Source organism: Schistocerca piceifrons, chromosome 11 (genome assembly GCF_021461385.2).
Source record: "Schistocerca piceifrons isolate TAMUIC-IGC-003096 chromosome 11, iqSchPice1.1, whole genome shotgun sequence".
Classification (NCBI taxonomy): domain Eukaryota; kingdom Metazoa; phylum Arthropoda; class Insecta; order Orthoptera; family Acrididae; genus Schistocerca; species Schistocerca piceifrons.
Window position 1 is genome coordinate 144,657,537 of NC_060148.1, and position 72,089 is coordinate 144,729,625.

At 40.6% G+C, this 72,089-nt stretch overlaps 1 protein-coding gene across 2 annotated transcripts; it reads right to left on the reverse strand.

The window, feature by feature from the left end:
- Positions 1 to 1,135: 1,135 nt before the first annotated feature.
- On the reverse strand, positions 1,136 to 56,896 carry LOC124720460 (cdc42 homolog). Of its 2 annotated transcripts, none has more exons than XM_047245814.1 (7): positions 56,824 to 56,896; positions 50,134 to 50,270; positions 44,683 to 44,755; positions 32,817 to 32,926; positions 23,976 to 24,173; positions 16,433 to 16,544; positions 1,136 to 4,035 (listed from the first exon to the last, which is right to left on the reverse strand). In XM_047245814.1, the coding sequence occupies exons 2-6, from the start codon at positions 50,236 to 50,238 to the stop codon at positions 16,455 to 16,457; spliced, it is 576 nt and encodes a 191-aa protein (XP_047101770.1). In that variant the 5' UTR covers positions 50,239 to 50,270; positions 56,824 to 56,896; the 3' UTR covers positions 1,136 to 4,035; positions 16,433 to 16,454. The 2 variants fall into 2 exon arrangements, with proteins under 2 accessions (XP_047101770.1, XP_047101769.1); XM_047245813.1 differs by lacking the exon at positions 56,824 to 56,896 and adding an exon at positions 56,302 to 56,323.
- Between the last annotated feature and the right edge of the window lie 15,193 nt (positions 56,897 to 72,089).

The following is a 72,089-nucleotide window of genomic DNA, read 5'->3' on the forward strand; positions in this document are numbered from 1 at the left end:
GCCTCAGAAAAACTATCCATCTTATCATGATCTGTCCCTTCACAATGCGAATATACTGACACAATCCTAATTTTCTTGCTAGACACTGTCAAATCTATCCACATCAGTCATTCGTTTACATACCTTTTTGCAACTACGCTGGGTTCCATTTCTTTCCTGATGTAAAACCCTACACCCCATTGTGCTATTCCTGCTTTGACTCCTGACAGGTAGACCTTGTATTCTCCCACTTCCTCCTCTTTCTCACCCCTTAACCGAACGTCACTAACAGCTAAAACGTCCAGCCCCATCTTGCTTGCAGCCTCTGCCAGCTTTACCTTCTTCCCAGAGTAGCCCCATTGATATTAATAGCTCCCCATCTCATCTCATTACCATTTGTTTGCCAAGTCGTATCTTAGGAGTCCCTGGTTTGTCAGTTAGAGGTGGGACTCCGTCACCTCCAAAGGTCCGAGGCATTTTGCTCCGATTGTTGCCAGCATCATATTTAAAGTACCAGGGAAGCAGGTTGCTAGCCTTACTTGCCCCGAGTCCCATTGGGTTTTACCCCTAACGGCTGAGGGACTAACTGGTGGATTTGGTAGTCTTTGCCGTATGAGCACAAAGGTGACCACGACTCAGAATATGGCCGAGATGCCCAGCCTTATTCCAAAGTAACTGGTATCCCGATTGTCGGGACCACTTACTTGGCCACTCATACGTTGCCCGTGATTTATGAACTAGGACATGACTACAGGAATCCACACCATGAATCCCATCTCGGGATTTCCAGATATCAAACATGTATACACAAGTGAAATATTTCCAATCAGAGACACGACGCTCTCGAAAATTTACGAAAATCGGCGCCCGATATGCAGTATTAGTCGCAGAGCACATTTTCATTTCCAAATTTGCGAGAAGAAGCACAGTAAAAAAATAATTAATCCACACAATTTCGTGTTGCTTTATGAGAAATGATACTGGCTTGTACAAGTGTAGAGACTCTGGCCACTGCTGTGCCTACAGATGGGTCAGTTTTGTGCAAGCTAAAAAACACACCGACACTTACCCTTTGAAAGTAGTGCAGTGAAGTATCAGTTGCTTATTTCTACAAAAAACAGGGACAGGTCAGGAAAGGTTAAATAACAAACTGAGAGAAAATTTAATTACAATCTTTATTCTAATAATTCTCGGGATTTCCAGATATCAAACATGTATACACAAGTGAAATATTTCCAATCAGAGACACGACGCTCTCGAAAATTTACGAAAATCGGCGTCCGATATGCAGTATTAGTCGCAGAGCACATTTTCATTTCCAAATTTGCGAGAAATTTTATTCCTATTATTATTATTGTGATTAAGATAATAACATTATTACCAATATTATTAATGTTGTTATTAATATTTTATAAATGCTTGACTGCCTATCAACTAATACAAAATATATGTATACAATACTTGTACTTAAAGTCCAGAAGAGCATGAGGGTGCAAATTAACATACGTACTTCACTTGGAAAACAGACAGTACTTAAACGGTGAGGAAAGGGTGGAGGCCCTCGCGGCGAAAACTTTCTGTGACACTCGTGGGCACCGCCCTCTGACAGGAAAGCAAATATCGGGCACCTATGTGCCAGAATACCGGCAGAATACGCCGTTTCGTGTCGGCGGGACATTTTGCAGAAGGAGATGTGGAGGAAAAGGTAGCACAATAGTGCTGATATAGAAGATTAGCAGACAACCCCGAGCCGCCCAGTGTTCCCAGAAGAAAGCAAATGCACGAGGATCCTGACCACACTGTGTTCTCTCACAATTCTCGCCTTTTATTCTGCCCTCCAAACTTTTACAGTACTCCAACAGAGTGCGATGGAAAGCTGCATTATAATTCAGAACTCCACACAAAGCGCACACATGCGACATAAACAGGTAATGTTTTGAAGGTAAACCACAGTCCTATTTTTAAACTGACATCACAATCGCGGAAGACAGTAACAGCTCAGGGAGAGCACCACTGTGCATAAATAATAGGAGTTAAAACTTTAACCCCGAGTTCTGGAGTAGTGCAGGGAAAGTAAGACCGCAAAACTTTCAAATATTCTACAAAACGAGAAAAAAATGCTTGCTTGCTGGACTTTAGTCGGCAAAAAAGAGAACGTTCACAGACAACCTCTACAAACAAGAATGTGCATACATTTATACCTCTTTTTCTCTGAAAACACACACACACACACACACACACACACACACACACACACACACACACACAACAAAGTAATATACCTTAGTTTTAGACAATTCTCATAGCTCTCCATGTGGGCTTAAATAGAATTATCTCGCATCTACACGGGAAGAATATAATAAAGCACCAATTTTCTTTACATAAGAAAACCAGAAATAAACCTGCACAGCGCACACTTTGCTGCTCAGAATCTAGCAGTGATGGGGCACTGTGTACACGGCACATATTTTACTTACTAATGACACAGATAAGTATAGACGATTTGGGGGAAAAAAAAAAATGAAATGACAGAAGGTGGACAAGTAGCTGACTCGCTATTATATCTCCTACACACAGCACCGAATAAACATGGCACCTCGCCCATTTGAGTTTTCAATCAAAGTGTAGGAATGGTGGGCAAATGAGTGAAGGAGAGAGTAATTAAAGTTTGGAGTTCCTGCAGAGAGCGTTTATACACATGCTGGGACTGAACACTATGCTTTCAGAAACACGAACAGTTTGGGACTTTCCCCACAGGTGTAAGAAATACAGGTAGGACTCGTTGAGCTGCTTCAGTTCAAGTGAGGACACTGTGTTACTTGTGATATGAGAAAAGAACACAATAAACAGCTTTTCCATAACAACTATAAATTACTGCAAAGAAGCAATAGTGTAGGAAACGGAAAGCCCTACACACTCAACCAGGGAATCCTAAGAAATGCGCAGACGTGTGCAACCGCGCGCGCGCGCCCACACGCACGCGCACACACACACACACACACACACACACACACACACTCTTCAATGCAAAGTTAACATGGCGGTTCTTTGTTACATTCACAATGCTACCTAGGCACTTAACTCATATCTGCAGTTAGACCATTGTTTGAGCTCCACAGTTTGCCACACGACAGGGTAGTCAAAAACGAAGATCGCAAAGAGTGACGAAAAGGGGTGGAAGGGAGGGAAGACATGGGAGAGTACACGAGAATCAAATACGGCCGGACTGCACACGAAAACCCTACTAATCACAAAATGACTGACCTTAAAATGGCACAAAATACAGCAAAGCAAAGACTAAAACCTACAAATAAAGGTACAAAATTAAATGTTACGTGACGAGGCAGTAGCGTCACTGTGTTATCCGTCAAAAATTAGTGCCAATGTGTTATTTACTGTTCAGTTTATCCTTTCCATTTATTACATCGGCTTTTTTAAAAAAATCTATTACTATGAAAATAATTTCGAAGTGAGTGACACGCATCACGCAGCCTGCTGAGAAACAGAGTGCAGACCTACTGACAGTTCCAGTATTTGCAGCGACAGACGCACGATTCGGCAGGTGACCGGCTGACGCGTAGGTTTCATTTGATTTCTGGAAAGGAAACGGAGTACAGAGTGGGTGGTATACGCGACGAGCCCGAAGTCCGGTGACACCCAGAATTACTGACAAGTGTCGGTAGTTAGCTAATGTGAGATGTAGTATTTGCCTGACGAAGCTGACACTTTGAAATGCGCAGGATAGATTTTACACACAATCTATTTAAATATATTCTCTCCACAGTGTAATAGATAGTCCTCTGTGTCGATATTTCAAAACACTTCCTGTGTGCTGTACTTTTTCTTCCCTCCTCGTTTTCCATTTTCTCTGTCCTATCTCTTCTATTTCAGTCAGTGATCCATTACTTTAATTTACCCCTTTCCATTAGTTCTTCATTCTGCAGCTGGTCCTTCAATATGTTTCCCCTTATCCTACACACACGTTTTATTATTAAAGACTATGGGCTTTTTCTTGAAAATAAAGGCCAATTCTTCAAATTACTCTTCTCCTATTACCTGGAACAGAAAGGAAGAAGGGTGAATTATTTCAAATAGAGCCATAAACATAAAGTTACATTTATACATGGCATTAAAACTGCATATTGCTGACAATATATTCCAACAATGTTGTCCGGCAACTTTGTAGCCTGCAGCCACTGTTTCAATGTCTGTGGCCATACAGCAGTTCTCTCCTGTGTCACCTTTGCAACTGCTGTACACAACAGACACAAAACAACAAAGAACTAGCGAAACAGGTGGCTGCACGTACACCTGTACACTTTCGAACAAAAGTCAAACACAATTGTTTCCACTCGAACTCACGACACCAGTGCTATCAGTGAGAGAAGTAGGAAACAAAGGCAAGTCGAGAGAGAAACATTTACAGTCAAGGACTGAGATCATTATTGCCCCGCAAAACAAAAATATTCTCTACCCTAGATACAGACAGCCGGAAAACCAGCGGCAATACTTTGGCAACTACCTGCAACATCAGAAATATTGTCCAGCTGTACCACAAAATTGGCCTGTATTGCAGCCACATTGCAGCAAAGATGACAGCAACACCACTGTCTTCCCTTTTTAACCTTCTCTTGACACCCCTCCCAGAGAAACAACTACCAATTTCAAAAGCCAGCATTGAGTTCTGATTCTTTTGTATGTGCCTAAGTGGCAATACGAGTATGGTTAGAAGATAGGCAAACATTCATTTACAGAGTTTGTAAATTTTTGACAGGAATACACTCTTTGATATTCTGCAGGTAGCAGGGATAAAATACAGGGAGCAAAAGAATGTATACTACTTGTACAGAAGAGTAGGAGGGGTTGAGAAGGGAGAGAGACAGGGTTGCAGTCTATCCATGACGTTATTCAGTCTGTACGTTGGGCAAGGCGTGAAGGAATCCAGAGAGAAACCTGAAAGGGAAGTAATCTTCATGGAGAAGAAAAAAAAATTCTTGAGGTTTGCCAATGATACTGTAATTCTGTCAGAGACAGCAAAATATTTGGAAGAGCAGCTGAACTGAATGGATGTCTTGAAAACAGATTTATGATGAACAACAACAAATATAAAAGAAGGTGCGATGAAGCATGCTGGGATATTTTTACTCCCCCTCGTTTTGCCATCTGCCTCCTTAAAATTAATTTTTTCATGTCTAACTAATAACCATAACATACACGAGTATAATCTGCATTTTCATAAAAGAGAAAGGCTGGCCCCCTGTTTTAAAGAATATAACACCAGGTCTAAGTCTGTGCTTAGTTTTATGTAAGTAATTGATTTACTAATTTATTTTGACTATGCCTAGTTAGTTTCTTTTATTATAGGATGAAATAAGTAATTGTTTTGAAACAAATTCTACTGTTGACTTATAAACAGATACAAATTCTATAACAATTATTAACATTTAGAGGAACAACTAATGGTATTCTTAAAGGATCTACTTGGCTCTATTCGAAAACATGTTAGCTAAGCCAGCTCTTAATTAATTGCAACGTAATTTCCAGTTTCATCAAAAGTATTATTAGCTTAACTATATTTGTTAATGTCACGATTTAAACAAATAATACGGCTTAACCCTTGTAGTAGAAGAAACTGTTGAAAAGAGGCAATTTTTTGACGTATGCAGTTAATTGTAATTTCTGTAAATTAAGCATTGGACAATGAGTTCAGTGCCTATTATTGTGAAGATACGTAAAGGTCCAATTTTTGGTCTCAAGAGAGTCAGTCCACAGCCGAGGTTCAGACAAGAAACCTGTGTCGGTTAGAACAACAAAAATGCATCAACTTACCCGTGAAATAAGTGTTACATCAATAGGCCGTGTGTCACAGCAATAACAGCGTCTGTTCAATTTATCTGAAAGACTTGTGAAATATGTGATTAGGTGTTTACTGCTTGTAGATGTTCAACAGTAAACTATTGTAGCAGTATGTGGATGTTTGCCTGCAAACTATTAATGAGAGTTATCAAATGTTAAAAACAATAGTGCAGTGGCCATATAACTGTATTATTGGGGGCTCGTGAACAGTGAAAGTAAAGAACTGTTAAACACAAATGTGCACCTGTCAGCTACATCATTTAAAGTAGTCAGTGCTGAACTTCCACCCCCCATTTTTCAGCCAGTGTAGCAACGCAGTACGTCGACTCCGAGGACAAATGACAAGGAAACAAAGCAGGCGAATGTCACAAAGGATAATGGAGTGTAGTTGAATCAAATAAGTTATGTTGAAGGAACTACACTAGGCAATGAGACACTATAGCTAATAGATGTGTCATGCTGTTTGGGCAGCAAAATAACTGATGACGACTCGAGAATGTTGACTTCTAAAAGCAGGAAAAGAGTTTGGGAATAAGTGGCATCTGTTACAATGAACATAAGTTTCCACGTTAAGAAGTCCTTCCCAAAGACAACCTCGGAGGTAGGGTAACGACAGCTACGAGTAATCGTCCTGGACATTAGCAACCTGCTCCACCTGTATTTAGTCCTTTATTTTTAGATCACTACCAGTTTCACGGTACTAAAATCACATCTTCAGGTGAACATATAACTAAAACATTTCACGTAAAAAGCTCCAAATTTTGTACCCGACATTTGCTGTCTGTCAGGACAGCTGAAGCAGATGATCCTTCCTGGAGATATTCATCTGGGGTTTAGCCTAGTCCTGTCGACGAAGGAAAATTTGGGAGAAAGAATCGTGTAGTCTCAAATCACTGTACATTTGTCAGACGGACTGCCACGAAAAATGTACTGAAAATACTGACTGATGGGTGGGGTGAACATTGGTGTGGCAGAATATTTAAAGGTCATTCGCCTACATTTCTTTCGAATAACTAAAACCACAGCTCCTGGCAAAAAATGTTTCACCAATACAAAATTAAACTACATTAAATCGCCTAAAAAAAAAAAAAAAAAAAAAAAAAAAAAAAAAGGAGGTCCTATTAATTTTTTCTCTGGGACTCTAGTTCACGTGTAGCAGAGGATGGAAAAATGATGATGACGATGATGATGACGACGACGACACAACACCACCCAGTCATCACGAGGCAGGTGAAAATCCCTGAGCCCGCCGGCAATCGAACCCGGGACCCCATGCTCAGGAAGCGAGAATGCCACTGCGAGACCACGAGTTGCGGATTATTAAAAATATTGTTTTGAGTAAAAGTAATGTTTATTTTAAATTAAGTGTGTTAAAAACAATATTTACTGTGTGTACCACGTCTTAGTGTAGTAGAACTGTATTAAGAAATAAATTGTTTTCTGTTGGTGTAACAGGCTGGAAGGGAGAGAGAAGCAAGCGAGAGAAGATTTGCTACCAGATTGTGGTCGTGCAATTCCCTCCTTCATATATCTGAAGATCGTAGAGCGAGCAGGTCGATACCCCCATCTATCCTGCAATGTCACAGTATGCAACTACAGGGTATTTCAGTATATTATACAGACCTCCACGTTACACACTGCAGATCACCAATGAGGCAGTGTGCAAATGTGCCCGAAGGGAGGGATGTTTACTTTCCACAAAGTGCGTTAAGACTATATGGAATGGAGATACGAGTTACTAATAATACTACACAAGAAACACATATGGACATAATCTCCATAAATCTGTACACACTGTTCTACACTTCTAGAGGGAAACCCCTGACTCTTAGTCATTCTGTACCCTGACTCTTAGTCATTCTGTACACCAGCTATAGTGTTCTTCCAGAAAATGCAACTTCCCCCTCTGTAGGCACTGCTCACTTTTCAGTTTACAGACAGGCTATATCTTCCAGAATTTCCTGTATAGCCTACTTCTGTTAGGCGAAAAACCGTACTGAGCATGTGTTTACATAGTGCAGTTATTTTCAGTTTGTTGAAATGGTTCAAATGGCTCTAAGCACTATGGCACTTAACACCTGAGGTCATCAGTCCCCTAGACTTAGAACTACTTAAACCTAACTAACCTAAGGACATCACATACATCCACACCCAAGGCAACCTGCAACCGTAGCAGCAGCGCAGTTCCAGACTGAAGCTCCTAGAACCGCTCGGCCACAGCAGCCAGCTTCAGTTTGTTAAATGAGTAGTTATTTGCAGTTGGTATGAGGGATTTTATGTAAAACACATTCCTCAACGCAATGGCTGAAACGTGTTTAATTTGTAAATGTGACTGTCAGTAATCTACGTAGCTTCGGTGGGAAAGGAATCTGATACATAAATGTGGCACCCCGCTGCCATCTACTGTTGACACCGTGCTGTAAAGCTGTGTAACTGTGTTGTAGTCACTCGGTGGTCATTTAATGAATGACCAGATAGCTACTGCACTTCTCTCACCATTAATTGTGCTATTGGTGCAATGCATAAATCACTTCCATTCAGGAATTGCTGGCTGCACTGGGTGGAGCCACTTTGTAATACTGTGCCCTGCCCGCGATGTAATAACATACTATAGAAATGTCAAAAGTTAAAGATATAATTTAATCTTTGTGTCAATTAACAGCGCAGCAAGTCAGTGAATATGTACACCCAGGATAACGAGAGCAGCGTAGCATTGTCATCTGTATTTTGTCCCATATAAGAATGTGCGCTCGTCTTTTCTTTCTCTCTTTTTAGTCGCGCGCCTTGCCGACAGCATCTTACGCTATCGGACTCCTATTTTCTTCCATTTTTGTTAAAATGAACTGAAATTGTATTCCTGTTAGAAATATGTTCAAGTGTGGCATTACTATCGTCAATTGCGATTACCGATACGACTTTACTGTGAACACTTTTTTCTTTCGTTCCGTAGCCGAGCTAAGATTATTATAATTTCTACGTGTTTCGCCGAAAGACGGCACAATTCTTCATTGTGTCTGAAACTGTGAGATTAGAGCCAAGATGTCAGATGTCTGTATAAGAAACCTTACTTTGTGAAATAATAATTGTTTAAGTTGGTATTTCTGCTTTCATTTCATAGTAACGATCATCTATACCCATTTTATAAAATGTTACAGTTTTCGCTTTACTACATTTTTTCTTACATTGCCAATGTGAATATCTGTCTTTTTAACACCTAGGTGACCCACTTCTGTTACAGAGGGGCTCTTCAAATGATGCGAGAGATGAGGCATTAGTTACCCCTCAAACTGTAAAAAGTGTTCAGGCCAGTTATTGTGGAGACAATAAAATTGACACTGTCTAATACATTTCGACACCACGATACACTTAGGACAGGCTCTTCAGTGTGGTTGGCATTTCACAGCTCTGGCTGTTCAGGTTTTTTACATAACAGCTCACTTAACTACTGTGAACAGGTACTCAAACAAAAGAAACTCCATTATAGAAGTAGGAGCTCAGTGAAGCTATTTTGTCTATTCACATAAGAGGACTGGACACGAAATTCTGGGAACGTACAGTCTGTCTATACCCCGAAAAGCAAGCAGCACTTGTTGTGGGTGGGGAAATCGCCATTTCCTGAAGAACACTACAGTTACTGTACAAGATGACTAAGAATCAATTAATCCTCTTAACAGAACAGAACAATATGCAGAGATTTACATGGATTCCATCTGCACGCATTTCTTGCATTAGTATTAATACAGTAACTCATATACGCACCCCTCGGGCACATCTGTTGTCCGTGTCGTCAGTGATTCGTAAGGGGTGATGTGGAGGGGCAGTACAACTCTTTATTTACTTCTTGTCATGTAAAGAGATAGAGTGGAGAATCACCTGCTCACTCTTCAGTTTACAAACGTAAAAACTAGGGAAGTGCACAAACACAATCTGGTGACCTACCTTTCATCCTGCTTTAACCTCCCCCACCCCCTTCCACCCTGTTACACCCCCAGAATACAATTTATTCATTAATACAGTTCGACTGCACTTACACGTGGTGCACACATTTAATATTTCTTTTTAATCTACTTCACCTAAAAATAAATACCGATTTTATACCATTAAAGCAATATTTTTAACAATCATCGATTTTCTGTACCCTGCAACATGGGAACCGTTTGTCCTAGAAATTTAAATTTTAATTTTGTACTGAAGTACATTTTCAGTTGTCAGTGGCCAGTTCAGTTAAATATTTAGAAAATGCAAGAAGAAGAAGAAGAAGAAGTCACACCACAAAGAAATTATCTGAGTGGGAGGGAAATCTGTAGATGTTATGTACATGTACAGACAAACAAATGATTACAATTTCAGAACAACTGGATGAGTTATTCAAGAGAAAGAGCTTCACAAATTCAGCAAGCCAATGACACGTTGGTCCACCTCTGGCCATTATGCAAGCAGTTATTTGGCTTGGCACTGATTGATAGAGTTGTCAGATGCCCTCCTGACAGATATCGTAGAAAATTCTGTCCAACTGGTGCATTACATCATCAAAATCTCTACCTGGCTGGAGGGCCCTGCACATAATGCTCCAAACTTTTCCAATCGGGGGAGGTCTTGTGAGCTGATGGCAAAGGTGCTGTTTAGCGAGCACGAAGACATGCAGCAGAAACTCCAGTTGTGTGAGGGCAAGCATTATCTCGCCAAAATATAAGGACAGGGTGGCTCGGCACGAAAGGCGTAGAATACTGTTTGTGTACAGCAGTAAGGGTGCAACACGTGACAACTAAAAGTGCCCCGCTACGAGATAAAGTGGCACCCCGGACAGTCACTTCTGACTGTCAGGTTGTATGTCTCCGGAAACGTCTTCGAAGTTCGTCAGAACTCAGTTTGAAATGGAACTCGTCACTGGAGACGATACTATTCCAGTCGACGAGATGCCAGGTCGACATTGCACGACACCACTGCAAATGAGCTATCTGTGTGCAGAGGCCAACGGTAATTGGCCCGAGGGACACGGTGATCTCGGTCACCTTTCTGTGAGCCACATATTAACGGTGCTCACTGTCGCCGGTTCCGTCATCTCTCTGGGTCGACCGCTTCCTTCTCGATGCTGTGTCAGACCGCAGTTAACCCGTTCCTGCCGACATTAGCTAATAGGAGCATCACTCCTATTCCAGTGTCGAGTGATTTGCCATTTACTCTGACTGCTTCTTTGAGCCTAATAAATGTCCTCACGCAAATGCTGATATCTGCGTCTAGAGTTCACGTGCCTGTCTCCGAGGCACAGTTACTGCCGTAATGAGTACAAGTAATGAAATTTGCAAAGAGTTTATGCCCTAGAAGTGGCATTTCCACGGTTTACTATACTTGCTAACTGTGCTGTGAAATTGCACTGTGGTGTCACACATTCATCCATTGGCAGCCAAATTTTAAAATTTTACATTTTCCGTCAATACCTCATATGCTTGTCCACTTGTTCCGATCAGTTCACATGCAAATGAATATTTTGCTGCCTGCAAAGTTTGAATATCGAGTACAGAACTTTGGTGTATAATCAAATGGTACCATTAAAGTTCTACTGCTACCTTTGACCAACAGCAGCATGCAGCCCTCAATTTTTGGTATGTTATTTTTCAGAGGACCTCTGTTGTCGCTACGGGTAGTTAACGTAAGATGGGGAGAAAATTTGAAGCACAGCAGTCCAATGTGCCAGTAACACTTCAAACTGTGAGGGGATTTCTCCAGAAACACATTACATCTTCCCTACCATATTCTCATTTTGTAATTAACACAGTGCTGAAGCCACAAATCCAGACTTCAACAGTGGCGCACTGCACAGCCTTTACAGGTGGGATAAGAAGATGAGGATTAAAACTGGTTGGTATCTATCTGAAACTGCTACAATTACTTGTCAGTGACAGGAATTACTTCATTTTTAAATTATTTTCCATAAAAGTTCAACTTGATAATGTAATATGAAAAAATTACTGGAAGAAAACTTAGTTGCACACAATTAACAAAAATTGTATGGCCAACATCTGACACCATCTAAAAGTGGAAAATTAAGCAAGCCAAACACAAAGAGAGCCAAATATAGAAAACCACATTTTTATGAAAGAAAAAAAATTACAAAACATTTTAATGATGTTACTTTTATGTGGAAAACTTAAATAATTTGTCACATGAAAACTTTTGCAAAATTGTTTCTGTATGATAAAATCTAGAAGAGCCTTAATGCAGACAACATTCCCTCAGAATTACTGGAAACTTTGGAAGAGGCAAACATGACAAAACTATATGCAAGACATACCGAATAGGCGAAGTACTCTCAGACTTTATGTAGAATGTAGTACTTTCAGCTCCAAAGAAAGCAATGCCCGATGTGTGTGAATATTAACAAACAGTAAGTTTAGTAAGTCATGGTTGCAAAATGGTAACAGCTGACATCAGGAAAGAAAGTACGGATTTTGGAGAAATGTAAGAACACACAGTGAGACTCTCGACGCCATTAGTACTCTCAATAGCTTTTATAATTGAGCAGGCGTGATCAGTTCAAATTACGATTCACCTACAATGAAGTTTGTGTTTATTAGTTGAAACAGTAGTTGGTACTGGTTTCAGGTGCTCTATTTTTTGTTTGAAGTAGTCCCACAGTCATGCTGAAACACAACTTCTCCATTTGCTGTGCTTTTGACCCCTGAGTCTGCAATGCCATGAACTGTGCCACAGAGCCCCTCCTAGTGAAGCTCCGTGATTTGGACTTCCCAGCAACAATCGACATGTCCTCGATGTACATTCCAAGAGATGAGACAGTCTGCATAGAGAGATAGATAGTGAGTGTGTGTGTGTGTGTGTGTGCACGGCATTTCTGTTTTCACTTCGTAGTCAGAGTTATTGTATGAATCTTTTCTGGTATGTCACGATCTCGCCTGTCGAACAGCACGGTCAACCTTCACAAATTTTAAGCACGATGGGACCCTACCGACACAAAAAATACTGCCCCTATGACTTATCTTACAAGGCAGGTTGAAGAAAGCCACCCTGGTTTTATATCATTTGTAGATTTACAGAAAGTTTTTGACAATACTGACTGGACTACACTCTTTGAAACTGGAAAAATAGCAAGGATGCAGTGAGCGAAAGGTTATTTACAACTTGCACAGAAACTTGACTGTAGTTAAACGAAAGCCATCTGGGAAGTAACAGAGGCTTTGAAAAAGAAAAAAATGAACAATACGGAAAAAACAAATTTTATAATACACATTGTTAAAGCTACACCTTTACGCTATTTTTCTACACAATTGCCATTCAAATTGATGCACTTATCACACTGTGGCAAAAGATTTTCAATACCGTCTCTGTAGAAATCTGCCACCTGCAGTTGCAATCACTCATTTATACCAACACGCATACTGATGTCAGTATCAAAGCACCGTGTAGCGAGCTACGCCTCCGTTGCTGAAAAGAGGTGGCTGTCACTCGGCACCCGATCCGAGCCGTATGGTGGACACCGAGGACCTTCCGTCCAAAATCCCTCGGAGCTCTCGGATGCAACTGTACGTGTATTATGAAAAAACAAAACTTTTGGAGTAAATTTGCCCGTTTTTTTTAATGCCTGCGTTAACTTTGTCAGTTTGTCGGTCGATTCAGGGAAGGGGACCAAACAACGAGGTCATCGGTCCCAGCAGATTAGGGAACGACGGGGAAGGATGTCGCCCGCGCTCTTTCGAAGGCATTTGCCTGAAGTGATTTAGGGAAATCACAGAAAAGCTAAATCGGGACGGCCGGGCGTGGGTTTGAACTGTCGTCCTCCCGAATGAGAGTCCAGTGTGCTAACCACTGCGTCACTTTGCTCAGTAACTTTGTCAGTGTTTGAAAATAGCTCCCTGCGCTAACTGTTGTGCCACATTCGAGGAACTCATTCCTTTAGAGCCCAAAATGCAGTAAACAGATCTTTCTTGCTGACAGCATTTGCAAACCTCAGTTTGGTGGGAGAATTTGTGTCCCCATTCCATAAAATGCCTTTTTGTTTCACAACTGACACGTGTCGACCAAGTCTCGTCCCCAGTTATGATACAATTGATAACTTAGTTAGCATTTTTCTCGTAATCTTTGAGGCTGCCCCCCCGCCCCCTTTTTTTGGTCCTCCATTACAACTTTGGGGAGCCCATCTAGCACAAAATTTGTGGGAACTGAGCTTCTTCACCACAATTTCGTGCATCAAATTCTGTGAAATCTGTGGGAAATCTTTTGGAAGTTCCATAATTGTGGAAAGACAATTTTCACAAATTCTGTCATCGATTTTCATAACCAGTTCATTAGTTACTAGGCTAGACCTGCCACTGTGGTCCTCACCATGGGTTTGCAGTTTTTTGCCAAAGAAAATCTTATCACAGACTGCACCTCACCTTACAAATGGCAGGGTTTTCTATTGCAGCAAAGTACCTCTCTCTCTCTCTCTCTCTCTCTCTCTCTCTCTCTCACACACACACACACACACACACACACACACACACACAGAGTGAGCGAGAGAGAGAGAGAGAGAGAGAGAGAGAGAGAGAGAGAGAGAGAGAGCACGTGCTAGCTACCACCACTGGATGTATACCGAGAGTGGAACATTATGGACCAAAGATGGAGGCTGCAGTCCTGTCCACCACTTTGATAGACCAATACGTCTGTTTACTTTCTGGATAGCCCTTCCAGAGTCCAAGGACACACAAGGGAAGCAGTGGTTGAGAAGGGAATGAGAAGGGAATGAGACAAGGTTGTAGCTTATGCCCTAAGTAAATGTGTACATCGAGCAAGCCGTAGGAAACCAACGAGATATTCGGAAAGACAATTAAAGTACAGGAAGAACAAATAAAACTTTGAAGTTTGTCAATGATGTTTTAATTCTGCAGAGACAATAAGGGAGTTGGAAGATCAAACACTGGGAGTTCAGAATGGAACACAACAATATGGAAATCCAAAATATAAGATCACTAGAACAGAATGGACACTGTCTTGAAAAGAGGTTGTAAGACGAATGCCAATAAAACAAATGAGGGCACTGGAGTTTAGCTGAATTAAATCAGGTGATGCTGAGAGAATTAGCTAAAGACACAAGACATTAAAACTAGTACAGGAGTTTTGCTATTTTGGCAGCAAAAGGACAGTGGTCAGAGAGAGAGAGAGAGAGGGGTATTAAATAAGGACACTGATCAGAGAGAGAGGGTATTAAATGCAAACTGACAATAGCGAGAAAATAGTTTTTTTTTTTTTTTTTTTTTTTTTTTTTTTAAAAAAGACACATTTTTAAATACAATATAAAATGAAGTTATTTGTTGAGGTCTGTGTCTGGCAGTGTAGTCTTGTATAGAAATGAACTGTGGACAATAAACAGTTCAGACCAGAAGAGCACAGAAGTCTTCCACATATGGGAGTCAGACGAACTGCGTGTAAAATTAACTTATGGCATGCACTAACTAAAAGAAGGAATTGGTAGTAGGAGACGCCCAGAAGCAACAAGATATAATCAATTTGGTACTTTAAGTACACGTGGTGGTAAAAATGGTAGAGACACCTACGGATGAATACATAACATAGATTAAAAAGACGTAGGTGGCAGTAGTCATCCAGAAATGAAGAGATTTGCACATGATAGGCTGGTGAGCTACACAAACCAGCCTTTGAACAGAAAACAACAACAACAACCACTTTTGCTCACCTGCCCAACAACATAACACCCGAAAAGTATCAAACCAAAATTTAAAAATAATTTCTTATCATTAATTGTGTATTCCCATTCTTTAGATGAACTTTTATTGTAACACTGAGTGCACACAGAATGAAAAAACAGAGAAAGGAAATGTTTTCTTTGTACTAAAATCTGTTTTTCACTTGCAGCATGAATAGCGATTCAGTATTATAACAGTATTATGAGAAGGAAAGTTGCTACTCACCATATAGCGGAGATGCTGAGTTGCAAATAGACATAACAGAAAGACTAGAACAATTAAAGCTTTCAGTCATTGTTCTTTGTCACAAAACTCTCTCTCTCTCTCTCTCTCTCTCTCTCTCTCTCTCTCTCTCTCTCTCTCTCTCACCCAAACACAACTGACACGCACGACTGTGAGAGTTGCATCTGTGTGTGTGTGTGTGTGTGTGTGTGTGTGTGTGTGTGTGTTTTGTGACAAAGACCAATGACTGAAAGCTTTAATTGTTCAAGTCTTTCTGTTGTGCCTATTTGCAACTCAGCATCTCTGCTATACAGTGAGCAGCAACTTTCCTTCTCATAATATTGCTACCGTCCATCCTGGATTTTCAATTGCTTGTCACAGCAATATAATCACTTATATTACATTTGATTCACTGTGCTGCTTAGTATTCTCCAAATAGCCAGTTTTCAGCTGTGTAAACAATAAAATTGTCTACACATGAATTACAAACTAACCGATTCCAAAACATTCTGACAGAAATCACGCAAGTTATTTGTCCAATATGACACATGGCCAACTATAATCCCTCTCTGTATTGAGTTATTTTAGATAATGATGGCTACAGGTGAGCCGTGATTTTAATGTCAGGGGGAAAAAGAAGAAGACAATTTTCTGTGATATGCGCAGCTCATACTCACCCGGTGCACGCATTGAGTGCCATTACAGTATGACGCACTTTCTCCTCTTCGTAGGCTCCGGAGGTTCCAGTGCCGCTAGGATAGCTTCGTCGAACACATTCTTCAGTCCTTTCTGCAACAGCACAAGCACAAAGTCAATATCTTTGTGTGAAAAATGACAAATGCAAGTGTGACGTTCTACATACGTACACACCAAAAAAAGGATCGACTGCCCGAACATTGTAATAACTGAGTGACGTTTGCACGGGTCGTAAAAATTGTACCTTGCCAGTAATATAGCCCAGCAAAGTGGCTGCCAAAATTTATTGCAGCAAGTGTGACCCGGCAATGTTAGAGATACATTTCCGGCCCAAAAGTATTTACACGGGCCATACTATGGCTACGAAATGGACGAAAGTAAGTTGTTTTGAGTAATGTCTCTCTCCTGCAATTACATTCAACAAGATAAGAAACAGAGATTGTACTTTGTGGGTGATTTCTTTAATTTAACGAACTGTTTTCAAAGCTTAAGGGGGTCACTCATCATTTCTGGTTACTGGAAACTCGTGCTGAAGTTTGACGTATGTCTCTGAAGTGTGGATCTACTTCTCATTGAAAGATAAGTGGAAGGACTTGGAATCAAATGTTCATGTTAATATTTTATTGTGACTCACTAGTACAGTGATAAATGTGTCGCATCTACAACCATTTATGGCAAATGAAAAGTAATGTACTAAAATACCACGATAGTAACGAAAAATAGGCTGGTGGGAAGCTGCTCCCGTGAACACAGAAACAAACGTGATGAGGCTAAGAATAGGTTTGGAAGTCTTTTAAGAACTTAAGCAAAATAAAAATAAAGGCATGGCTCACTAAGCTGCATCGAGATTGTCCTTTTATGGACTGCGGTCTTTGTGTATATTATTTTCTGTGCTCTATAGTTCTACTTGTACACGTATGAATCAGATTTATGAAATTTACAGTTCTAAGTCTGCTCACTTCTGAATTAACTTAGAGCACAGAGTGCCCCTACATATGCTATCTTTCTAACTGACGCACGATACTGTGTTTTGTGTAACTTAACAATGCAGCTCTAGTGGCGTGAAAAGGAGAATGAGAGGGAAGCATTTAGAGACAAGGACGGAGGCAGATATGGCCCCGCAATATGAAATATTCTCCACCATTGCCATATAATGGCAGCAACACCTCAGCAACTTGTTTCAACAACTCTATCAAAGAGTAATACTGCCTGGCAAATCTGCAATATTGCAATATATTCCAAAAGCTGTAGTGTGACAGAAATTTGGTGCATACTTTGTCACCCGAGCGATGTGAGGGCGTGTATTTATAAATTTTATTGAGGAAATTTTTTTCCAATTATGATTTTAAAATTAACACACACTGGTGTCTCATTTATGTTTTATACTTGTGAACTGAGAACGAAGCAATGGGCCTACAGTACTTTGCTGTGACCACATCTGCATCGATGTGTGTGACAAATTAAACCAGCGACCAGCCACCAGAAGATGATGCCGCCGTTTTGCTCAGAACTCCTGGGCTAATTATTTTTTTACTGTAAAAAACCAAAGATCAACTCTGTAAAAGAAACACGTACGATTCTGTTCTGTTCTGTTCTATTCAGTTCAGTTCAGTTCACATTCAGCCAAGCTTTATTATACTCAAAAAATATAATTTCATTGTGGGGAATATTGTTTGCTATAATATGTGCTGTGATGCAACAAAACAAGGGTGCACTTGTCATGAGATGTAAAGTATTTACACTGTAAATAATAGTCTGCCCTGTTAATTTCTACTCTAATTATTCTGAGTAGTGAAACCTACGTTACTTAATTCAAAAGAACAGAAAGTGATGGTAACTTCAGCTTCTACAGTAAAGATAAATGTATTACAATCTCCAGTCATCGACTGCTTCGACAAAATAAGTTGTGGCGAAAGTAATTAATATTTACAGAAATTTAAAGAAGGACAGACACTAAAAGTGATCTCGCTTTGAAAAAATAGCTATGGTGACTGAAGCTGCTAATAGTGAAAGCAGTTCATACAATATTAATTTAGACTTTCTTGAAAATTATTAGTACGATTGATAATAGCAAGAGTGGCCGAGTGTCGGTGTCTAATCTCTCTGGCTGCTACTTAGTAATGGAAAATAAACATTCGGAAGAAGATAATTTGCCAGACAAATAATGTTTTGTTGTTAAACCTGTATAAACTTCTATAGTTCCTCTCTTCAATATTTCTTCGGGCTTTGTACATCCTTTTTTTGTCTTCCAAACGGCATAAATTCTGTCATTTTTACTAAAAGTAATCAGTAAAATTTTAACCTCAACAAAACTTACTCAGCTTGAAGTATGCCACAGAGATCGGTTCAAAAACGGAACTCTCTCCACTCGTGAGAAGCTCCTCTAGTTTCATTTATATGAAATTGGGAAACGTTCTTTGTTTTGAGCAACCTCCCCCATCCTTTCACTCACACTGAGAACTTTCTCAGGTCAGTATATTCTCTCACTCACTTTATTCATCCCAACATGAGAATGCTCTTCAAAATTCTGACTATTACATATACTTTCAGTTTCATTTATACGACCCATTCACGGCACTATTTCATCCTTCCTTATGTGACTCCACAACCAACTGTTTCACAAGCAGAATCTCAATGCAATTTGTAGCAAAACTGACTCAGTACATTTCTTTATGTTAACAAGCTGTTCAAAGCTGATCGATCGAGGGGGGTTACGGGACTAAATGGCAAGGTCGTCAGTTCTGTGATTCAAAAGTGACACGAAGTTAGGTAAAGGTGTGCAGTCAGGGGGGGTCAAACAATAAAGTGAGGAAGCTAAATATACACACAGTAGAAGGCATAAAAAAGTAGGCCAAATCTAAAAACTGTAAAACCAGAGAGATGGAAGAGCGGTCTTTGCACAGGGGAGTGGTCACGGGTACCGGACCCAGAAAACACGAAGAGAGGCCCCAATCACAGCCACAGCCACCCTGCCCCTTATAACTGAAAGTAAAAAACCATTTTCACAAAGCAAACTGAGGACTAGTTCAACTATCTGTGAATCATATGCTGATATTACAGATGAGGAATCTGGAAGGCTACGCTTAGTAGTTTGGTCGATTTGGGAGAGGGGACCAAACAGCGAGCTCATCGATCCCATTATGCTTAGTACGAATGGCATTCTCGAGAATTCCAGGCACGAGGAAGGCGATGGCGTCAAGAAGCTGCCGATAAATTGATGATGAGCAGAAAGGGATGCAGCATACCACAATAATGACTTCTCAGCTGAGCTATATACCAGCCATAAACAGCGTTTAACCACAATTTTTAAACATCGATAATTTTTATAGAATGATATTCATATAATTAACACACTTTGAAATATTAAGTATTCTTAAATTTGTGACTGATAAAACTCCAATAAAATTAAATTTCAATGACAGGTTAAAAATGCAGAATTCCCCTGGATTTTATGGAATTCCCTGGTATATCTCTGGTTTCTCCAGATAAAACATAATTCCCCGAGAATTCCAGGTTTTCCAGAAGAATCATCACCCTGATGTATCTCTACTACGATTGGTCATTACCATTCGTGTTAATCAGCCTCGACACGGATGCCAGGCAGACGGCACTGTGTTTGTGTAATGGACTTCTATAGCCCACTCCACTAACAGTGTCTGACAGGAACACATGGCAGCACTGTATAAGTTCAGGAAATCACTGAGATTAAAGTCCTTAATATAGAATGTGAAACGTCCAATTGCTTTCACGAAAGGCCAAAGAAGGTGTACAAAACCGCTACTGTAGATGTCAGCGCTCGTACTGGGACAGTCTCGCCGCTGTAGAGAGCCAGTGCAGTGTGGAGCAGAGCACCCGGGCCGTGACTGCAACATCTCCACAGAACATACAGCGATCAATCAGACCATCTGTAGCAACAGCCGGGTAACTACAGACAAATTTGTCACCAGTTATCCACCAGTAAACAGTGTGATGGCCATAATCAAAAATACTGGGCTACTCCAAAATTTGTGCACTCACCAGAATAAAGAGGCAAATAAAATGACTATATACAATCTGTTGCTCCACTAGACTTACAACTGTTCAGCCCATTCTGACATCATCAGGGACATCACTTTGAAGACGGGAAAACTTTGAAAAATTCTGAGTGCCAGGATAGTGATTTTTACCACACAGATATACGTGCTCTCGTTTTGAGGTAGAAGAATGACTGTTGCCGAGGATGTGGCGATTGTAATGCGAAGTGGAAAATTAATGGTGAATGTTTTGAATGTTATCCTATGTACTAATATCCAAGAATTTCATGGTAAAAATCAGAAAATTATACGCCTGTTCTTATATTCTCTGTCACCTACAAAGCATCACCTCGGGCAAATACGCAATAATCTCAGCGCTGTCCCAACTTTTGGGAGCACTCCTGGAAGTCTATAGGGTGAAGGGTGTTCAGGACCTGATGCGATTCCAAAAGCGTGTCTTCAATCGAGTCAAAAAGGTCACTCTTTCAATGCGATTTCCACCTTCGGAAACAGGTAGAAGTCACACAGGGCTAGGTCTAGTGCGAAGGGAGGACGGGGGACTGCTGCCTCGTCGCTTCCGGCCAGGAATTCCTTCGCGACGACCGAGGTGAGCAGGGAAGCGTCGTCACGGTGTACCGACCGGTCTTTCTTTTTCCACAACTCTGGCCATTTGCACTGAACATTTTACCTCAATCGCCTCAAAACCTCACAGTAAAAACTGCCTGTCAACAGTCTGACAAGGTGGAACAAACTCCTTATGCGCTATTCCCCGAATGTCTAAGAAATTATCAGCACCGGCTCCACGTTGCTGCGAACTCGCCGAGCTTTTCTCGGCCTCGAAGAAGGTGACTTTTCCACTGTGATGCCTGCAGCTTCCTTTCGATATCAAAGATTCGCCACCTGTTTTGGACACACTCGAACTATTTGTTGCAGCTCAGTGAACACTTGCACTCCGACGTCTCACCGGCCGATGCCGAGAAGGTGACAAAGTTCACTTCAATTCGTCTCGTGTTCAGTTCGTCGGCTAGAATTCGTCGACACGTAGTGTACGACAGTAAAGTCTGTTACAAACCTCGTGAACTGTCTGCCTTCAGTCTTCGTGAATTATCTCACAAATCTCTATTCCCGGTGTTGTGAGCGTTGACTATTGACAAGGACAACTGGCATCTTCCACAGATTCTCGGCCTTCCTCAAAGCGATCAATCCAGTCAAACGTTCTCACTCGACTCGGTGTACTCTCGCCAAATGTGTCTGTCGGCAAGCAGTGGGCCTCCGCTGCAGTTTTCTTCCACTTTAAACACAATTTGATGCAAACCCATTGTTCCTCTACATTATCCATTTCCGATTCACAGAAGTGCTGAAACACACGGCAAAATGCACTACTCGAACCCACGACTACACACGCCAATTATGATGCAACTTTGTACCGCAGTAGGTGAGAAGTGTACTTCGAGACATCTAGTGGCCGAATGTTGTATTGCTACTGGTTTGACAGGTACAACGAAATTCTCGGGTATTTTATATAGCACCTCATATATGGCATTGACTTTGCTTTTAAAATAAAAAAGAATAAGAGGCATCACTTTCTGACTGGCCCTGTTACGCTCCAGCCCTAAGGGTTATCTACCTGTACAATGCGATACTGCGACAACACACACAGCTGGTGCACAAAGTCAACAGTAAGGGGCCTATTGCAATACCCTGATGTACTCTTCACATTAATTTCACGGTGTCTTACCATTAATGACCTGCAGAGGTCTGGAAAGTCCTGATGATTAAAGTTGTGTGCTGGACTAGGACTCGAATCCCAAACTTTGCAGCCAGTACCAATACAGAACAGGGATGGAAAAACCAACCAGTTAATGCTGATGTAGGTATTTCAGTTCTGAATAACTTGTATTTTTCGGTGTTTGTTTGGTCTCTGTCATAACAAGTGTTTTTATTTTATTTTTTTCCTAATAAGCACATAAAAAACATATCAATTAGTCACAGCAACAGTGCTAAGATCTTTCATTTTTAAATAAACCTCTTTCTTTTAATGATTAAGCTTTATCTGTAAAATTTGCATTGCTTTGAAATACAGGTTTGTTACAGACAATGGGAAAACTGATCAGAGATATTTTAATAACATCGCAGATGGAAACGAGTGGTGAACAGATGGCTTAAGTATCGGTACAGCACTGCTGAGATGATGATGTACCTGTTACTACGTGGTACGGCCTACTGGATGGTACGTGTGTACACGTGATGTACAAGCCTTGCCCCATCTTGTCTATATGGCAGTTTCTCACTACTGTTGATAGATATCAGTTCTATTACAGAATGGCACCATCCCTAGTCTCGAAGTATTTTACAAAGTGCAGTATTGACGAAGTACGAGGCTCCATTTGCTTTAAAAGATTAAAAATGGGAGAAGCTGAAACAGACTTGCGATACAACATAAGGAGAAAATTAGGAAACTTAACAATTTATTCATACTTGCAATAAAAATAAAAAGCAGCGGATCTGCTGCCCGAATTGAAGTAACGTGCCTTTATCTGCTCGTAGCCCTCGAAAACTGACAAATTAACAAATAGAATATGGTTCTCTGACCTTAGTTTTTACACTATAGCATTGACTATTCACGTTCAAATAGAGGGATTATCCCACTATTTTTGAGAAGAGTTTTAAAAAATCAGAATAACTAGGAGAATACTGGCAAATTTTTTGGAACAGTCAACCACTTATTGCTTTTTGACCAATGAGCGGTGGATGGACAATGTCCTTTTTTTCTATTTTCCTATTTAATTTGAGATTCTGACAGTGCGTATCTCAAAACTCAGTGCGTCAAAATTCTTTCAATGTTTGTTTGATTTCTACATTTATTACAGGAAATAATAGGAATAAAAAACTGAAAATCGGTTATTTCGAGTGGTTTTAACAGATAGTTAAACTAGAGTCAGGAAAGGAGAGATAACCAAAAACAGGTTGTTTCAGCAATAACTGCCATCCCTAGTACAGACTGAGGTATCTGGTAAGAACTCATAAGCCTCTCCCTCCTCACACTTTATCCCCTCCAGTACCACTTCTCCCATTTTCCAGGCTTCACAGAAACTCCGTTGCATACCTCGCAGACTACCACTCGCAGGAGGAGATACTGCGAGGAGGGAGGGGAGGGGGGAAGGTCCAGCCACAGCCTTAGGGCACTTTGCAGAACTTTTCTCTCCCTCTGCAGTACAGTGAGAGCTGTTACAAATCTTCTCAGCAGATTAAAACGGGGTGCCAGACCGGGTTCAGAACCCAGAACTCTTGTCACTCGTCCAGAGGCTCCACCCGAGCTACCCGGTCGAAACTCGTTACTCGCCCTCGCAGCTCCACTACTGTTGATACACATTTTCCGTAACCTTCGAAGTTCGGTCAGTAAGGAGCACCGTTCCTGGCTGGAGTCGCAGTGTGGCACACAGTTTTAATCTAACAGGAAGTTTCAAAAGCAGAGAGCAAAAGATCCTGCCGGGCAGAGAGCGGCACCTACCTGCGTGAGCGCCGAGCACTCGACGTACTTGACGGCCTTCAGCTCCTTGGCGAGCTTCTCGCCCTGCTCGAAGCTCACCGGCTTCTGCTTGTTCTTGGCCAGCTTCTCGATGGTGGGCACGTCGTCCCGCAGGTCGATCTGGGTCCCCACCAGCAGGAACGGTGTCTTCTGGCAGTGGTGCGTGATCTCCGGCACCCACTGTGGACCACACCACACACCGTCAACCGCTGTGTACTTGCGAATGGAGTCAAATTCTCCCTTTCTATGCCCCCCTCCCACCACGTCTCAGTTGAAAGGTACGTACCATCCCACGTAAGAGATATCTACGGAATAATTATGGAAATATGGTTCTCTCGAGCAAACACAAATTCTTCTCGTTTGACACCCAAACATGTTTCGGTGAAGTTTCATCGACGTCAGTGGATTCATTCGTTTTCCTAGCATTACACCACAAAATCCCCAATTCCTTAACCCTTTCAGACCCCACCGGCTACAACTGCATGCGTTAAATTTCAGAGTGTATTAGCTGCAACGGAAATATTTTTCCTCAATGGAAATCTAGTGTGCAAATCTGTGCACGCTTAGTCTTTACATCGTGAACAAGTGCTGCCAACAGCTGGGTGTTACTGTAAAAATATCAACAAATGCATGTAGCAGTGCACAAGAGCATATAACCCCAGAATTCACTGAAGTTGTTGGTTGGTTATACTTCACTGTATAAACGAATATTGTTATTATTATTATTATTATTATTATTATTATTATTATTTGGCATGTTAAATATTGAATTATCGAAATATTTATTACAACAATGAATATTTCAAAATTAATTACTTTAGTCCCTAAACAGAAGCCAAGTGTACAAAGTATATTCATATACCTGTATAAATCTTGCATATAAAATCATTAAAAAATCACCTAAGAGCATTTGAACATTAAGAAAAATTTTCCTTCCTCCACAAAAAATTCTGGTCTGAAAGGGTTAAAGAATCAAACTCCCATCTATGACACAGCTTTAAACATCTGATTACAATTGAATTAATATATTAAATATTTGACGGTACACATGTAAGCGAGAAATAGTTTAGAGAAGGTATGAAAATATGCTTAAAGTTTGTTAGTAGCAACCAAGTGCTTTCATTATGAAACACAATAATGCAATCTGGGTAATTTGCACTCCATTTTAAGAAAAAGCAAGTTTTTCATGCATCTCAATACTATCACATCATATCTCCTGAAGGAAGTAGGAAGGATTCTAGAAACTAAAGGGCAGTCACTCTGATACCAAATTGTGCCAAGGTATACGAAAAGATCCTGGAGGGCAGAATCAGAACAAGGGTCGAGAACAAATTGAGAGAGGAACAGCACGACTTCAGACCTGTTGACTCGTATGTGCAGTGAGTCAGCTCCAGGAGCATCACTATGAATTTGGGAAAGACCTCGTGATGGCCTTTCTCAATATAGAAAAGGCATTTGATAGTGTCTGTATAAGAAAGGTCTGGGAAGCACTAGAAAAGAAGGGAGTGGAAAAAGAGATAACAAGCAGAGTGGAGGAGATATACCGTGGAGTTGTGTGGAACTGGGAAATTAAAGTATGGACTGGGTCCAGCAAACAAATTGTGTGAAACATGGCAGTGCTTTATCACCTTTCATCATTGTGGTCTAGGAGTAGATAATAAGTAGGTGGTAAAAGAAACTGATAAAGACAAGATGAACACAATGACGACTTGATGACCTGGGGAAACAGGGAGGAGGAGATTCAGGAAGCAAGCATGTGAAGAAATAGAGACAGTATGGATTGAAATTTAATGTTAACAAATATGAGATCCTTGTTAAAACTAGAAAGAAAGTTAGACCACCTAGCAGAAGAACGACTGGAGATGAACAATTGAAGAAGGTGGACAGTGTCATATACTTAGGAAGTGTGATAGAGGAAGATGGCAGAAATGAGAAAGAGATAGTGAATGTGGCGGACAGTCAGAAAGATTGCTGCAAAGTGTTAAGAGCCTGGTTTGGAACAGAGATGGTCCACAAAAAGGCAAGGAAGTGATATATATAGAAGTTACTACAGCCCAATACTGACCTACACGTCTGCAACGTGGGTAATGAAGAAAAGAGAGAAGCAGATAGCAGGCATGAGGGATGAAGTTCCTCAGAAGCAGGATAGGAATAACAAGGAAAGACAGGGCAAGGAATGGAAGGGTAAGGGAAATGGCAAGAGGAACCCTTGCAGAGCAGGATAAAAACATCAAGGCTCAGATGGTACAGGCACTTCAAGACAATGGAAAAGAAGAGGTTCCCAAGAAAATACACTAAATGGAAGAAAACAACTGAGATGAAGACCGAGGGATAGGCGACAAAAGTGTGGAGACGGGTGTCAGAGGGAAGAAAACTGTTCACAATGATCTCCAAGAAATGTGTGTTGAACAATGACTACCGTATTTACTCGAATCTAAGCCGCACTTTTTTTTTCGGTTTTTGTAATCCAAAAAACCGCATGCGGCTTAGAATCGAGTGCAAAGTACGTGGAAGTTCTGAAAAATGTTGGTAGGTGCCACCACAACTAACTTCTGCCGTCGAATATATGTAGCGCTACACAGGCATGCTTTGCAGGCACAAAGATAAATATTGGCGCCAAAACCTCTGCGTCGAAAAAAAAAAACCACCGGTGGAAGACGAGCTTTTTTCTCTGCCCCGAGTTTCGACCACTGCATTTTCATACATTATCCAACGAAGTAAATACAAATTCCATATTGTTCATTATCGAATGTAGCAGTATTTCAATGTACTACGAAAATCCGACTGACAAGACTGTTTGGGATGTTTGTCAATATGGCCAACTCTACGTTCTGAATTTTTTCCTACCTGTGAGAAGAGATGGTTGCTAATAGGAACTTTTATGAATTGTGAATCACATGCAGTATTCTCTTCACCATAAGAATAATATGAATATTAACATTTTGCCATGTATTCTTTCGTGTTTGCTGCTATCTCATTTAAATCCTGTCTACCTAATAAACTAGAGTGAGACAACACCAAATGCGGAAGAATATACATATCATGTCATGTTTATATTCGCATTATTCTTATGCCTAATAGTGATACAGTCCAGATGTGAAGCACGGCAATTGAATAGATTTTTAAATCTAAGATGACTAATTTCTGTGCAGAATGTAATGTACTACAGAGGCGTCTGCAAAGATTTTCAAATGGAGAAAAATTTTCGCTAAACTCTCGTTCAGAACATCTTCTATCATACGCAGTCTATTATTTGGTTCTTGTTGATCAATATCAAAGACAGCAGCAGTGTAAGTAACAACAAATAGCAGTCTCTTTCCATTGTTTTGCTTCTGGGACAATTCCTCTCTTTTTTTAAATGTAAGCCGCGGTAGCGCGCACAAAAGCAAGCCATGCCGCGATCGGCGACAGGTCGTGAACACTCATTTATCAGAATGTGACAAGCAATGCACGACACAGTACAGTAATACATTTTCAGCTTAAAGTGACGTAAACACCTATAACAAAGAGAACGGCACTTATCAGATCAAAGAAAAATAAGCAATCAATTCAAACCAGACGAAGCACGTGAAAAAGGAAGGGTACCCGTATAAATACGGACGGAGCGCCTGACGCATAGCAATGGCTACCTGGTAAAGCTTAACTGCTAAGCTTACGACTCGAACCAAACTACTGTAGCTGTATCGTCATTCATTCGACCTAAAATGTGTCTCATATTACAATGGACCAACTTCGTTTCGATTTGGAGGTGCGGCCTAAAACTTTTCTCTCCCCTTGAATTTCGAGTCTCAAATTTCAGGTGCAGCTTAGATTCGGGACATTTTTTTTCCCTTGATTTCGAGTCTCATTTTTCAGGTGCGGCTTAGATTCGAGTGTGGCTTAGATTTGAGTAAATACAGTAATTCTTCAGGCGTGTTTAGTGGTATACACTCCTGGAAATGGAAAAAAGAACACATTGACACCGGTGTGTCAGACCCACCATACTTGCTCCGGACACTGCGAGAGGGCTGTACAAGCAATGATCACACGCACGGCACAACGGACACACCAGGAACCGCGGTGTTGGCCGTCGAATGGCGCTAGCTGCGCAGCATTTGTGCACCGCCGCCGTCAGTGTCAGCCAGTTTGCCGTGGCATACGGAGCTCCATCGCAGTCTTTAACACTGGTAGCATGCCGTGACAGTGTGGACGTGAACCGTATGTGCAGTTGACGGACTTTGAGCGAGGGCGTATAGTGGGCATGCGGGAGGCCGGGTGGACGTACCGCCGAATTGCTCAACACGTGGGGCGTGAGGTCTCCACAGTACATCGATGTTGTCGCCAGTGGTCGGCGGAAGGTGCACGTGCCCGTCGACCTGGGACCGGACCGCAGCGACGCACGGATGCACGCCAAGACCGTAGGATCCTACGCAGTGCCGTAGGGGACCGCACTGCCACTTCCCAGCAAATTAGGGACACTGTTGCTCCTGGGGTATCGGCGAGGACCATTCGCAACCGTCTCCACGAAGCTGGGCTACGGTCCCGCACACCGTTAGGCCGTCTTCCGCTCACGCCCCAACATCGTGCAGCCCACCTCCAGTGGTGTCGCGACAGGCGTGAATGGAGGGACGAATGGAGACGTGTCGTCTTCAGCGATGAGAGTCGCTTCTGCCTTGGTGCCAATGATGGTCGTATGCGTGTTTGGCGCTGTGCAGGTGAGCGCCACAATCAGGACTGCATACGACCGAGGCACACAGGCCCAACACCCGGCATCATGGTGTGGGGAGCGATCTCCTACACTGGCTGTACACCACTGGTGATCGTCGAGGGGACACTGAATAGTGCACGGTACATCCAAACCGTCATCGAACCCATCGTTCTACCATTCCTAGACCGGCAAGGGAACTTGCTGTTCCAACAGGACAATGCACGTCCGCATGTATCCCGTGCCACCCAACGTGCTCTAGAAGGTGTAAGTCAACTACCCTGGCCAGCAAGATCTCCGGATCTGTCCCCCATTGAGCATGTTTGGGACTGGATGAAGCGTCGTCTCACGCGGTCTGCACGTCCAGCACGAACGCTGGTCCAACTGAGGCGCCAGGTGGAAATGGCATGGCAAGCCGTTCCACAGGACTACATCCAGCATCTCTACGATCGTCTCCATGGGAGAATAGCAGCCTGCATTGCTGCGAAAGGTGGATATACACTGTACTAGTGCCGACATTGTGCATGCTCTGTTGCCTGTGTCTATGTGCCTGTGGTTCTGTCAGTGTGATCATGTGATGTATCTGACCCCAGGAATGTGTCAATAAAGATTCCCCTTCCTGGGACAATGAATTCACGGTGTTCTTATTTCAATTTCCAGGAGTGTATGTGGACACTGACGGCAAAATGTGATGTGAATACAGTCGGTAATAAAGAAATAATATATTGAACCATTGTGTCTGATGCTGAAGTTTCATTGCATGAATGTGGAAAATGAATGAGCAACAAACTTTTTTCCTTTCATCTTTTTGTGGGGGATGTCAGCAAAAAAATGTTTTGTACAGATTTGAAATTATGTGTTTTAAGCTTGTCGGAAGCTGCAGCATCGTCTCTGTCTCAAATACGGGATCAAAAAAGTCCCAATATCTGCTTGCCACCAGTAATGTTGCAGTAACGTTCCGCAAGGTTTCGGCTGGAACTGAGATATATGAAATGGCATAACAGAACATTCTCACTAGTGTGGAGGTCGAATGCTGCACTTACGTGTATTAAAAGAGAAGTGACGCACCGAGCTGACGCGAGGCCATCTCCGATGAGAGGCCACTGCCTTTGTCTACCACTGTAATTATATGCACTTCTTCTGCGCACTTTTTACCAATTGTTCAAATAAAAAATATACACGGAGATATAATTCGTCTAATGGAACTAGTCGAAACTCTGTTTGCGTTGTGTCATATGCATTTTGCTTATTTTTATTTTGAAGCACCTTGGTTACCTGTAATACATGATTTTGAATATAATAATTGTGTTATATAATAATTACCAATTTCTTACTGCAATAAAGTCTATTTTTTATTCTCTTGTCTCAGGTGACAACTTGTTGTAGCACAAGTTTTCTCAGGTTAAATTATTATTTGTTCCTACATACAATTTGTGATTCTGTTAAGAGCATATGCACAGTCCTGAATTGTACACATTTGGTCTGCTTACACAGGACACCAACTTTCGCTGTTTTACATGTACATTATGACTTACCACCTCACTTCCACTGTTAACTCTGCTTTAATTTACTCTGCTTACTGTACACAGCGTTTCCAGATGTTAGTCTGCGTTTTTCATTTGTCTTTTGTTTGTATTGTGGCATCCAGGTGTAATTTAAGATCCTTTTATTTTTGTGTTTTACAATCATCACAACACAAACAAAAGAAAAACGAAAAATGCAGTAATAATAGGAGCACTGCGCATAGTAAACACACCAAATGGAAACACAGTCAACAGTGCAAGTGAGGTGTTAAGTCGGTATGTGTCTGTAAAGTACAAAAAAATGGACAGCCTGGATATGTAGACCAACTAAGTACAGCTCCAGGACGATATGCACAAATAAGACCACAAATCTTGAATGGGAACAGTAGTGGTTTAATGTCACGAAACTGGTCCTCTAAAAAGTTGGTCCTCACCTAACAGGACAATAACAAAAAGCTATAAATTATTCACTGTCCAGTCACGTTAAAGTGACCAGATGTCAAAAGCTTTAACAAACGTCTTTTGCAGTGAGGACTGCTGCGAGATGCACAAGAAGAGTGTCAATGAGGTTCTGGAAGATACCGAAAGGGATGCGGAGATGTGTCGATTCCAGAGCTGTGGCCAGCTCTGCTAGATTTCTCAGCAGAACAACCCGATCGAGGTGTTTCCACAGATTCTCGATCGGCTTTTAAGTCCGGAGAGTTTGGTGACTAGGGGAGTACGGTAAATTCATCCCGGTGCTCTTAGAAGCACACACGTACACTGCGAGGCGTGTGACATGTCGGCAGATGCCACTGTGCCGAGGATAAGCGAACTGCGTATAGAGGTGGATGTGGTTCCCCAGGACACGTGCATCTGTGAGCTTCTCAAGAGTGACAAGATCACCAGGGAATACCACAAAAAAACATGTTGTCTCCCCTCCAGCCAAGACTTACGGTGATTGTCGGAGGGTGTTTGTTTCAGTCCAAGGGAGCATAAAACACGATTCGTCTGAAAAAGTCACCTGTCACTACACAGTGGACTTCCCGTCGCGGTGTCAGCAAGCAAATTCCAACCTCCGTTGCCGACGAACGGCAATTGGCACGGGTCACAAACGAGGTGCCTGCTGTAGAAAACTGTACACGGCAATGTTTGCCGAGCTGACATTCAGAAGACACTGTCGGTAACTCCTCAGTTCACCTGAGCTGTCAGACGCTCGACAGTCACACGCACATTCACCCGCGTACATCTCCGCAGCCACCGTTCACCCCGCCATCTACGAACTGTAGTGCACTGCAGCTGCCTCGGCACTTTCAAATAGCAAATTTTGCCACAGTGACACGACAGCAGTTTACAAATTTAGCTGTTTTAGAAACGATCGTGCCCTATCTGATGTCAGACGAATAGCTCCATTTCAACAATACGATGACTGCACGGTTTTCCACAACCCCATACACACTATATATACGTTCAATTGCTACTACTGCCACCTGCTGACCTGTGAGTAGTTATTGCACGGCGACATCGAGCAAACACATCTCTGATAAAGTACAAGCAACTGAGGAACGACAAAAAACATAAAAAAGACAAAATAACACACAGGAGTAGGAAGACAGCAAGAGGAAAACCAAATAATGTAACTTTATCGAAATAGTATGGCAAATATTTTGAACAAATGCTAAATGGAAGGAAACCTAACTTTTTGATCGATGTCAAAGGTGCAATACCTTAGGAATGGGACTACGAGTGTTACATCTCGCTGTTGAGCAATGCTGACAGTGGAGAGTAACGGGCTTTTGATCAGGACTGTACAGTCCACATTAACCCAGCAGTGCAAATTTCACCAGCAACAGCAGTTACTTGTCAATTTTACCACAGGTAGACTACAATTTGTAAGCAAAGTGGATCTGTTCAGCCACAGTTAACCATTTTCACACATTTCCGCCAATCAGCACTGCATACTGCAACGAGTCACTACACGGCGAGTAATACACGAGCCACTGCCACATGTGACACGGAAAACACTGTGTGTCCGGTCACTCCCGTTCGAATAATTAATGTTCACAGAGAAGGCAATCACTGTCACCCGGTGGGCCACAGATCGTAAACACGACCATTAAACTTTGTTTCGCACACTGGCTGGTATTCTCAAATGAAGATGCTCTACACACTGCTTCAGTGTACTCCAACATGGTCACCGCCCAGTATACAAACTGTGTTCATAAATTCCACTGACCTTTCTGTCAGAGACAAGCCGAAAGGATAGGACACACCGCTCCACGTCGTAACGCGAGCTACGAGTGCTTTTCAGAACGAGTGACACGCACGTGCTGTGTCCGCAGAGGCAAATTTCCTCAGTTTCAAAAACGGTACCCCCAAAACAACCGAAAATAGTGTACATTTTTATATTGTGTTCCCTTCAGAACTGTTTGCCTGTCACCACCTGATTTACAGCCTTTTCCACCTCAACCGCCCACACGAAGTACGATAAGTCAATTTACTTAAACATAAGTCAAAACAGATAACTAGTTTCAACACCTTTTCCCTCCATATTTAACAGGTGCAGTCACAAAAGGTACCAAAACAATAGCAAACATACGCTTAAAAAAGCTCGTACACCGACTAACTAATACGTACCTTCTCCTTCACATTTTCAAACGAAGACGGAGAGACTACCGAGAAACATACGAGGAAAACATCCGTCTGCGGATAGCTCAGTGGTCTCAGCCTATCGTAGTCCTCCTGACCTGCAAAGACAATTACCTCATTGCAATCAATCGTAGCCACAAGCATTCTTGGCAGTGCCAAAAATAATTTTATAATCACAAGATGTACTTTGAGAGAATCCCTCTGACACAGTGCACACCACATACACATTATGCCAAAATGCATCTCATCACGATAAATAAAGTTATTTTAGCAATCGAGACAAGTGTCTATATGGTTGGAGAGCTCCTTACTTTTTGTACAATGTGAGAAAGTACGAAAAATATCTATTTATAGTTTTCTAGATGCATAAGTCCCAAGAAAACTTTCCCAGAAATGTAATCACAAGAAATCATATTACAAATAACTGCAGTATTAGAGCAAATGGACCACTTCCTTCTTCAGCTGCACTATTTGTAAATTATACCAACAGCTTACAAAGTTGCAGGGACATGTTACAACAATTTTTGTTATTCCACCAATGTAAAGATTGTACAAGCAACTACGGACTCTTCTGCTTACGATAGTTAATATTTTGATCTTATGAATACTCCATCCAGACATACAAACACGTACTCTTACACAATGGACTGCACGCAGAGACATACTGAAATACGAAACGTGCTCAACAGTAAACTACAGTTTCTGCCACTGCCACACCCAGTACGTAACCCCGGAGAAGCCGAATGCAGCTAATTTTAGTAGCAACCAGAGAGTGGACCTTAAGTAGAAGAATAATGTGCACAGATCATGGGTACACCGCACCATAACACATCATTACTTACTCCCCTTCCCCCAACACATGGTCACATGCACACTTACTTAAGTCTGATCTTCTGCCACACACATCTGCAGCCACCCTCCTCCGAGTGGCTCCTTTCTGTGCTTCCCCTGTGCTCCGTCACTCTAGCCCCTCCAGCCACCAATTTCCCATCACCCCCTCCATCACTAGCTACCTACTTCCTAACTATCTTTCTTCTTTTAATTACTCAATGTTATTAAAGAAAGATAAGGCTTCAAATTTCCTTAAATTACATACACAACATATATAGTGACCGTAATGATACTCCAGGGCATAAGGCAAATTCCAACGTCTTCTTACTAACGAACGATACTAGCAACAACAGTAATTTACACACTGTTGTTGTTGTGGTCTTCAGTCCTGAGACTGGTTTGATGCAGCTCTCCATGCTACTCTATCCGGTGCAAGTTTCTCAATCTCCCAGTACCTACTGCAACCTACATCCTTCTGAATCCGCTTAGTGTATTCATCTCTCGGTCTCCCTCTACGATTTTTACCCTCCACGCTGCCCTCCAATGCTAAATTTGTGATCCCTCGATGCCTCAGAACATGTCCTACCAACCGATCCCTTCTTCTTGTCAAGTTGTGCCACAAACTCCTCTTCTCCCCAATTCTATTCAATACCTCCTCATTAGTTATGTGATCTACCCATCTAATCTTCAGCATTCTTCTGTAGCACCACATTTCAAAAGCTTCTATTCTCTTCCTGTCCAAGCTATTTATCGTCCACGTTTCACTTCCATACATGGCTACGCTCCATACAAATACTTTCAGAAACGACTTCCTGAGACTTAAATCTATACTCGATGTTAACAAATTTTTCTTCTTCAGAAACGCTTTCCTCGCCATTGCCAGTCTACATTTTATATCCTCTCTACTTCGACCAACATCAGTTATTTTGCTCCCCAAATAGCAAAACTCCTTTACCACTTTAAGTGTCTCATTTCCTAATCTAATTCCTGCAGCATCACCCGACTTAATTTGACTACATTCCATTATCCTTGTTTTGCTTTTGTTGATGTTCATCTTATACTCTCCTTTCGAGACACTGTCCATTTCATTCAACTGCTCTTCCAGGTCCTTTGCTGTCTCTGACACAATTACAATGTCATCAGCGAATCTGAAAGTTTTTATTTCTTCTCCATGGATTTTAATACCTGCTCCAAATTTTTCTTTTGTTTCCTTTACAGCTTGCTCAATATACAGATTGAATAACATTGGGGAGAGGCTACAACCCTGTCTCACTCCCTTCCCAACCACTGCTTCCCTTTCGTGTCCCTCGACTCTTATAACTGCCATGTGGTTTCTGTACAAATTGTAAATAGCCTTCTGCTCCCAGTATTTTACCCCTGCCACCTTTAGAATTTGAAAGAGAGTATTCCAGTCAATATTGTCAAAAGCTTTCTCTAAGTCTACAAACGCTAGAAATGTAGGTTTGCCTTTCCTTAATCTATTTTCTAAAATAAGTCTTAGCGTCAGTACCGCCCCACATGTTCCAACATTTCTGCGGAATCCACATTGATCCTCCCCGAGGTCAGCTTCTACCAGTTTTTCCATTCGTCTGTAAAGAATTCGCGTTAGTATTTTGCAGCTGTGACTTATTAAACTGATAGTTCGGTAATTTTCACATCTGTCAACACCTGCTTTCTTTGGTATTGGAATTATTATATTCTTCTTGAAGTCTGAACATTATTCAATGTTATTAAAGAAAGATAAGGCTTCAAATTTCCTTAAATTACATACACAAGATATATACTGACCGTAATGATACTCCAGGGGATAAGGCAAATTCCAATGTCTTCTTACTAACGAACGATACTAGCAACAACAGTAATTTACACACTATGGAGAGAATAACATAAAAATATGTCTAATATAAATATTCAGATACTGTCTTTTCATTTTATTTTATTATACACGGAGAGAACTACACCGAGTGATGATGTGCGTCTTCATCGAGGGACTGAAGGCTCGGCGACTTAGCGAGAGGAATTCTAGTCGGTAGCAGTTACCGACGTATTTAAAGGACGAGAAAATATATTTAATGTCAAATTATAACTGGTGCAGGAAGTTTACCTTTGAAATGTTATTTACAGGACATAACATATTTTGATAGTAAAGAAGTCATCAAAGCTTTGGTGATGGAATCCAGGAAATCAACAAGGGAAATACATCTTAACAAAAATGCTTGTGCCACAAAAGCAACAGAACTTCAGACAGTACGTTACACTTCAAAGTGACACAGTGTGACGGGTCCAAAAGTAACGTAAAAGTTTTAACTGTCGTCACAGACGTTACATCATCTTAATTTCTTGTACTAACAGCAGTGAGATAAGGTGGAGAATTGGAAAGTATGTTAGCATAAGGTTTATCTTGTGTGTTCATAAGAAAAGAAGAAGAAGAAGGTTATACAGGTGCTGTGGCACTAGCCGCCAGTAGTAGTGAGGGACCAAAGATGGCAAAGTTGCACTCTCCACCAGCAGTAGCAATCCATGGTGAAGATCATACATCCGCTGGAGCTGGTCACGCAACCAGTACCAAAAAGCTGCAGAATATAATGAATTAATAGTAAAAGTAATAACAGCAGTTGGCAGAGCACTTACCCACAAAAGGCAAAGGTCCCGAGTTCAAGTCTCGGTCTGGCACATAGTTTTAATCTGCCAGAAGTTTCGTATCAGTGCACACCTTGCTGCAGAGTGAAAATCTCATTCTAATAACAGCATTGTACGTTTGTTTCACGAATGGTTCCTAGATAGTTTTATACATGGGCAAACAGTCAGTGGTGTACCAGACCTTGAACATGCCAGATATTTTACAGAGTAATGGAGTTACAGCAGATGAGACTAACTAGTGAGCTGTCGTGCCAATGGTCACTGTTATCTGTTCGTTTGGGGCTATTCAGAGTATTAGTTTCTGGGTAAGTATTTAAGGAGACATCGATATGTCTAAGGTTAACACTGAGTACCAGTGGTGGTTCCACGGTGCACTGAATTCTGGTCACTGTTATAAGTTCCGATCAATGACAGAAAATCCCTGTAGGCGGCTGTAGGTCTCACAGGCTTTAAGAACTGATTGGTAGTTTAGTATGATGTAATAAGTGGTGTACCTAGAACAGACACTGATACCTGGCACTTGGCTTACTCTACAATCAGTCATCATACTGACTGGTTCCATGCATATTAACTAATATCCTGTTTGTGAGCCAAGGAATTTGGGCGTTTGGGATGTGTGTAATTAAACAATGGAAAATCCAGGATGGAATAATGACAATATTACAAAAAGAATAGGTTGTTGCTCACTGTACACTGAACAGATGTTCAGTAGGACACAGGCATCTTTTGTTGTGCCTATGGTGAGTAGCAATATATATATTTTTATAGTACTGTTATACATGCTATTAGGTGGTCAGCACACTGCAGCTTGAGTATTGCAATTTTGTTGACCAAACTGGCACACATTGAAGTAACAGCTGTAATGGGGATATGTGGATTTAGAATTCTTGTTGAACAGAGGACTCGGATTTAATTAATTTACAAACAGGCACTAGTATTTGTGATAGCGATATTCTGAAGTTGTGGCCGTACGGTGGAAGTTGCTCATTAATTGTCGAGTATTTCCCAATAATAGATAAACAGTACCCAACTGCAATCATTTGAGTAAACACAAGATGAAGGTACTACTACTTTCAGCTATACGTGACGAATGGCTTTAATAAGCGGGGCACAATCGTGGGTTTGCGTAGAGCCAACACTGTAGAGGCTAAAATCTTTTTTGCATTATTTTAGTTAAGGCCCAAAAAGTTACTGGTGTGTAAGCTTTTGGTTTAATTTCTTTTTTTATTAATTACCATTATTTCTCATGGGTTAACTTTTGATAGCACGTGTTCACTTGTATCATCGTCATGCAGATGAAATAAAGATCTATGAATTACTGATAGGAAATAAATATAATTTTCCACTGAAATGGATTAAAGACCCCAACAGGAGAACAGAAATATCTTAATTATTTGAAAGATAAACAAAAATAAAGAATAATAGAAACTGAAAAACAACACATGCTAAAGAAACAATATTTTATTGAAGAAAGTATAGCAGCAGTTATCAAATATTAGATTTTGGCAAAGGTTTCACAGATATCTTTGATTAAGAAGGATTAGGATGAGAATTTTATTAGAAGTTTTGCACCTTCAATTAATAACATGGAGTTGTTATACTGTCAGCATAGGTATAATGACTAATAATAGTAGTCTCCGCAACAGTTTTATCTTATAAAAGAAAGAGAATAAGAATTTATGTAAGTTAACAAGAGACAAATACAATAGTCAAGTCAAAGCCTACAAATACATTGCTGGATTAGTCATAAACTATACCTATTGGCATTAGTAACTGAGAAACTGGAGAGCTTTTGCAGTGCATGTATCATGAATAAAAGTACATAAATAATTGGTAGGTTATTATTTCAAGCTTAGCAACTTGTGTATAATTAAGATATGATGATCAAAAATACACAAATACTACGTTATTAATGGAATTTTTTCACCTAGTCAGTGATGCGTGCATAGTCTCTCTTAACATCAAAACCCACTATTGAAATAAGCATAAGATTTAATTATCCAAGGATCTCGATGTAGTGGTCAATCCATTAAGATTTTGTTCACATAACTCGCTAGAATTAATAGACATTACTGGAAAGCTAGTAGTCTACAGTTTGCAGCAGGCTCGTTACCGAACTACTCGTGCGAGCTCGCTCGTGCCCACAACTCATCAGTGAGCGACTGACTGGCACACAGAGAGTAATGCTGGATGATGGGGAGGAGAAGGAGAAGGAAGAGGAACTTGAACAAGACAGCTCGGCACGAGAAACTACTGTCAACAAATCTATTCTGCGACAGCTAACGTTTGTTCTACGGAGATGTACCATTCTGCTGTTGTTAATTAATGCCATTCGTGGCACACTGATTTCCCAAGAATATTACATTGATGAGAAATGACAATGGAATGTAATTTACATTTTTTTTAAACTGGTGATCTGAAGAATGTGGCGCAGCTACGTACACGTAGAGCATCACTCCACGATGACAAGCACAGTGACAGCATGCTCAGATATACTGTGTCATGTACAATACTGTGTGTTGTGTTATTTTTTGATTTTCAACTCAGGATGTTATTCCACGCTTCACATATTACAGAATCTGCAAACCTGGAAAGGTTGCCTATCCAGGTCTCCGAATCGAGAGCCACGATACGGTGGCCGATACGAGCTTCTGAATGTCATTTTCTCTAACTGATTACAGCCGGAGGTACATACCCGGAATAGAGAGATGACGGTGCCCAATCCGAAGCCGTATACCTCGTCTCCTGATGTGACAACTCGTATGAACCCGTAAACATTATCTCGTGGAGCCGGGGAGTGTCTGAGGTTCCGTAACCTGCCACTCGAGCACATCATGTTCTGATGTGAAGCACCTGTTTTCCTGGAGTTACTTCAGGCTCCCTGTGCAGTGCCCAGTCTGATACGATATAAGCGGATTCTAACAACTGTGACCGTTCCGACACGGCGAATGCAAGTTTGCGAGGCAGTTACCTATTCGAAGCATCGGCCGGTTTAGCAGGCACCGAGTGCGTCCGTACAACAGTAGGCAGAACAGTAGAACATCTGCATCGCCAACTCGAGTCGGGCCTTTGGTGTTGTGCCACACAAATTTGAATGGAGACTTTATCCACTGTGCTCCTCGACCTCCGTACATCATTTAAGAACGACCTGAAGGCTACAGCAGCTGTATTAGTGTACAAACACTGTGCCTATCAGGAGAGTTCATACACATTGTGACAGATAACACAGCAGATGTGTGAGAGTTATTCACCAAATTACAAATGCACATCTCCATCCACATCCGTACTCTGCAAACAACCGTGAGAGGGATGGCAGAATGTACCAGTTATTAGGTTTTCTTCCAGTTCCATTCACACACTGAGCGAGGGAAGAATGATTGACAGAATGCCTCTCTGCGTGCAGTAATTATCCTAACTTATCCTCACAATCCCTGTGCGAGTGATATATAAGAAGTTTTAGTATATCCCCAGAGTAAGCATTTAAAGCCTGTTCTTGAAGCTTTGTTAATAGACATTCTCGGGATAGTTTACGCCTGTCTTCAAGAATCTCCCATTTCAGTTCCTTCGGTATCTTTGGGGCACTCTCCCGAGGATTAAATAAACCTGTAATCATTCGTGCTGCCCTTCTCTGTATATGTTTAATGTCACCTGTTAGTCCTGTCTGGTATAGGTCCCCCATACTTGAGCAATATTCTAGGATGTGTTGCACAAGTGCTTTGTGAGCAATCTCTTTTGCAGACATTCGACAGCTGCAGCCAGTGACATCTACAGAGCAAAGTGGAAGATTCCTGTTCATATTTGAAGACCTCTCCAGCTGCAACCGTGTATTCGTACGGAATAACACGACGTGGAAGCCACTGCAGCTGACGTACGGCGGGCCGTACGAAGTGCTCGGTAGATGTGACAACACTTTCAAGATAGACATCAGAGATGTGCCTACCACCGTATCCATTGGAAGACTCAAATCTGCCTTCTACGATAAGCGAGATGCGATGAAGACGGCAGGGGCCTGCATCTGCCAAAGATAAAGATGCAGTACTGCAATTACACGTCCGCCAGGATGCCGAAGAGATACGACAACTGACAGGTGCGGTATCGAAGAACGTGACGCCCAGTATAGCTCCCCCATAAAAAGCTGGTACCATCGAATTGGATAACAGAATACCTGGTTTCCAGAATACAATGACAAAGCAAGCTGGACATTGTGTCCAATGCAACCTCAGATACTGCTGACACTGGGAGAGGTATTCATGTAGAGCACCACAGCACAGCACAGCGGTTGTGAGCATAAATATTCTGTGACATGTAAAATTGTGTGTTTTGTGTTATTCTTTGATTTTCAACTTAATTTAGTATTCCATCCTTGATGTATTATGAAACCTGACGCACATATACATGTGAGTATCAATATAATGTGATTTAATATGTAGAAATAAATCACTGACTCTCAGAAGTTAACCACATACAACATATGATTTCTTACAACTGTCTTTTTTCAAACGATATTTAAATTTACATCAACTTTTATTTCTATTTTCGATACAGGCCTTCTTGGCTGAAAGCTGTGTGTGTGTGTGTGTGTGTGTGTGTGTGTGTGTGTGTGTTGTTGACAAAAGCCCTACTGGCCAAGAGTCTTTTTGTTGTGTCTATCTGTGATTCAGCATATCCGCTATATGGTGAGTGGCAACTTTCCTTTTCACAATATTGTTACATTCCATCCTGGATTGTACATGGTTTAATATGTTATTCAAATAGAAAAAAAGTGTACTGGGACAGCCTAATACTGTTTTATATGTACAGGGTACACCATTAGTAAATATATACAAGCTGTATAAGCAAGATAACTTTGTCAAAGGGGAGTGGCCTTACTGTCACCGATCATAGGGTACAGTAGTATCACAGCTGTCTATTACTCCGGCACTGTGCAGCACATACAGCACACCGCATTTCCACATATTCACCAAGTCTTTGTAAACAACAGCCTAAACATTCTACCAGTCATTCGATTCCTCAACAATAGAAATCTGCTCCTCGGTGATGGAGCAATTTGAGAGCTACTACGTGAACATTGTCACCATTGGAAAAAATCTCTTCCCCGTGATATATTCTTTAAGCCCCTCCAGATAGCTGGAAATCACACAGCACAAGATCAAGATTCCCTGACCACTGCCACCGACATCTGTGTGGTCTCTGTCATACTGTCAGCACCATTTTGCTAAGGGCGAACACAATGTTGCATACAGTTCGTGAGTAGCCAGAATTTCAAGGTGGATCTATATTGAATTTAGATGTTACGTCCCAAAGAATGGTAACATCCTGCACATTTCAACTTTTAGAGGGCATTTCCAGTTGCCACACCATTTTACTACCACACTGTGATGTGCCTGTTATCTGTACTGCAGCAGAACTTTCTACAAAACATATACTCTGTTCTGACAATGTGCCCCTCTTTTTGCGTAATGGTCTTAGCACGAGACAACTTGTGGAACCTACCTTCTGAAGTCTAAATGCACATGGACAGCAGTCTACTTTTGTCTTTGAATAAAAAATTTGCAATGGTACATACATAATATTGTTGCAGTATGTCAATGGAGGAAATAATTTATTTACTTTTTGATTATTTTTAATGTTTAAGTACTTAAACTGCCACACACAAAAATGGAACATCACAGTGTTCATAATAGCAACTGTTACTGTTAATGGAAACTCCAGGTTGGAATATCAACAACACAGGAAAAGATAGATTGCTACTTACCATAAACATGACACATTAAGTTGCAGACAGGCACAATTAACACACACTTACACATAAGCTTTTGGCCACAGCCTTCGTCAGGAAAACAAAGAGAAACTTGCGTGAATGAATGGTCTGTGTTTCTCTTTCTTCTCCTGACAAAGCCTGTGGCAGAAGGCTTATGTGTAAGTGTCTTAATTGTGCCCGTCTGCAACATAATATGTCATCTTTAGAGTAATTAGCTATTTGTCTGGTACTGCTTTTGTTATACGTAAATCTCTTTTGCAAACGCACAGATACCACAGTCCAGTGGAGATGCTTTTACAGAACAAATGCCAAAAGAAACTTTCACTAAAATTAATAATAGTTGGTAGTAAAAGGCAGGAAGTGCTGTTGCCAATAAAGACAAAGCACGGATGAAAGTAAATACGAAAGAGACAATACGACAAAATTTCCAGGTGCACATACTGATAAGAACTTAAATCAGGACTCTCATATTATCTTTTCCAGTTGGAAACTGACAACTGCAGCCATAATCATGTCAGAAACTATTTCACGCGAATCACCCAAGTACAAATGACAGCTCCACCAACACACTGCCTTTTATGCCTCGGTATGCGATACCACCACCATCCATACATGTGTATATCCCAATCCCATCACTTTTGTCACCTCAAGTGTACTGCAACCTGCCGATTATCCAAGTTATCACAGACCGAAGATTGCACAAATAACTGAGAACACAAATAATCCAAAACACACAATTTTTAATGGAAACTGCCACTTACTGCATTTACAAAACATGCTCCACATCACATCTAAAGTCCACTGTGGAAACTTATTTACACAATTAATGGCACCTCATTTACAAAATTATACTTAAAACGCATTCTGTTTTGGACCACTTGCTTTTGGTTAACTGAAGGAGAAATAATTTTCCATTTTATATGTTTCTGCTTTCCATGTCTTTTTCCTGACAATAGTTTGTATTTTACAGTCAAACCATCAGTACAGCCACACAAATTCTGTTCCATTCACACAAATGACACACCGACTCATTTCACTGCCTCCGTCTGAACAGTAACGGGTTCCTCGATCGTACATTTTTCGATCTCTTCCTATAAGGAACACGGGTTGTTCACAATATTCGTGTCACTAGGCAGTCCAAATTGCAGTTTCACAGCCATCACTACTTAAAAAGTTGTTGACATTTTCGTGATCTGTGTGTCCGTAACAAGAAATTTATGCTCCAACTGAAACATTCATTCCAGATGCAACAGAATACCTCAGAAATAGTTTTTTAGTTTATTTTTCAAAAATTGTACTACGGGTGAATAGTTAGCAGCATCGCGTACTAGTTCCTCCCCCAGGAAGGAGAGGACAGGCTGAGAAGATAAAGAAGGAACAGCAGGACACTCAGACCCCAGGACGAAAGAGACTCGCGCTGCAAGGACGAGGGTAGACGAGGAACCTAATAATTTCTGAATGCTCGTGAATTTTGTTGGTCACAATATTCGCAAGTGCCCTCCACCTGTTTTTAACAGAACAGGTGGCCCTCATTAGATATTAATGTGGGGTGTTTCCACAAAAGATCGAACTTTGCCGGAAACACTTCCAATGAGGTTCAATGTCTGCGGAGGGATGGCAGCCCGTTCTTCCTCGAGGGCCGAAACCAGTGTGAGCAACGACGTCAGACACTCGTCTCCAGAAAAAGGTGACACTCTAACTTGTCCCGAAGGTGTTATATTGGATTTGGGTCAGAACTTCGGGCTGGACAGCCCATCTTAGGAATGTTGTTGTTGTTGATCACAAACTCCTGCAAACTGCTCCTCTACTTTACACAACACAAAATGCTGCAAAATGTGTTCACATCCTTCTGCATTTAGTGTTAAGGGGGCCACACCCTAAGCACAAAAAACACCTCCATACTACAAAACCACCACCTCTGTACTTCCACGACACCAGTACCCACACTGGCAGGTTAACATTCTCCACGTGTTTGCCAAACCCACAACCTTCCATCCATTTCCCACATAGTACAATGTGACTTGTCACCCCACTCATTTCCAGTCGTCCACCTCTGGGGGCTTAACACTGAGTACAGAAATGTGTGGCTAACGAGGAGCTGCAAGACCACACTGAACTTCATTTTTTTAACTCCCCCAACACAGTTACTGTGCTAGCTGGACTGTCGGTAGAACATTGGAACTCACGAATAATTCCTTCCGTCGATTTCAGGCAATTTTTTTTTCAATGCCCGACGGCCCCCGTTCGTTAGCACACAATGTCTACCTGGTCTCCGTTTAGCTCTAGCCACTCCTTCAACTTTCACTTTACAATAACACCACAGACAGCTGACTTTGACAACTTTCAAAGGGTTGAAATGTACCTTACGGATTTGGAACTCAGGTGACAACTGACGATTAGTCCACATTTAAAGTCTTAAATGACCCATTCTGCTGTTACCGCTTCTCCACTGATAGCACAACACTCTCTGCCTCCTTTTATACTGACGGGTCCAAGTCTCGTAACATCTGACGGTCAATTCCCGTCGCACAGGGGTGTCCGGATACTTCCGAAGTATCAGATAATTTATATGAAATAACACAGTTGAAACAATGACAATGCCTTCTGGAAGTTTCTACTCACCAGCAGTATCAAAGAGGCCGAGCGTGTAAGGCTCACCACCGATCATCACCGTCACTGCGTAGTTGTCGAACACCTGGAAAGAGCACAAAAATAATACATAGCACTACCTTGTAGGAAATTCTAGCCAAAACAAGCATAAATGTTAAAGCCATGAGGCAACAAATCTCATTCTTATCTTTAATCTCTAGCAAGACTAGAACAAAATTATGGAAAGGACAAATTGCTACTCACCATACAGAGATGTTGAGTCGCAGACTGGCAAACCAAAAAGAAGGCTAAACACGTGAGCTTTCGGCCAACAGAAGGCCTGTTTCTCAAGCAGACAACACACACACACACACACACACACACACACACACACACATTGACTTTGGTCTTTGCCCACCAAGGCCACAACGAGTGGGGAGACACGAAGTCACATGTGGGTGAGTTGTGCTAATGGGAGTGTGTGTGTGTGTGTGTGTGTGTGTGTGTGTGTGTGTGTGTGTGTGTGTATGTGGGCGCGCTCTTTAGAAGAAGGCCCTCACACATTTAACAGTCTTCTTGGTGTCAACATCTCCTCTGTACGGTGACGGGCAATCTGTGCTTTTCATAGGACTGTCATTATTCCATCTTGGATTTTCAATTGTTTGAATTTGCATCATTGTAACACTGTCACACAAAGCTGGGACATCACCACATTAAGTGAACCAGTAAAGCATGTAAATTCAAGACATTAAAACTGTGTGCTGGACTGTGACTCTAAATTGGGATCTTTGCCTTTTGGGTCCAATGCTCTGCCAACTGAGCTACTCAATAACAACTCGCGACCCATCCTCACTGTTTTACTCTGCTAGCAGCTCACCTCCTACCTCTCAAACTTCGTCGTCGTCCTCCAGGAATACTTGCGGGACTTGCACTTCTGGGAGAAAGGACGTTGCAGAAACACGGCTCAGACACAGCCTGGGGCATGTTTCCAGAATGAAATTTTCACTCTGCAGCGGAGCATGCACTGATACGAAGCTGCAGAGCCTGTCTATAATATTCACTAAAAGGTAATGCACACTGTACCTAACTACTTAGTACTTACTCTCCACTCACAAGCTGGTTCCTTTCAAATGGGTAGTTATCGACAGCAACTCTCTAAAATAAAACAAGTAAATGTACCAGAATTACAGTACACCTACTTGCACAAAATTCACAAATAGGCACTGCTCATAGCTCTTACAAGAAAACCTTGCCTTGAAATATACTTCTCACCAATACCTATTTCCAACCAGACCTGCAATCACCACCTGTGAGGGGTCACTAACGTGACGCATCCACGACACCTTTCCATCTGTCCCCAAACATGGAAATATGAACTATTCTAATTCATTTATTGTGCCATTACCGCAAGGGAGGAGAATATTATCAGTAATAAAACAGGATGAGCAGCATTTAATGTGATTGGGAGTTATCCACAAATGAGAACTGCCTCTGAATAGATTATTGCTCTACTGTCCTCATCACAACCAGAAACTAGCAATATAGCTGGTATCTTGCACAAATCAAACTGCTACAGAGCTGTGCAGTACACTTTAACGTAATTAGTCAATACTAACCCCTCCACCTGTGATTCTTTAAAGAATTAAACTCCCAGGTATAAAACATCATACTTCTTGAACTATATTATTTGGCACGTAAATTCAGTGATACGAGGGTCGGTCAAAAAGTAATGCCTCCCATTTTTTTTCTACTTAAAGAAATTAAGTTAAGTGAAAAATTTGAATTTGGCGCCATTCCTCAAACCTTCTTCTGCAATCCACTGCAGTAGTAACTTTCTGTGTCAACAGGTGGCAGCACAGCAGAAGTTTGTAAGATGGCCGACATCGATGTTCGTTTGAGACAGCGTTGTGTGATTGAATTCTTGAATGCAGAAGGTGAAACGCCCATACGCATTCATGAAAGACTGAAGAAGGTGTATGGTGTTGTGACAGTGGATGTCAGCACTGTTAGACGATGGGTTCGTCATTGTAAGGAAGCTGAAGGGCAAACACCGTTGACTGACGAAAAGCGGAGCGGCAGGCCGGTGAGTGCAGTGACTCCACACAACATTCAGCAAGTTGATGACATCATTCATGGTGACCGTCGGGTGACTGCAGATGAAGTGTGTCGCATTATTTCTCTTAGTAAAGGCAGTGTGATCACGATTATTAAACAATTGGGGTACTCAAAAGTTTGTGCACGGTGGGTTCCAAGAATGTTAACCGATCAGAATAAAGAGGCAAGGAAAACAATAGCCTCCCAACACTTGCAGCGCTTCCGTTTGGAGGGAGATGAGTTTCTGAAAAAAATTGTGACCGGGGACGAAACATGGGTGCATTTTTTTGAACCCAAATCAAAGAGGCAGTCAATGGAGTGGCGTCACACAAGCTCGCCGAGGAAGAAAAAATTCAAAACTGTGCGATCGGCAGGGAAAGTTATGGCAACAGTTTTCTGGGATACAGAGGGTGTGATTCTGGTTGATTTTTTGGAGCAGCGATGCACAATAAATTCTGTTCAATACGTCACAACCCTCAACAAACTTAAAGCACGTCTTCAGCGAGTTCGCCCAACAAAATCAATGGCAGATGTTCTTCTTTTGCATGACAATGCAAGACCACACACCAGTCGTCACACCTCTGACGAGATTGTCAAAATTGGATGGGAAGTTTTGCCTCATCCCCCATACAGCCCTGACCTGGCACCATCAGACTTCCATCTGTTCGGGCCACTAAAAGAAGCTCATCGTGGGATTCATTTTGAAGATGAGGAGGCCGTCAAAACATCCGTGCGTCAATGGCTTAGGAAGCAGAGCTGTGATTTTTACCGTGCTGGGATACATGCCCTTGTTCAAAGATGGACCAAAACTGTAGAGATGGGCGGAGATTACATTGAAAAATGACAAAATGATCCTCAATGTTGTGGTTTTCTACCTATGTAATTGCATTTAAATTTCCTGACAATTAAACGTAGAAAAAAAAATAGGAGGCATTACTTTTTGACTGACCCTCGTATATGCGAATACCCTCCACAACTGTTTTGCAAACAGAGTCATTTGCAAGGAAGCAATAAATTAAAACATCATACCTGCTGATGTTTTACTGCACGAATAGCAAAAATGACATTCTCCCCTAATACTAGATGAATATAGAGACAGAAAGTGTGTGTGAGTGTGTGTGTGTGTGTGTGTGTGTGTGTGTGTGTAGTATGCACAATACGAGTTATGAAGACTCAAGATATAGTAACTTTAATATTTTGAGTTACTGTGTTAAACCTTAAATATAAGATTACATGTCTTAATGAGTCTACTACATCATTTTAAATTTCATCCATAGTCACATGAAATTTTCAAAATCAGATTTCAGTGGCTTCTGGAAGACTTCCAAAAGGCAACATGCAACTGGAAAATTCACCATGATGGGCCATTAAGTTATACTGATATTGATTCTCAAATGTTAGCTAAAAATTTATAGTCTTTGCCTAAGCTGGAAAAAAAAAAAAAAAGCCAAAGGGAAATTTGGATACGACCTCGGATTGAGAGAGTATATTTTTATCAATAATTGTCTCGTATGGCTTCGAGATAAGCACCACTGCAGTAACAAACTTCAATGAAGGAAAGAATCCAGTCTATAAGAAAAGATTGTGTCACCTCATGCCTCAGTCGGATTTCCTGCCCCACCTGTGCCCAGTTGTGATGAAGCAAAAACAGATTTCTAAATTTTACCAGTGTCTCACTTTTGCTAGCTAACTGACAGTACAATACCCTAGTGAGGTCATAGTACTGACTTTCAAATATATCTGCCACACTTACGCTGCCAACTTGACAAACGATCTTACAAACAGCAATGCTGCTGTCTGTTGGAAGGTTTTGCAGAGTGATGATTCTGCAGTGTACAGAATGGATGGGAAGTATCCAAGTGTGGAACATGTTCTGGCCACTTTTCACCATTTCGGCCCTGGCTAACATTTCAGTCAATGGGCAAAGCAATGCAGGTATTCATGAAAGCATTTCAGACAGTAGCAATCTCACTGTCTGGTGGCTGCAATGTGGAATTTTACCTATTTCGAGTAATCAGAATAGCAGTGTCCACAGTGTGAGGATCGCAAACTACAGCCAGGAAAAACACGGGCTGATCTGTCAGACCGGACCATTTCAGTCACACAAATAACGACAGTACAAACTACCGTCAGGACCATACTCAATTATGCCAAGTAGAAGTAAATGTTCAATGCTCTCAAGAAAGGCCAGAACATATTCCATCTCTGATGCATTCGAGCTTAAAGATAAGCCTCGATAGAAGATTAAATGCTGTAATTGCAGCAAAAGGAAGTTCTCACTGCTACCACTTACACAGTGGCCTCGACATCAAGTGTGTGCCACGTGTCAGCTAACCAATTCATTAGCTTATCTCACTGCTGGAGAAGCACGTACAACTCGTGGTAAGCCTCAAAGCCTACTCAGATAAACAGACCCGAGAACTACACTTCTCACAGTGAGTAATTCCTAGTGAGCGCGAGGCTTGTGGTCTACCACCTGGCTTTGCTGCCTATAGGTCACAGGCCCCCCGAGTTCGATTCGCAGCCGCCAGGTCTGAGAACTTTTTCACTCGGGGGCAGTGCACTAGACAGCCAAACTAGCCCAGATGGCAACTCCCAGCCAATAATGGCAAAAGATAATTTCATTTATAGGACAGGTACCTAACGTTTGGTCTCAATGAACAATATTTGATGGTTGTTTTGTAATGTATAAAGAAAATTAATACATAATATACTTTAAATTGTTAAGGGGGGTAGTACGTCAAACGGGCCGACTTGGAGCATGAGAGGCACCACAGGACATTTTAATTTCCACTGTCTATACTTTTACAAGTAAATTCATAAAACTTTGTCAGCATGGCCAGCAATGATTCAGGATTCACACTTGTAGCAGCAGAAGTTCAAAAATATAACAAGATAATTTTTTTTACGTGAAATTTCATCATTTTTTCACTTACTATTGGCTGCTCCAAGTCGGCCCGTTTGACGTCCAACCCCCCTGTTAAGTTATTTGAAGGAACTTAATATTAAATAAATGAGGATTATAAAAATGGTCTCATTTGTGCTTTTATTATAAATGAGTATGGCAGGAATTCTGAATTTGCAGAAACTAAATAGCTGTGATCATATTTAGAAAGAGTGCCACAGTTCTATTTCACAAAATTTTCCCTGGAAAGTACAGTCAAAACTACCTCAATATCATTTTACTTGTGAGAATGTTCCACTACACAGAATATGCCACTGCAGCACCTACACAACTTCCGACGACACCAGTTTCACAGTTCCGACACGGTCGCAAAGGAAGGAGCGACATTATCGCCGGTTCGGTCACGTTTACACTTAAGGGAGCTCAGCAATGTACTGGAATAGATTTCAGGGTCTGAAAATAACTTTCAACGGAACAGCACTTACCGTTGGCACGTACTCCGACGGAAACTTGTTTGTCGTGTAGGAGATGAGGAGGCACGTCTTACCGACGGCCCCGTCGCCCACCACGACGCACTTTATTGTCTGCATCGTGATCCACGTGTGCTGCAGCCTACGGCCGTCTGCAACAGCGGAATCTGCCGTTAATGTCTGCGAGGTCAAACCTAGAGCACACCTACCGATGTGAACAACAGAGCTGAAGAAGCAACTTACGGGTAAAGGGTAGAGAGAGGTAAATAATCGACTAAGTGGCGCATTAGAGAACTACAGCAGTAGTAATGATTATTAATTTACAGTCTGGACTATCTCCATTCTCGAAATAAGCAAATGACGATCTGTCGGATACAGCCTCAGACATCTTACAGAGGGAAAAAATATTTGCTCTCTGCGCAAATGCTGTCGCATACACTGAATTTGTTCACAGCAAAAAGGAGAACGGTATTTAGTGTCTCGTGCTACTCGAATGAACTGTGATGCGAAGTACATAAATATTCTGTGTGTCTACTTTACTGTTACATATTCTTTGACGTTACTTTTTGTTTGATTACTTCTTACTGGCTAGTGTAACTAGCGTTACAAACAGTACGGATCTGGTAATTAATATTTATGTGGAATAAATTTATATTTGAGCAGATTACCACATTTTTGGTGACTCTGCACGACACGAATATGTTAGTACTGCTGCAATGGCTTTGACATTCTGAGTTGCGTCGAAACACTCTTGCACATTACTTCGCGTCAGGTTTATTTTCACACACAAATGAATACTTCGACAGCTGTTACCGGGCCAGCCTGAGTAGTGAGACGATTGGAAAAATCACGATAAGACTACCGTCCTCCTGACAGCACAGGTCAGAACTATGGTTTGCACAACTGGAGAGCCAGTTTATTAAAGCACAAATTTTGTCAGATAAAATGAAATATAGTTACGTGGTTACAGTGCTAACAGAAAAGTAGGTACACACAATATTTACATATTTCGCATCACTGCACACACACGTTCACACAAGTAGCACGAGTCACCATAAGTAATACGTTTAATTATGAAATGCTAAAATGTATGCGAAGACAAAATGAGAACACTAACATACAAAATAACTGATGCTGCAACTGTTTGATTCCTACACTAGTTGATTCTAGAGAAACGGTGATTCTTGGACTCAGGGAATCTGAATTGACACAAGGCTCATCCCTAACTAAAATAATTATGGATAAACTACTTTTTACTCTATTTTTTTCAATAGTATGGTATAAGTAAAAATACTACCTACAGGCTACTTACTCAATATAAACTACACTTTGGAAGGGGGGGAGGGCAGCTGTGTGAACCGTGGCAAGACGCCTCAGACTGGTACAGCTAAATTACACTTTATTTCAAAACTTACTTTTAAACTTTAGTTGTGTTTTCTTTTTGTAATCTGTACTATCTCAAGAATTGAACTCATTACAAATGTATAGCTCATACATTTATCCGGCACATTTGGCCCAGTTTACAAATGCTAGCTAGAGCCAACAGATGGCATTGCCAGGTACAGTGGTTATGTCAAAAAAATCTTTCAACAATACATTTACTTCATTCACGGCTTCTGTTATATTTTTCAATAAAGACAATACTTGTGGATAAGAAGAAACCTAACTGGTGAGTAAGTGTCTGGAGAATGATGAATAAGAGGGAGGGACTTTCAAATACATTCTTCAGCATGAGAGAACAGTGTTTTCAAAGGGAGGTAGGAATAAGACTTTAAAGTTAGAAAAATTTTAACGATTCTCAAGAGCAGATAAGAGAGCCGTATAGTTTTATTATGACTTTGAAAAAGTCTCTTGTATTTGTTTCATTGAATACACAGAACGTGCAGTAGAAATATGGAAATATTGACAGTTTTCCCCAATTATCAGATGTATATGGATAAGCAGTATCTATCTGGACAGCTTAGTGCATAGTATGAGTTTTACTTCCATAACTGATATTTGTGTTGTCAGCTGAAACTGTTACATCCTTTTACTCAACACTAATTGCTCAGGAAAAATCTAATATAAGGGCATTAACATATTCTGCACTTTCTGCTTCAAAAGTAAACTTTTAAGACACAATGATATCTTTAACTAGATGGTAAAAAAATGCAAATAAAGGAACCAATTTGGAAACAAATAACCAGTCTTTAATACAATGAAATGAATCTGTAAGTGTGTTGGGGTCGACAGAAGCGTCCGATCCCACCCGTCGGCTTTGACCCGTGACGTAAGGGTGTTGTGGTGTGCGACGTCATGACGGCGCGGAGATTGGTTTGTGAGTGTGGCGTGTTTGTAGATGTCGTCGTGTTGTGGTTTGTTGTGCCCTCTGGTGGTATGTTCAGGGCTTTCGTTTGTGTGGTGTAATGGGCTCAGTGTGGTCTTGCTCATTATACAGAATTGTTCGAGTGTTGGCTGTGTTTGTAGTGGAATTTGTTTCAGTGAGTTAACGATTTAGTGGTTTTGTGTGAAGGTTAATTTAGTGTTGTTTGCTGTAGGTCGTGTAGTAATTTGAGTAAATTAATCGGTTGTTGTTTTTGTTCAGGAATGAATATGAGGATAAAATTAATAGCGCGTGTCTGCGAGAAATGATGAGAAATACCGCGTTGAAGCTGATAAAGTTTTACAGCTGTTTGGGAAGTGTTCGATCCCAATTTATGGGATTGGGAGCACCTGTTGAGCTATAATATAGGTCAGGGGAAGTTTTCGATCATAATTTATGGGATCAGGAGCTGCTGTTGAGCTATATAGGTCAAGGGAAGTGTCCGATTCCAGATATTGTGTTTAGTTGAATTTGGGGAATTTTGTGTTGTCGGTTTTTTTCGTCGTTTTGTAAGAGGGTGGGTGTCTAAATTTGTTTATATTTAGTTTGTCCCCACCCAAAAACACCCAATTTCCCGTGCTTGTCCCGTTAGTGTCATTAGGCTTTTGGTGGAACGTGTGTGTTTGTCTTTCGATGTGTTTTCATGTTTATAATGTGTATGTAACGATTTTATATGCGCCATATTGGATTTGTGGCTTATGGTCATTTCCACCATATTTGTGACATCATGGGTCAAAGCAGACGGGTGGGGTCGGACACTTTCGTATTTCCGTGTGTTGAGACACGATTGACTAATATAATTTTAATTCAAGAATATGAAAAGTTCTGGTACTTTAATTATATCACTGTTATAATCCATCAACTTTGAACTCTGTTTGTTGATAACAGACTGATAAGTAAATGTAGTTTTTCACATTACAAATAGTCTTTTGAGTCTGCAATTAATTTTTTTTAGCAACTTTCTTTTTCTTTCTTTAACTTCAAATGCGATGTCCCTACTCAGTGTCCAATGCTAAATTTTACATCACAATCAATAAAGTCAACGGTCCCGCCAAGTCTTTTAATGAAGAGAAATTCTAGTAACAACTCAATGTCCGATTCACACTTCCTTTTCCAATGACTAACCCACAGAAAACATATCATTAATTAAAATTACAGCTTTAATTGTTGGAATAAATTATTAAAATTCAACACAAAAAAAGCCACAAGAAAACAATACTGTTATGACAACTAAAACCGAACTTATCGCACTGCTATCAGGATGTGTCATGAGCTATTGAGAAAATCAATAGGGCCTATCTTATTTGATGCTACATCAAACACAATTCCTGGAGTAACACATGAGATAGGGTGATTAGTTTAAAAATAAATAAGACACACAGCATGCTACACAAGGAATAAACTTGAGACAAACTACTGGCTCCAAAGGAAATAGTGACGGTCCCAGAAAAATTGGGATGGATGCTACACAAGGAATAAACTTGAGACAAACTACTGGCTCCAAAGGAAATAGTGACAGTCCCAGAAAAATTGGGATGGATGGGAACCAAAAAACAATACACTTAAAGAACCAAAGTAGTCTGTAACTGAAGTTGTAGGTTGTTGAGCATTTCCATGAGTAAGAATTCTCAATGCAGGCATAGGATTCAAGTTCAAGTCATGGACTAGCATCCAAATTTAACAGCATAAAAAATGACAAACAACATGACGTAAGCTCTGTTTTCCCATGGACAATTCCATCTCTAATGAATGATTTACACATTACCTATCTGCACAAGTACAAAATATGATAGCTTAAAACTAACAAAATACTGATGAATTTAATTAGAATTAATTTGTGACATCTGCAAAATAATCAACACATTAGGGAATATTTGCCATAAATAAATTCTCATTTAAAGTTCTAAAAGGTTTTCTAGCCAAGGCATGACCTATCACTAAAATACGAACAGGATGCTGCAGAACAGCCATGCCACTAAAGCAAATTTGAAACAGATCCACATCTGTGTTGTTCAACTACATCATGGTCTACTTGTGCTTGGGTTGGGAAAGGTTCTGTAATTTTTGGTAATTTCAAACAAGCTTTACTCTATAAATACAGCTGCCATGGTATCTCGAGAAAAACTGCTTATGTTTCTGTAAATATTTTACACAATATAGACTGTAAGACAAAAACATATCCTTCATCAGCTACATTGAAAACAAAAAGCCAAAGAAGAAATCACACTTATCTTCAGTTCATTGGTATTCAATACAAACACCTTATGCCATGTCCACACACAAACAACTTCCTTCAAAGAATGTCCTAGCTACACAGCAACTAGAACTGCTAGACTCAGTACCTAACAACAGTACCCGCATTCATTCCAATTAGTTCAAAGGGCCATAAAAATGGATGTATTTCGATTCTATACAAACCTTGGAGATCACACAAGTTGTTTAATGATGAGGCATGTTTGCCACAACACATCAAGTTTGTCAGACTTCTCACGTATGTTAAGGTATATGAATTTTGTTGCACATCTTAATATTGCGACTTAGATAAATTTTTGTTACTTTCTCAATCCGCTATTGATTAAAAAATAAATTGAACTAAACAAAAGCAAAATAGATGTACCCACAAAAAATAAAATTTAATCAATGAATAAATGTACATGAAAAATAAATGCAAAGGGATATATGTGGATAAAAATACTACACCAAAATTGCAAATTTTCTTTACTGATTACCAATTTCGGCTCACTGACAAGCAATCTTCAATCTAAAATGTTGTTCAGTGTGTGACAATCACTAAACAACAGTGTATTCATAGAGCAAAGTTGAACTAAAAAACCTGCCATATTGCCACCCATAAGCACAAACAATTGACAATAATGATAGTTGCTTCGACCATGAGTGGATATAAATAATGTATCACTTCTAATATTCATAACACGAACAAGGAAATGTATGTGAGACAACTGTCAGCCAACACTGTGGCTATATGGCCACTGAAACAATATTTGATTGTTTAATGTTGTCAATTTACACGACCAACTACGATTTCTCATTGATCTGAAAATGGCTCGTGAGTGAACTGAAACTGATAATCAATAACGAAATTTACGATACTGAAGTATGATTTTTATCCACACGTTTTACAACACCAGTTAGCGTATCTCCCAATTGACAATGTCATAGAATAAAATGTACAAGAGAAACTGCTGAATTTAGGTGAAGTCAGTGTTGTGCTTGGTAGGAGAAAGCACAGTATCGAAGCTGTTCCTGAAACTGTGTGTGGGTATCTCATTTTCTGTTGTGCTACGACGGTGGCAAATATCGATATGTTTTTGAGCTCTGCTATGTAGCATTCTACGCATTCCTTGTGTCAACCAACATCTACTACGTTTCATTTTACTTGTAATACAACTACGAATAAATTTGTTAGATAACTAAATTCAGGAGCGTTTCCTGATATCACATGCAATTAAACGAACTTTTGCCATTTGAGAGGATGTGGGCGTGGGGAGTCAATTCAGTAATACAATCGCATCAAACGAATATGAAGTCAATCCTTAAATAAACACACGCTTAAACCATACGCTTCCGCAGGGATAATTACTTATTTCAGTAACAGGTACAATTACGTTTCAGGCAGTTTCTGAGTCACTATGCCCACAAACTCGGATGAAATTTTCTTTTGAATTATTATTTTTAAAGCAGGAAGATACAGGTTGTACAACATACTACAGAATACTTATATCCAATGTTTAACAAACAAATACGATAAAAACTTAGCAGGATTTTGAAACTGGGTAACAAAAGTAGTAACCAAATTTTACCAATGGTTCCCACGTCGCTTAAACAAGAGTTAATACCATATAACACTCTCCACGTCAATCTTATTTCGAGAAACTGCTTCTAAAAGTTTAAGATTAAACCATCCACCTTAACTGTGGGCTATGACTTCATCCCTAAACGTAGGAGTAGCTATCTGTCGAAGGTGGGTCGCTACATATTTCATTCTACTTCCGGTTGGGACACACATTCCTCTGTGTTGTGAGTTGCTATTTTGCATTAGCAGAAAAGCAGATGCTTCGGAAATTGTCTTCTGCAAGCGGCAGCAAGCAAAATCTTACAACCAATTGCTCGAAAATGTTATCCGAGAAAAGAAAATGGCTACACACTTGTCCACACGACACTACTGACAAAAACATTGACATGCCTAGTTACAACAAAACACCACTTGCTAATCACACGGTCACCAGACAGATCTTGAATCAAGTCGCCGGTCTTCGCTTTCCTGCAATGTATACGTTTTCGTGCGCAAAAAAAGGTCGCCAACAAGTATACCAAATACTTACTAATTCAACACACTTGGGCGTCGACACAGTTGTTCACTATCTTACAAGCAGCAGATACTCCTCGGCAAAGAGGTTAGTAGACATTAACAAGACTGCCGATCACTGGCAAAGATACGTATACAAAATACAAATGGTGTTAACGAGGGCTTGGAATGCAAGGTGGTAAGAAAGTGGAAGCATCGCAAATAAATTAACGTGTAATTGAGGAAAAGCCCAGTATACTTTATTATTTGTAGGAAAACTCGATCTTTGTGTGGTCGCCGATAGAGATAATGAGCTCTGGCGTGCAAATTTGTGTGTGTGCGGCAAGAAGTTTGTACGGTAATCCTGACTGAGAAAATACATCGACCACTGGTGACAGCTATGTTAGCTATTCTAACCATAATGTCTTAGATTCGTGTTTGGGCTGAAATCTCATATTGTGTCGTGCAGGAACTACGAACATCTTTTTGTATGTAGAAATGTGAAGGAAGAAAGAACTTCGTATGATGAAAATTCCTTTATCTGCACATTTGACAGCTGTCTTGTACCGAGTCATCCGAGAAGCTTCAGTGTCCAGAGAGTTCTTTAAGAAAATAGGATGTAATCAATATCGAAAGTACGTATTTTCCTTCCTTGTGCAAACCTTTTGTAGATGACTAGATGTTATTGCTGGGTCTTTTACAATAAAGCAAATGAATGCTTTAGTGTCTGTCAAATTATTCTCTCCCATACTAGTCAGTAGCGATTGGTAATGTGCTAAAAAGATGAGACTTTTTCTCACATTTCTGTGTAAAGTGGCACACACCATTAATATAAAATAAAAATGATGTGAAAGTACAATATTTTAGTAATGTGTCTGTTATAGATAGGCTAGTAAATTTGTTAGTATTGATCATGATTTTCCCATAAAAAAACTCAGCTGTAGAACAGTTATGCATTCTTCTACATGTAGACTGTACATTCATACCTTGTCTTTGTAGTGGCGGCAGCAACACAGTGGAGTAATACAAATAACGAGCAAATAAAAATGATTTCTCAATTCTAGGACCCTCTCTCTTCTTTTTTAATGAAAAGGTGGCCTTTATAAGAGCAATCAAACTGTCACGTTTATTATTCAATAAATTGGATTAGGCCTAGTTGGTAATCCTAATCCGATTCAAAGCTCTGTAGATAAAATTAAATATTCCATCATTTAATCTTTTACTCCGTGGTAGGATACACAGAACATTGTGAATGATAATATATACTCTCTACAGGGCTATCTTCTGTCCATGCAATATTTCGTAAAAACTTATAACCAATTTAAAGATCTAAATATTCAGGAGTCTTGCATAGAGTAACTTTCCACGATGTGTACAATGTTGCTAGTATGAAAGGCAATTGTATTTGCTTCTCGATTATTGCCATTTATAGATCAAGAAAATTTGTTTATTCTTTGTCATATTAGACCACAGTGAGTGCATCTACGAACATGTAACATGTTCCAACATGTAGTGGATAATAAAGTAGTCCCAGACTGTGAGTGCACACTACTCTTGAGGATGTTATCAGGAAAAACAAAACTACCCTTTTATGGTTAATGTGTGGAACGTTACCTCTCTTAATCACATAGGTAAGTTAGAGATTTTGTAAAGGGGACGAATAGGTTGAAGTGTGATACAGTGGTAATTAGTGAAGTTTGGTGGAAGAAAGAACAGGACTTCTGGTCAGGTGAGTACAGGGTTATAAATACAAAATTAAATAGTCATACTGCAGCTGTATTTCTAATAATGAACAAGAAAATAGGAAAACAGGTAAGCCACTGTGAATTGCATGTTATCATAGCCATTGTAGACAGAAAGCCAACCTCCACCACAGTAGTAAAAGTTAGTATGCCCCCTAGCTCTGTATATGGTGACTAAAAGCAAATGCAATGAGACAAAAGAAATTATTCGTATAGTTATGGGAGATGAAAATTGAATTATGACGGGGAACTGGAATTTGATAGTAAGCAAAGGAAGAAAAGAAAAAACAGTAGAACAACATGGATTGGGGGGAAAGGCAATGAAGAGCAAATCCAATCCATCTAGTAGACTTTTGCACAGAGTGTAATGTAATCATTGCTCACACTTAGTTTAAGAATCATAAAAGAAGGTTGTATATGTGAAAGAGACTTTGAGACACTGGAGACGCTGTAAGGATTCAGGTTTATTACATAATAATAAGACAGATTCCAGAACCAGATTTTTAACTGTAAGGCATTTCCAGGGGCAGACATGGACTGTTGACTATAATTTACTGGCATGAAACTGTAAATTATAACTGAAGTAATCGCAAAAAAGACACGCAATTAGAGAGATGGGACAAGGATAATTTGGAAAAAGAAGGGGGGTTGAAATTTCAAAAGGAGTGTTAAGTAATGTTGGACTGAACAGGGGAAAGAAATACAGTAGAAGACGAATAGATGGCTGTCATAGATGAAATAGTGGAGGTGGCAGAGGATCAAATTGACAAAAAAACAAGGTCCGGTGGAAATCATTAGATAACACAGGAGAGATTGAATTTATTTGGTGACTTATAAAATATAAAAATGCACAAGTGAAAGGGAATACAGCTCTTTAGAAATGAGATCAACAGAAAAAGCTAAATGTCTAAGCAAGAATGGGTAGAGGACAAATGCGAGGCTGTAGAAGCATGCATGACTAGGGAAGAGAGAGATTCTTCATGTAGGAAAATAGAGACGTTTGGAGAAAAGAGAAGCAGCTGTACACTTGAGAGCTCAGATGGCAAGTCAGCATGAAGCAAAGAAGGGAAAGCTAAGAGGAGGAAAGAATGTATGAAGCCTTTGCAAGTAAAATGGAACTGAGGCAATATTACAGAGAGTGAAGAGGAAATAAATGAAGGTGACATGCGATACTGTGAGAAGAAGTTGACAGAGCACCTAAGTCAAAACAAGACTCCTAGAGAAATTGACATTCCCTCAGAATTACAGGTATTTTTGGAATAGCCAGCCATGATGAAACTATTCCACCTGTTGTGCAAGATGTAGGAGACAGGTGAAATACCCTCAGATTTGAAGAAGATGTAATAATCCCAGCCGGCCGCTGGTGGCCGAGCGGTTCTGGCGCTACAGTCTGGAACCGCGTGACCGCTACGGTCGCAGGTTCGAATCCTGCCTCGGGCATGGATGTGTGTGATGTCCTTAGGTTAGTTAGGTTTAAGTAGTTCTAAGTTCTAGGGGACTAATGACCTCAGCAGTCGAGTCCCATAGTGCTCAGAGCCATTAATAATCCCAATTCCGAAGAAGGTATGTGCTGACAGGTATGAATACTACCGAATCATCCGTTAAAAAAATCATAGTTGCAAAATACTGATGAATTATTCACAAGGATCATTCCATGTCAGTTCAACCTGGGGCTCCAGCCCATAGTCTCAGATTTGACTGAAATTCAGTGCACTAATTCTACCGTGTATGGAATGCTCATGTACAAAGTATTAGTTTCCCCTGCCAATTAGTTCCAGAATTATGACTTGTGAAAGAAGGTGGCGTGACCCGGAAATTGCAACCCGCATCTGGCAACCTGTCTTCAGATCCAACTTCAGGTCTTAATAACTTTGGAACTATTCCACACAATCCCGCGAAATTTTTACAACCCAGTAACATCCATTTAGAGAACACACTCCATGAATTAAAACACCAACAACATATTTCTGAGGGAAAATAAAAAATTCCAAAATGTGATAAAAAAATGTAATAGGCCCCCCTACGTTAAAAGGTACATATTGTAGGTGCCCGCTATGCCAAATATAATTCACTAAAAAAGGGTATACATTTTTTTGTTGTAAGCTTAATGTGGCCTAAACACACACAGAACTCATCATGCCGATATCAGTCACACAAACAGTTACATGCACACAAAAATTTGAAAAATTACCTAAAAAACATGGATTTTTGAAGTGTGGTAGCACAAAAGGGACAAGTGGTATCCAAGCCAAATTTCACCCACTGCATAATTAGAACAGAATGATATACATCTCAAAATTTCAGCATGTTATTGCAAAACATTTGTGTACGATGGAAGTTGACAGATGTATTTGGTGATGTGGCCATTGTTCCACAACACAATTTTGTAAAAACATATTGTAAACTGTTCTGCCTCTTCTTATCCTCTCTCACAACTGTTTAATCACTAAGCAACAACATATAGACAGATTAACACAACCTACCATTAATGTTTACTGCACCTTAACTGCTAAAAACCAGTCAATTGTGCTTCAAACAGAAGGTCTCCCACACTTTAGCCACTGTACTCTGTACATTGAGTGGCAAATTGTACTGTCTTCCTGATACTATGGTAGGAACTGGAACTGTCATAAGAATACGTTCAAAAGGAATCCAACACCTGTTTGACAAATGTGGCCAATGAAATGATCTTGCTGGTCCTGCTGGTGCCATGAAGTTCACAAATACATCACCTTCTGCTTCACAGCACTCTGCAACACATCCTAAGTACCATTTGTCATCATAAACAGCAATAACATAGCAACCTGGTTGTATGTTGCTGCTTTTGCTTCTGAATCCTGAGTCACACACTGTGAAGAACCTATAGTTGAGATATTTTTCTGTACCCAGGTAAATAATTGAAGAGGTGTTAGAATGTGACCTTCTGTAGGGTGCTGCAGACTAGCTCGTGATGCCATGTACTTAATGGTAGCACCAATACTGTCACATACATTTTTACCATGACTTGTTGCGAAAAAATTCCGTTCTGCGTGAATCTGAATATCATGGTACTGCATGCATAAATTTTTGAGATTTTTACAGTTTTTGTACTGACTAGCTGCCTCATCACTGAAGTATTTCGCAAAATGTATGTGAGGCAGCTTGTTTTTCACTTATGCCATGACAGTGTGAATGTGGGCATGAACTGCAATGGCATCATGAATTAAACAGTCACTAAAAACGCACAGGTTCATGGCAGACACACCACCCGATTCACCTCTATAGTAAATCGCAAATGGCTGGAGAGTTGCTTGACTGTTGTCCCAATGATATCCTTGGATGGCATCTTGAACTATAAATGCATAATTTTCAGAAAAGTCTAGTATTACTATAATTTCATCTTGTTTCAAATTATCCTTACAAAACTGAAGATAAGCCGATTGTGCTGTTGCTGTGAAACTGTGTGTGGTCAGTTTGTCCGTTTCTTTGACAACACATTTCAACAAAATCTTCCTCTGTACTTTGCTTTGTTTCAAGACTTGTGCAATCCATGTGTGTCCATTGTTTATAAGAAACAAGTTCATCGTCATCCGTAAGGAGTTCACCATACAGTTTGTTATTCATGTGTTCTGCAAGATTTGCCTTACCAGGACCCTTTTCACACCCGTGTGTTACGCACTGGTAGGAACTGATGTCACTCACTAGCAGCTTCATTGCGCCGTTGTAATCCAGACCAGAATCATTTATAGCAGCAAACATCAGCTTAGCATTTTGATGGGTCTCACATACACAAACATTGTGTGTGCTCCTTGCACTTACATGCACAACCCACTTTGGCCAAAGATTGAAAAAAAAGATGATAAACCTACTTTGGTATTGGGATACTTTTCCTTGAATTCTACATATAGTTCTGATATGTTGCATAGCAACAGTCTTTTTTGCATCTGTACACGTACATTTCCCATTTTCACCGTTAAATAGTCTTTTTTTTTTTCCCAGGCATTATTTGGCTGTAGTCATTATTTTCATAAAACTCCGACACTAGCATCTTTATTTCTGAACTCAATTGCTCACCCTGAGCCTGCTGAAGTTGTGGAAGCGCTCTTTGGGTTGCTTTTATTTTCCTAGCTTGCTTTACCATATATGTACAAACATTGAATTCCTTTGCAGTGTAGTCAATAGACCAGCTGGAAGGTGAAAGGGTAAGAATAGCTACTTTTTTCTGGCGTGTGGATATGGCACATTTTTCTTTCAAATCATACACAATTTTGTCCAAATCAGAGCATTTCTGGCATGGTTTCTGTTCCTTTGGAGCAGATAGTTCTTCCTCTTCCACCATTAGTGTGTCAGCTATTTGTGTTTTAATTCCATTTGAGCTTCTTGTAGTTTTCTTCTACCATAGCTGGGCCTGTCTCTTTTCCCAACTTTGTGTGTCTTCATGGGAGACAAACCAAGAGCAGTCACTGAAGTATTTAATTGCTCATCTGTTGTGGTTGTAGATGGCTGATACTCTTCGTCACTGTCATGTAAATTATCAGAATATTCTTCATTTTTTAGCAGTGTAACACACATCCGAAATGGATCAAAACAACTTCTTTGTAGGAAAGAATACTTATCCAGAAACACTTTCATATGATAAATAACAAACACTAAAGTTTCCTGGAAGTGTACTTCTTGTGCCTACAGGGTGTATCCCGGATCTCCATAACAACAAATCTTGGTCCGATTCATCCAGATCATACAGTACAAAGTGAATGCCACATTTTGTCCCATATGTTGTTTTATGACATTCAGCTGCTTGTGCTCTACCAATACTGCAACTTGTTTGAACAAAAGCACCACTAGTACACACTCTTCTGCCTCCATACTGACTTTCCACAACAGTACTGACCAGTCTGAACTAGAATCTTAAAAACATGAATAACCTGTAATTGTTGCTTGTTTCCTTTGTTGTTCCTGCCTATCAATGACTCATTCTGTCCCTGAAAACTACCATTGTTTAACTTTCTGTTGCCTAATGGTTCCCAACAATTGCTGCAGCTTTATCTGAAACAAGCTGTCTGCATCATCACTATTACTTGCTAAATCGTGTTAAACAAAACCAAATACATCTCTGTCAGCTTTTATTGTACACAAATGCCTTGCAATAACAATTTGAAATTTTGCCACTTATTATATTATGGTCTACTTATGCAGTGTTTGAAATTTGGCTTGGATATCACTTGTCCCTTTTGTGCTACCACACTTAGAAAATCCGTGTTTTTCAGGTAATTTTTTTCAAATTTTTGTATTTTCGTGTGCATGTAACTCTGTTTGTGTGACTGATATGGGCAAGATGAGTTCTGTGTGTGTTTAGGCCTCACTAAGCTTACCACAAAAAAATTTATACCCTTTTTGAGTGAACTTTATTTGGCATAGAGGGCACCCACAATATGTACCTTTTAACATATTACATTTTTTTAATCGCATTTTGGAATTTTTTATTTTCCCTCAGAAATATGTTGTCGGTGTTTTGATTCATAGAGTGTGTTCTCTAAGTGGATGTTACTGGGTTGTAAAAGTTTCGCTGGACTGTGTGGAATAGTTCCAAAGTTATTAAGACCTGAAGTTGGGTCTGAAGATAGATTGCCAGATGCGGGTTGCAATTTCTGGCTCATGCCACCTTCTTTCACAAGCCATAATTCTGGAACTAATTGGCAGGGGGACTTAAAATTTTTTACATGAGTGTTCCACACTTGGTAGCATTGGTGTGCTAAATTTCAGTCAAATCTGAGACTATCAGCTGGAACATTTTCTCAAATTGGTTGAATTGACATGGAATGACCCACAGAAGAATGAAAAAACTGGTAGAAGCTGACCTCGAGGACAATTAGTTTAGTTTTGGTTGTAGAGAAATGTAGGAACACACAAGGTGATACTTACCTTATAATTTATCTTACAAGATACGTTGAATAAAGACAAACCTGCGCGTGTAGCATTTGTAGATTTAGAGAATGTTTTTGATAGTGTTCATTGGGCTATGCTTTTTGAAATGTTGAAGGTAGCAGTGATCAAACATAGGGAGTAAAAGATTATTTATAGCTTGTACAGAAACTGGACTGCAATTATTAAAGCTGAAGAACACGAAAAGAGACCAATAGTTGAGAAGGAAGTGAGACAGAGTTTGTAGCGTATTCCCAATGTTATTCAGTCTGTACATTGATCGAGCAGTAAAGAAAGCCGAGGCAAAATTTGGAAAGGGAATTAGAACTCAGTGAGAAGAAATAAAACAAGTTTTTTTTAGTTGATGACATTGTAAATTTGTCAGAGACAACAAAGGACTCGGAAGAGCAGTTGAATGCAATCGACAGTTTCTTGAAAAGAGGTTATAAGATGAACATCTACAAAAGTAAAATAAGGATAATGGACTGTTGTCAAAGTGAATTAGGTGGCACTGAGGTAATCACATTAACAAGAGAGACACTAGAAGTTGTAGACGAATTTTGTTATTTGAGCAGTAAAGTAACTGACGACGGCCAAAGTAGAAAGAATATAAAATGCAGACGAGCATTTGTGAAAAAGAGGACTCTGTTAACAAATAATATCAGTTTAAGTGTTAGGCAGGTTTTCTGAAGGCATTTATCTGGAGTGTAGCCTTTTACGGGTGTAATACCTGGATGATAAGTAGTTCAAGTCAGAAGAGAATAAAAGCTTTTGAAATGTGGTGCTACAGGAGAATGCTGAAAATTAGATGGGCAGATAAAATAACTGATGAGGAGGTATTGAACTGAGTTGGTAAAAAAGAAATTTATGGTACAACTTGATTAAAATAGGTGACTGGTTGATAGGACACATACTGATGCATAACAGAATCATCAATTTTGTAATGGAGAGAAGTGTATGGGAGACAAATTGTAGAGGTATACCTAGGCGTGAATACAGAAGCATGTTCATACAGACATAGGTTGCTGTAGTTATTCAGGCATGAAGGTGCTTACAAAGAATAGAGTAGCATGGAGACTGGCTTGAAGCCAGTCATCTGACTGAAAACCATAACGGTGGCACCTAGACCCATACTTTGCAAAGCACTGTGAAGTACATGGGAGACAGTTTTCCCCATTGTACCAGTTATTAGGGCTTCTTGGCATTCTATTCAAGTACGGAATGCAGAAAGAAAGACAGCTTAATGCCTCTCCACATTAGGGCTTCTTCGTTTTCTTGAAGTACAGAGTGCAGAAAGAATTACTGCTTAGTGCCTCTCTGCACATTGTAATTAGTGTAACCTTATCTTTGCTGTCCCTGCGAGGATATCATCTACATCTACATCTGAAATCTGCAAACCACCATGAGGTTCATGGCAGAATGTATGTCCCATTATAGCAGATATTAGGGTTTCTTCCTGTTCCATTCACATATGGAGTACAGGAAGAATGATTGTTTGAATGCCTCTGTGCATGCAGTAATTATTCTAAGCTTGTTTTCATGATACCTATGTGAGTGATACATAGGAGGCTGTAGTATATTCCTGGAGTAATTATTTAAAGCCAGTTCTTGAAACTTTGTTTATGAACACTCTTGGGACAGATTATGTCTGTCTTCAAGAGACTTCCACTTCAGTTTCTTCATTATCTCTGTGACACTTTTCCACAAATTAAACAAACCTGTGACAATTTGTGCTGCTGTTCTCTGTATATATTCAATAGCCCTCGTTAGTCCTACTTAGTATGAGTCCCACACACTTGAGCAATAGTCTAGAACCGGTCACGTAAGTGATTTGTAAGCAATCTGCTTTGCAGACTGACTGCACTTCCCCAGTATTCTACCAATAAACCAATGTCCACCACCTGCTTTATTCATGACTGAACCAATGTGATCATTCCATTTCATATTTCTACAAAGTGTTACACCAAGGCGTTTGTATGAGTTGGCTGATTCCAACTGTGACTCATTGATATTAGTCACGGGATACTACATTTTGTGAAGTGCACAATTTTATATTTCTGAGCATATAAGCTTCGACACCTTATTGGTATTTGTGCATCTTTTTTTATTAGACAGTACTTCATTATACATAGCATCATCTGCAAAAAAGCATGAGCTTACTATTAATACTGACAGGTCATTAATATACTACATGAATAACAGGGGCCCCAGCTTGCTTCCCTGGGGCACATCTGAAGCTGTTATTCCAAGTAGGTTATAATGGGCCAGGAGTGTGAAAGATTTAAGCCAAGAGTTTATTAGCAGCCATTCCAGTATTCACCTGAGTTGATTCAGGATTACATAATGTTCATCAAGCTTATCCTAAGACACTGTGAACACAGTGCTTCCTGAATTCCATTAATTTTAGTACATTATAATAATAAGTATAATGAAAGCTGAAGCGATGTTAGGTATTCCTACACAGAGTAGAGGTAAGTGACAGTGAAACATTTCCTAAGCTTGGCCCTGGGAACAACCAGTTTCATAGTGAGTACATCCGTGTACAATTTATCTTCTTGGATGACAAATAGGGACATAGCACATTGTATGCAAATAATGTTTGCGTCTCAAAGCCACTGCTGTTTCATTTCTCAACAATCTCACAGAACAATAGGTGTTTGTTAAATAAAAGCCTACACGAAGTTTGTAAATGAACATCATCTCAGGCAAGGATGACAGGTGTATGGGAAATGTTTTCTGTTCTTGAATTTGCATACCACAGGTTCAGACAGTGGACAATATTCACACTGTACAGGCATCCAGAACTTCTCCTGCAGCAACTGACTGGGAACAGGGTTGGTGCAATAACTGAATACTAACTGTAATTGTAACTCCCTATCAGCCTTTGCAATAAGGTTAATATTTGACATTCGGCATGCTCCAATACTTATTCTTTCACTGAGGAATCTTACTTCAGCTTTTTGTGTCTAAAAGTCTTTTCAAGTTTTTCAGCCCAGTACTAGGCTAGGGCAAGTCTTGTGGGGCGTGCGACATTACAGATGTTGTTCCGTGCCCAGGACTTCACCATAGTCGCATTTGTCATTTACTTCATCTTCGAGGCTCCGAGCTTGTGTCGCCTCGCACATACGGATCTGGACTCTAAGGGGCACGCATATTCTCCCGTGAAAAAATTCTTAATCCAGGAATCATCTTACAATAAGATAGGATTTGTCATTTAGAGCACAATGGAAATAGAGACCTCAAAACATACTCTCTAAGATAAAAAAAAGATGCACTAGAAAGGAATTATCCAGATGGACAGATACTGGTAGATGTGATGTACATGTACAAACAAACAAATGATAACAGTTTCAAAAAAAATTGCTTATTTATTCAAGAGAAAGAGCTTCACTAATTGAGCAAGTCAATAGCACGTTGGTCCACTTCTGGCCCTTATTCAAGCATTTATTCAGCTTGGTCTGGATTGTTAGAGCCATTGTATGTCCTCCTCAGGGTATTGTGCCAAATTCTGTTCAACTTGTGTGTTAGATTGTCAAAATCTGTAGCTGGTTGGAGGGCACTGTACATAATACTGCAAATGTTATCTATCGGGGAGAGATCTGGCGACCTAGGTGGCCGACATAAGATTTGACCGGCACGAAGACGAGCAGTATGGGGTGTGGCAGAACCGACTGAGCAGTTTTAAGGAGCAATAAAAAGTAAATCTGGATGTATAGAGAAAAAATGTTTTTATTTTCTAAATTAGTACAATATACCATTTTACATTCATTTAGTTTTGAAAATAATGTCCTCAAGATGGCGGCTGTTAGCGTCAATACGTCATTGTAGACGATCCCTGAAGTTTTGAGCAGCTCTTGCACATATATCGCGCGGTGTGACATTCACTTCGTCAATAATCCACTCTTTTAACACTGATAGGGTGTGAGGGCGGATTTTGAAAACCTTTTTCTTCAGATATCCCCAAAGAAAGTAGTCACAAATGCTCAAATCTGGTGACCACACAGGCCACCCGACATCACCTCTCGAAGAGACGAGGCATCCCGGAAACATTTCTCTCGAAACGTCAAGCGAAATTCGAGCTGTGTGAGCAGCAGCTCCATCCTGTTCAAACCACAAGTCCCCCAGTCCGTGTGTTCTTCAACGATCTTGTCCATTTTGGGTTGCAGAAAATTTTGCAACATTGAAACATAACTTGTGGAATTCACTGTCTCGGTCACTTCTTCCTCAAAAAGGTAAGGGCCTACCACATCAAGTTGTGATATGGCACACCACAGTCACTTTAGAAGAATGTTTCTGTGTTTCACATATAATTTGGGGGTTATTTTCAGCCTAGTAACAAAAGTTTTGCTTATTCACACACCCACTAAGGTGAAAATGTGCCTCGTCACTACTGAAGACAGCTGCATTCGGAGGCAGGCATCTGAGTAACCATTTGCTCACACAGATTGTGACATTTGGCGTAGTCTGCTGGGCGTAATTCTCGAGCAGTTGTTATTTTGAAAGAATGGAACTTCAAATCGCATTGCAAAATCCTTCTCAAACTGCGGTCTGAAATCCCCAATGCAACAGCACATTGTCGAGCAGAACGTTGCGACAATTGTCGAACTGCTGTTCTCACCTGCTGCACATTTTCTGGTGTATCTGTTCTTTGTGTGCTACCAGTTTCCTCCAACTGCCGAACCCAGGACCAAATTGTGTTTGCGTTACGAACGGCATTGCTGCACGGAATGTCGAATTGTCGCTGAAAAGCTCGTTGTGTAGCAATCACAGATCTGTTGTTTTCGTAATAAGTGCGAACAGCAAAACCACAATGTGCACCGGTCCAGACCGTGTTGGCTACTGAAATGGGGTCAATGACTGAACAAAGGCAGACTATGTGCAACTGCCTACCCCCACTACAGCCCCAGCGGTAATCGATAGAAACTGCTGAGTCGGTTCTGCCGCACTCTGTAGAAACTCTCGCCACGTGTGAGTGGGCATTATCTCACCGAAATGTAAGCCCAGGACGGCTTGCTGTGAATGGCAACAGAGCAGGGCGTAGAATGGTGTCGTGTAAGGGTGTTGCAGATGACAACCAAATGGGTCCTGCTGTGACAAGAAATGTACCTCAGACTGTCACTCCGATTGTCGGGCCATATGACAGGTGACAGTCAGTTTTGTATGCCACCACTATCTGAGGTATCTCTAGATACATCTTCTCTGGTCATTCAAAGCAGGACTCATCACTGAAGATAATTCTACTCCAGTCACTGAGATTCCAGGCCAAAGAAATGTCTGGCAATGCTCTGGACAGAAGTGGAATACCATCCTGACTGTCACCTGTCATAACGACTGTCAACTAGGAATTATGATGGTATGGGGTGCCATTTCTTTTTATAGCAGGACTCTTTCAGTTGTCATCTGTGGCACCCTTACAGTACAACAGTACGTCAACAATATTCCACGCCCCATTTTGTTGCCCTTCATCGCAAGCCGTCCTGGCCTTACGTTTCAGCAAGATAATGCATGTCTGCACACGGCAAGAGTTTCTACTGCTTGTCTTTGTGTTTGCCAGACCGTACCTCAGCCGGCAGGGTTGGAGGTTCTCCCCCATTTGACATTTGGAGCATTACGGTCCGAGCCCTCCACTCGTCTATGGATTATGACGAATTAACATGTCAGCTGATCCTTTAATGCATTACAGTGATAACTATACGGAAAAGTATAAAGCAACTGATATCAACCCTAATGGAACAGATATGCAGGCATTTCTACTTAGCCTCCGAAATTACATATCGGCACACGCTAGGGCAGCAAAGCCAGCACGATCAGTTCATCATCCATTCCATCTATCAATTCCACTCGTATCCAGAAGAGAAAGGGGCGACGGTGCTCAGGACGATGAAAACACGCTAGCCTCCAGATTTGGAGGTGATTAAGTTTGATTACCTCCTTAGATCTTCAGTGTTTTGATGTAATACAACTGTAATTTCATTATATGTTTGTACCAAAGTGATCCAAGTAATTTGTTTAATGTTTTGTGTTTTCCAATGAACATATTTCAATAAAACATCCTTTTTTTACTTCTTCTAGCACATTAGTCAACATTTCAATAAAGATAAAAGAGCACCCATTCCCTAAAAGAAAAACCACAAATGCATTACCCTACTTTTCTTGAAACACTGAGAATCCCACTCAGAATAGTACAGTTCTACTGTCGCCATTTCTGTGATGTGAATGGAAGCTTGATCTGTCCTTTTTCCAGATGGTCAGCTGTTGGAACTGTAGTGAAGGTGTCTATATCTATGACTAATAACTTTGCCACCTGAGGAGAAATAACTGCTGACAATGTTTCATTTTCATTCTGGTCATTTGAAAGACTTCCATCACGATATAAGTACTGACTGCAGGACTCGTCACATGTCGTGTCTCAAACGAGTGAATCAAACTGTTCCTGGATGGTTGTAAACAAGTGACCGTACTGAAGTGCAAAGCAGCTAGTCAAGCAGTGGCAAATGTGGGTTCTGTCAAATACAGTGTGCCCCAGGGGTCAGTTATGGCACCCCTTCTCTTCCTGCTTTGTATTAACAATCTGATTATAAATGTAGATCCATACAAATCAGTCTTATTTGCCAATAATATGGCAGTTCTACTAAAGGATGAGGACAGCAAGGAAACCCAACAGTCTTTAAATTGTTCCAGGAAGCAAATCAGCGGTTGGGCAGAGCACAGCCAGTCAGTTATAACAGTAACTCTGTTTCAATTACTTTTTGCACCCAAAGAAACAAGAGTCCACACAAACCCAGCATCTTTCTTAACAATGATCACATGCAAAGTAACACAGTAACAAAATTTTGCCATCTTTAGCTGCAAGACAATTTGAAATGGATTAAACATAATGAGTATGTTAATGCCATGCATAAACATTGGAAGGTGCTAAGGGTGCTTCCTTTGGTTATATTTGGTCACTGTGGAGCAACACTCAGTATACTTAAAATCAGAAGGAAGAACATTAGAGTAATAAACAGAAGTAAAACGTGGGATTAATATAAACTTGCATTCACAGCACTTTACGCACTTCCACTATCACGCTTTTACAAAACAAACATTTTTTTTAAAGTAACAGACAACAACAAAACTTTGGAAAGTAACTGTGATGTCCACGACCAAAGCACCAGACTCAGCAACTGCTTTCAAACAACTAGAATGTGTCAGAAGGGTCCATTCCACATAGGACTGAAACTTTTAATTAGCTCCCCTTAACTATCGAGGTGTGGTCTCTCAGACCGCGCAAAAATTTTCAATCGCTCTCAGAGGTCAGTTCTGGTGGAATGCTTCTATAACCCACCTACACTCCTTAAATTGTCAGCTGTACAATGTTTTCTTCTCGGTTACATTATCGTCTTCCTTGTTTGCTGTCGACACATGTTATTGACATACAGGGGCCTCCTAGACCGTGCCTCATGAACTACGTACCTGTTTTCTTCAGTATAGTACACAATGGAATTTAATAATTCTAAGTTTGAGGTAACTGTTAGTCAGTGGATGGAGGAAGACATCAGTGATACAGATCCAGAAATATACAAAAAAGACAACAATTTTACAATGACCAGTGATCACATTTCTGCTAGCGCAGGATAATTCAGAGGAACTACTTCAGGACAATTGTGTGGGGACCCAT

Coding starts and splice junctions, on each gene's coding strand:
- LOC124720460 (XM_047245814.1), bottom strand. CDS start 50,238: ATGCAGACAATAAAGTGCGTCGTGGTGGGCGACGGGGCCGTCGGTAAG. Junction 32,927..44,682: donor CGGCCTCTTTGATACTGCTG/GTGAGTAGAAAC, acceptor TTGTCTTTGCAG/GTCAGGAGGACTACGATAGG. Junction 16,545..23,975: donor AGTGCTCGGCGCTCACGCAG/GTAGGTGCCGCT, acceptor GTGCTGTTGCAG/AAAGGACTGAAGAATGTGTT.